The sequence below is a fragment of the Drosophila miranda genome, assembly GCF_003369915.1.
Source record: "Drosophila miranda strain MSH22 chromosome Y unlocalized genomic scaffold, D.miranda_PacBio2.1 Contig_Y1_pilon, whole genome shotgun sequence".
NCBI classification, from domain to species: Eukaryota; Metazoa; Arthropoda; class Insecta; order Diptera; family Drosophilidae; genus Drosophila; species Drosophila miranda.
This window is the reverse complement of record NW_022881603.1, coordinates 4,061,508-4,133,596: the sequence shown is the minus strand read 5'-3', so window position 1 is coordinate 4,133,596 and position 72,089 is coordinate 4,061,508. Positions and strand designations below refer to the sequence as shown.

Here is a 72,089-nt window from a genome sequence, read left to right as displayed (position 1 = left end):
GTGACACAGCGTGTTCCACAGAAGTTGATTTTCTGGAACTGCGGGCAGACCGATCATGGCTTTAGGGACTGTATGGCATCGGAGAGGCGAATTTTCTGCTACCGGTGTGGAAAGCCCGATGCATATTGTCCAACCTGTCCGAATTGCGCGGGAAACGTGAAGAGGGGTGCGATCCAAGCAGGCGAATCACGCTCACAGAAGGGGCCTGCGCAGAGAAAGTAGAAGAAAATAAAAATGAATTAGATAGACGTAAATTGCATGCTAGGTTAAGGAACTTATCATATGAAGAGCGCTTAAGAAATTATTTAGAAACCAGAAATAGAATATTTTCTGAACTACGAGTGGATGGTATGCGAGCACTGTCGGTGCGGGTAAGAAAGGCGAGATCCCGTTTTAAGCAAAGGCGAGCTATGAGGAGGCAGGTGATTGCTTCAGTAAAGCGTTGGTGCAAGAAAGACCCGAGAGTTTTCGCAGAAATCTCGATAATGGGCGAGTCCGTGCGAGGCCTGTTGGATTCAGGCGCTACACACAGCATGCTAGGGTGTGATGGTCAGGCTGAGCGTGGAGGCTCGTCGATATTCTTCTATAGTGAAGGTAGCGAATGGGGAAGATCGCGCAATCGTTGGCCGAGTGGAATTACCGGTGAAATACAAGGGAGAGGTAAAAAGATTCACATTTTTCGTATGCCCGTTCTTGGAACAGGAAATTTACTTGGGGGTAGACTTTTGGCGGGTATTCTCATTGGCTCCTGAGGTGATGGGAGAAGGTCCAGTAGGGGCATCCCACAGATTAGTGGAAGAAGTGCTGGCTGATCAAGTCGCTCATTATGTGGAAGGCCCGGAGAAGGAGATAGTGCAGGAAGAATGGGAGTTGTCAGAAGAGCAAAGGGCAGCCTTGGATCAGGTGAAGGCAGAGTTTCTGACTTTCGAAGCCGTAGGCCTGGGGAGGACGTCGAGAGAGACTCACAAAATTCAGTTGGTGGAGAAGGCCGAGCCTGTGAAGGATCGACATTACCCGCTGTCGCCAGCGATGCAGGAAGTGGTGTGTGGTGAGGTGGACAAAATGTTGGCTTTGGGAGTCATCGAGTACAGTGATAGTCCGTGGAGCAACCGTACCACCGTGGTGCGAAGGCCGGGCAAAAATCGTTTCTGTCTCGATGCCCGAAAGCTCAACAAAGTAACCATCAAGGACGCTTACCCACTTCCTAGCATCGAAGGGATTTTGTCGCGTCTCGATCAGACGATATATATCTCCAGCGTCGACTTAAAATTCGCTTTTTGGCAAATCGAGCTGGACGAGCAGAGTCGACCATATACGGCGTTCACGGTGCCGGGACGGCCTCTGTACCAGTTCCGTATGATGCCCTTTGGCCTCTGCAACGCCGCACAACGCCTATGTAGACTGGTCGATAAGGTGATTCCGGTTGAGATGCGTTCAAACGTCTATGCGTATCTCGACGACTTGCTGATTATAGCTGAGGACTTCCAAACGCACGTGAAGATTCTGCGACAGGTTGCCGAGCGTCTACGAGAAGCAAATTTAACGATAGGGCTGAGCAAATCTCATTTTTGCTATAAAAACATTAAATACCTGGGATTTATAGTGGGAGGAGGAGCGCTGAAGATGGATCCGGATCGTGTGTCGGCCATTTTGCGCATTCCCGAGCCGCGATCTGTTCGAGAATTGCGTAGTTTCCTGGGAACTGCGGGCTGGTACCGGCGCTTTATGAAAAACTATGCTGAGATGGCCGGTCCGCTCACAGACGCCCTGAAAAAGTCGGGAAATGGAAAGTTTAAATTGACGGAGGAGGCAAAACGAGCCATGGGGGAGCTAAAAGCTGCACTCACCTCGGCACCAGTCCTGGTACACGCGGATTTCAAGCGGTACTTCTACATACAGTGCGACGCCTCACATTATGGAGTAGGAGCCGTACTCTTCCAAAGGGATGACGAGCAGAACGAGAGGCCCATAGCGTTTTTCTCTGCCAAACTGAGTTGCCACCAAAAAAACTACTCGGTGACAGAGAAAGAGTGTCTGGCAGCCCTCATGGCGATCCTTAAGTTCCGTCCGTACGTAGAGCTTATGCCGTTTACAGTCATAACTGACCACGCCAGTCTCAAATGGCTCATGACCATGAAGAACCTGGATGGTCGCTTAGCTCGTTGGTCCCTTCAACTGCAGGCCTTCGATTTCGGCATAGAACACCGGAAAGGAGCGGACAATGTAGTGGCAGATACATTGTCACGCAGTATTGAAGAGCTGGAAGTGGATCCGAGTAGTATCCTGGGTTTTGAAACGGTGGAGTTTGAATCTGGAGAATATCAGGAGTTAAGGAAGGAAATAACAGAGAACCAAGACCGCTTACCTGATCTCCAGATTGTTGACGGCATGATATTCAAGCGCATGCGCTTTGAACGATTGGATGATCAACTGGAGGGCGCCGTCTGGAAATTGTGGGTTCCGAGTTCGCTGACGGCCGCGTTGATAGACAAAGCACATTCGGAAGAGAAGACAGCTCACGGAGGAATCGCGAAAACCTTGCACTTATTGCGTAGGCAGTTTTACTGGCCGAACATGGCGATAGAGGTGCGGGATTATATCCGACGGTGCACCGTGTGCAAGGAGTCGAAAGCGCCGAATTATCGGATGCAGGTCGGGATGGGGCAAGAAGTGGTCACTGAGCGCCCGTTCCAAAAACTTTATATTGATTTTTTGGGCAAATATCCGCGGTCAAAGAACGGTCAGGCGTGGATATTTTTTGTAGTTGACCAGTTCTCTAAGTCCACATTCCTAAAGACCATGACCAAGGCCACAGCAAAGGAAGTTGTAAGGTTCCTCGTTCACGAGGTGTTTTACAAGTTTGGAGTGCCGGAGATGATTCACTCGGACAATGGGGCTCAGTTCGTCTCGAAAACTTTTAAGGAGATGACCGATGCATTCGGAGTCACTCATATGAGGACGCCAGTGTATTCTCCGCAGAGTAACGCAGCCGAACGCGTGAATCGCACAGTACTCAGCGCGATTCGGGCGTATCTGGAAGACGATCACCGGGACTGGGATGTGCATCTGCCGGAGATAGAACTGGCTATTAGGAACTCGGTTCACGAGGCAACAGGCGTAACACCATTCTTTGCAGTCTTCGGGCAGCAAATGTATTTGCATGGGTCATGCTACAAGCTGGCAAAGCGACTGCGGTCGATCGGCGAGCATGACATATCGCTGCTGGAGGGTCAGGACAAGCGACAACTCATCCAAGAGAGGATTCGCGCTAGTTTACATCAGGCATACGAGCGTAGTAGGGTAAGATACAACCAGCGAGCTCGGGTGTTTTACGCGAGACCGGGACAAGAGGTATTCCGCCGAAATTTTGTCCTTAGTGACTTTGGAAAAGGCTTTAATGCCAAGTTCGCGCGCAAATTCATCCGATGCCGGGTAGTGAAGCCAGTAGGAGAGAACGCGTATGCTCTGGAGGACCTTAACGGCGGTCCCATAGGAGTTTACCACGCCAAAGACCTGAGAATGTAGTGAGGTGTGGGTGTGGCCTACGTTGGGCGCGGCAGAAGAATGCAGGGCACGCCGGCGTGTGCTCAATAGTGTTCCGGAATCCGGTGGGCATGCCCACGCGTATGTTGTCCCTCCTGGGACTGACGACATACTCGTGGTGGTGTTCCAGTCCCACCTGAACGATAGGTGGCCAGGGCTGAGGGCGACGCGCCATCTAGCGGAAGTCCAGGGAGGCTCGATGGTGTATGGGGACATCGGGGGGAGCTGGAGCCGTCACTGGGGATATAAGGAAGAGAATAGGATTAGTTATATGTATTAGTAAGGGAAAAAGGGATAAATAGGAGTGAAAATATTAGAAAACGTGGATTGGATTATAGAAATCGTGGAGCGTGGACGGAGTAACGTCGAAATTGGAAATTTTGTGCTTAAAACAGAAAGTTTGAAGTGAGTACAGAAAAGGCGGGCGTTGTTTTTGGTCACAGGTAGGGCGGGCGCGCGAAGTGATAACACCCAAGCTTCACCCACTTGATAGCCGTCTGTTTATGATTTTCTTTGTTGTTGTTAGGTTGTTGTTAGTTTTGATGTCCCGAGAAGTAGTATGTCTCCTTTTTTGTCTTCATTTTGCGGGCAAGGGGAACTACCCAGCCCTGGGGTCGACAGCTAGCCGGCATTGCCCTCTGGGAAACAAGCCAAGTGTAACATTTTGTAAAAAATCCAATAAAGAAGATAATTTAAAATTAACCCAGTCTTGTAGGAAATTGATTTAGTAATCGGATTTAATTATTATTTTAGAGCTGAGGGTCTTAGATAGCTAGTGATATTAAACCGAAAAAACAAAAACTGGAATATGATGGAACCTGAACACAAATAATTCGTCAGTATATTTACGGTATATTTTGAAGTTTGTGAAATCTTTTTGGTATATTTCTGAGGGTCAGACCGTATGTTTCATCCAGAAGGTCGCGGTCACACTGATCGCGTTTTTTGCAACAAGCTAACGAAAATCGGGGACAACAAAAAACCGCGCGCATTGCGACAACAACAATAAGTTGTATATATAAGAATCCGTGCGGGAGTAGACACACTTGTCCCCATTCGAAAGCGGAACCCACACACAGCAAACTTGCCGCAGCAGCAGCAGTAGCGTCATCCGCAGCGCAGCCATGGGACTCGACTTCGATGCCTTGGAGTACTGCAAAGGCATGAAGAACAAGCAATCCCCGCCACCGTATGCGTGTCCAGTGCGCGACTGCGGCCGCAGCTACAAGACCATCATGGGGCTGCAGTACCATTTGGTGAAGTACGACCACGACAATCCGCAGCCGCTGACGCCCGTCCTGACGCCGAACCGAAAAAAGGCGCGCTCACGCTCCACGCACCACTCCATGCCCAAGCCAAAGGATAACGGCAGTGGCGGTGATGCGTCCTTCCTTAGCGGGGAGGCCAAGAACGGCTGCTCCGGCAGCAGCGGGAGCGGTACTCGGCATCAGTACGCGAATCCCGAGTCCCTGGTCGCCTACAACGAGGAGGAAGCCACAGTCACCTTCAATATAGAGGGCAAGAGCGTGCGCCTGGGCATCGACGATGCCCTGCCAATGGTGGAGGAAGACGAGTTTGTCGCTCTGGTAGAGAGGGGCTGCATCCTGAATGCGGATGCCCCGCCGCTGGAGGAGAATGCGCCGTGGGCCAAGGTGCAGGTGCCGGTGGCGAAGGTGTGCGAAATCGAAGACTACAATGTGCCTGATGCCCCGCCCCGACCGCTGGCCTACTATCGCTTCATCGAGAAGTCCCTGGAGGAGCTCGACGGTGAGATCGAGTACGATGTCGATGAGGAGGACTCCGCCTGGCTGGAGCACATGAACGAGGAACGCCAGAAGCTCGGCCTTACTGCTGTCAGCATCGACACAATGGAGCTGCTGATGGACCGGCTCGAGAAGGAGTCGCACTTCCAGGCGGCGGCCAATGGCACGCCTACTGGTGTCGAGGTGGATGACGATGCGGTCTGCTGCATCTGCCTCGACGGTGAGTGCCAGAACACCAACGTGATACTGTTTTGCGACATGTGCAACCTGGCGGCGCACCAGGACTGCTACGGCGTCCCCTACATCCCCGAGGGCCAATGGTTGTGCCGGCGCTGCCTCCAGTCGCCCAGCAAGCCGGTCAACTGTGTCCTCTGCCCCAACGCCGGCGGCGCTTTCAAGCAGACGGATCACGGCCAGTGGGCGCATGTGGTGTGTGCTCTATGGATACCCGAGGTGCGGTTCGCCAACACCGTCTTCCTGGAGCCAATTGGTTTGTATTCCTCTCCCGCCCTGTCCCGCCTCGCTCTCTTTCTGTCGCTCTTTCTGACTAACTTGTGATTCTTCTATGGTCCTAGATTCTATCGAGACCATTCCCCCTGCCCGCTGGCGCCTCACGTGCTATGTGTGCAAGGAGAAGGGTCTGGGTGCCTGCATCCAGTGCCACAGGAACAGCTGCTATGCCGCCTTCCACGTGACCTGTGCCCAGCAGGCGGGCCTCTACATGACCATGGACACGATCAAAGACGGCCACAACGACTCCTCCATGCATGTACAGAAGTTTGCCTACTGTCACGCCCACACGCCGGCAGACGCTAAGCTGAAGATGAACGTTCCCGACTTCGAGGACACGCGCCACAAGATGCGGGAGGCGCGCAAAGCGCTGGCAAAGAAGAGATCCACGGCTCCCGTAGTGCTGATCCCAACGATACCCCCGGATCGTGTCCAGGAGATCGCCACCATGGTCACTATGCAGAAGAAGAAGGAGTTCCTGGACCGCATCATCGCTTACTGGACCCTGAAGCGCCACTACCGGAATGGTGTGCCGCTTCTGCGTCGCCTGCAGAGCCAGGGCCACAATCACGGCGTGATCCAGCGGAACGGCATCGAGGGCTCCCCGGATACGAACGAGCTGTACAGGCAACTGAAGTACTGGCAGTGCCTGCGCCAGGACCTGGAGCGGGCCCGCCTTCTCTGCGAGCTGGTGCGAAAGCGGGAGAAGCTAAAGGTGGCCTTTGTGAAGATCTCCGAGGAGGTGGTGATGCTGCAGCTCAATCCGCTTGAGTCGGCGCTGACTAAGCTGCTGGATGCCCTCGAGGCGCGCGATACCATGGAGATATTCCGCGAGCCGGTGGACACCAGCGAGGTGCCCGACTACACGGACATCGTGAAACACCCCATGGACCTGGGCACCATGCGGACGCGGCTCAAGGACTGCCAGTACACGACTCTGGAGCAGCTCGAGACCGACTTCGATCTGATGATCCAGAACTGTCTGGCGTACAACAACAAGGACACGGTGTTCTATCGCGCCGGCATACGTCTGCGCGACCAGGCGGCTCCTCTGTTCGTGCAGCTGCGCAAGGAGCTGCAGCGTGATGGCCTGCTAGAGCGATCGCAGCGCTCGCATGTCGACCATGTGGAGGCGGAGGTGGAGCAGGAGCTGCGCCAGTTGCTGGCGGTGCCGGCCAGCGAAGATATCGTCCAGAAACTGCTCATCCTGGCCGACAAGTCGCAGGTGCTCAAGAATCCCAGCTACCGCACCAAGAAAATCAAACAGATTCGCCTGGAGATCACGCGGATGCGCAAATCGCTGCAAAAGGCGCGCTATGCAGCGGTAAGTGTTGCCCTAGCCCTTTCCTTTCCGATCAGAAACTAACGGCTCGAACTCTTCCTTCAGCGTCATTCGTCGGTGCATGCCAATCGCTCCCGGAGCGACGAGGATGAGGCTAGAGGAGGACAAGGCTCCCCGTCCAAGAAGCGATCGCGCAAGCGTTTGAACACCATCGCCATGGACATGGATCTGGAGCAGGATGAAGACCTGGAAGACGAGGATGACTCTGAGGAGGATTCGATAGGCGATGGCGATGGCGATGAGGAGGCCGCCAAGAATATGCTAAACACGACGCAAACTCCGCCCTGCAGCCCCATCAAGAGTCTCAACAACAGCAGCTCGCCCGTGGGCATCAACCGAAGGTGAGACGCATCCCTACCTATAGCTTACCCAATCCTTACCCTGCAATCGCCTTTAGGACGGCCATACTGCTGACGCGGAAGTCTCAGGCGGCTCTAAAGCGACCCTCAGAGCCACTGACGACGCCCGTGAAGGAGGAGCACCACAATTCGCAATCCTCCAGCAGCCAGTCCATCAGCGTCAGTGCCAGTGCCAGTGCCAGCTCCTCTTCCAACGCCACGGTGGCCACGGCTGCCACAAGCGTGGCCTCGCTGAACAGTGTCCTGGCCACTCCCACTGCCTCTGCCTCTGTCGCAAACTTTGCGTTGACGCAGAACAGCAGCGCCGGAGCGGGCGTTAGCGCGGGCGTGAGTGCATCTGCGGCTTCGGGTGCGGGTGCACTAGCTGGAGCAGCTGGAGCGGCCAGCCTGACATCCACGGCCCTGTCGATCAGCAGCAAGATGAGCCTCAATCTTGGCGTGAAGTCGCCAAAGAGGCCGGGCCGATACCGACGCCTGCCAGAGCTGAGAAACAGTGCCTCCATGTCACCAAAGACGTCTCCTAATCCTGCGGCGGCAGCAGCAGCAGCTGCAGCGGCAGTATCAGCGGGAGCCAGTGTCTCCGGCCAGGCCATGCCGCTGCCGGACGCACGGCTATTCGAGCGCATTCCGGACAGCTTTCGCGTTTACCGGGCAAACAACCAGCGGGACGTGAGCGACAGCGACGAAGGCCCCTCCCAGTCCAGCAGCCCCTGCAGCAGCTGTTCCGACTTCAGCATGTCCGGCAGCTGTTCGGACTTTGACAGCGACGAGGCCAGCGACGGGCACAGCGAAGAGAGGGAGTCCACATCGCAGGACGGCACCACCGACGCCATGGACCTGCAGCACGCCAGCCTGAACAACAGCCAGGGCAACGGGAATATGGCCATCAGCAGCAGTAGCGGGTCCAGCGGCAGCTCTAGCGAAGATGAGGCGGTGATGGATGGACAGCCGCCGCATCAGAAGAGGAGAGGCAGGCCGAGCAAGACGAGAACATCCCGCAGCACACCCACCCCCACTCCCATACCGATGGCGGCACGGGGCCCGGTCATGTCGGCTGCTCGGGGTCGGGGTAAGAGGCGCAGCAATCTCAGCGAGTCGACGACCAGCTCCACGGCCACACCGCCGCCGATCATGCGGAAGGCGGGCAAATTGCGTTCGGCCACGCCCAGCATCGTCTCTCCGTTGGTGAACAACATCAAGGCGAGAAGGAACACCACAGCAACGGCAACCACAAACATCAACAGGAGTCGGCACGGCGAAGACGCGGAGGTGGTGACGATGACCAGGCACCACAACTCGCACAAGCCAACGCTGGAGCCGTTACAGCTGGTGTGGGCCAAGTGCCGTGGCTATCCGTGGTATCCCGCCTTAATACTCGACCCGAAGACGCCCAAGGGGTTCGTCTACAATGGAGTGCCCCTGCCCGCCCCGCCCACGGATGTGCTGGCACTGCGCAAGAACTGCCTGGACGACATCGTGTTCCTGGTGCTGTTCTTCGATGTGAAGCGCACCTGGCAGTGGCTGCCGGCCAACAAGCTGGATATCCTGGGCATAGACAAAAAGTTGGACCAGCAGAAGCTGATCGAGTCCCGGAAGCCGGCGGAGCGGAAGGCCGTAAAGAAGGCGTACCAGGATGCCCTGCACTACCAGAGCCAGGTATCGGACCTCGAGGGCCAAGGGCCCGATCCGATCATGTGAAAGCTATTTGCCCAATTGCGTCTGAGCTAAGGCGCCGCTCGAAATTAGCCATATACTGTGCTCCCCCTCCCTCTTCTACTATACATATGTATATCCCCCGGTCCTTCTATATAGTGTGTGTATTTTTATGTCATTTGTTGTTATGCGAAGATGTGGATGAAGTGGGAGATGATGCAGAAGCAGAAGCAGAAGAAGGCCCTCCATTAGAGTATTTCGTTTCCCATTTAGCACTGCAAGTGACCTTGATTTTTGTTTGTCGGAGACCCAGCTCCCTGCCAGGCCACGATAATGTACAGTTTTTGTAATCCAAGCGGTTTATTATCGATCAGTTTGTAAATTATATATTTGGATATTTAGCTTCTACTATTATGAAAAAATGTTAATGCATATGCCCCTCCCAATCCAATCCTTAAACCCCCTTATTATCTACCGAAAGGAATACGAAACACGGCAACAAGATGGAATTTATATAACCTCACAATGTTTCACACGAAATCAAATCAATGTTTAAGTTAAATAGTTTTAAGAACAATCTACAGGATAAGTCCAAAAACATATAGAAAACGCTAAGAAAAATGTGTAAAAAAAAAACCTTAAAACCTTAAACCAAGATGAACAATTTACAAATAGCATTATAAACGAGTACGTGTGCGTGTGTGTGTTTGTGAGTATGTATCTGCATAAATCGATACATAGATATATATACTATATATATGAAATAGTGTATGTCCTGATTTCCGCATGAATATAATGATTATTACAATGTGTATTATATCAAATGACGAATACTATTATAGTTACTGTGTGTAATTCATGCTAGAAATCTGCGTATGCTTAGGTGTGCTGTGGAAGTTCGTAGACAGTTAATTATTGATGTAGTTTGTCCCACACTACGCCTATCCGTATACGTATCCTTATCCTCAACCACAACCCAAGCCACCCACACCCACAACACCACCACCATCTTTGCCCCTAACAAGATTGAATGTTGTTCAAACTTAATGATAAATTAAATGCAGAAAAATAAATGTTTTAAACAAAAGTGTTTCCTTTCTTTTGGATTCTCTGGTTGGAAAGTCACTGGTAGAAACCTCAGCTGCCTTACAGTTTTGTCCGCACAGATCACGTGCTAAATGTCACCTAAATTGCGTCACCAGGGTTTGTTGATGAAATGACTTACATTTATTTTGATTAACTTGAGGGCATTAAACCACGTTTCGAGGTGCCTTCTGTGTACAGTTCCATTTCCTGATCATTCCATTCCGTTGGCTAGTATTACAGTCTCAGCCTCATTTTTGCTCGCAGCTTTCAAGTCAAAGCTCTACAGTTTTTGAATCACTGGCTTAAAGGACAATACTGAATAAAGCGATGTTTTCTACCAATAACTAATGGTTATCACTAGAAAAGAGAAAAAAGTACAGCTCTTGTTACCTTTTTCACCCATTTTCATCAGGGTTTCATCCATTCGGCGGTTGTTCAGACACCTTACAGTTGAACACTCACAAGTCACGGTCCATACACATGATTACGCCAATTAATTTGAACGCAAAGAATACCAAATGGAACAGACAGTTCACGCAAAATAAAGAATTAACAAAGTGATTTTTGTTTGTAAAAAATTAAGTTGTTTTTGGTGCGTGACAATTGCTGGAAAAATAAAATCTTAACATCTTTGCAACGCATTTTTCACCAGCTTAAGGCCTGAAAAATAACATTAATCGTGTGTTTTGCGATCTTTAATGTACAAATCAAGTGCCTAAGCCCGGCTTTAACCGGACAGGCTGACCCAGCTACCGTCTGTGGGGCGAATGGAGGGGGTTACAACTCAATTTAACTGTGATTTAACTGTGGACTGTAGAACGCCCAAAATATGGCAGCTCCATTAGCTGGGCTTAATTGTAAAATGCAAATTAATTTACTGCTGTCGACGATTGAAGTTTACGGATTGCTTTCGTTGTCGTTGTCCGTGTCTTTGTCGATGCCGATCTCGATGTCGATGACGAGTGGCCAAGTGCCAGGTGTAGGTCATTGCGTTGGCGCTCTAATTGATGTATTTATCATGAACGCAATTATGATCTATTCGCCGCCCTCCCCCTCCTTAAGACGGAACTGCGAGTGGGGGAAATACCCACGAGAAACGAGTTTCTGCTGGAGCCAAGGGACGTCAAAGACGGAGCGAATTTGGATGCGAAAGTTTAAGTAAAGAATATTTGGGCATGAAAATTAATGGCCTTGATTGTTGGCTCCAATAATTCGGGGAGGGGAAGAAATGCTCTGCCTAAAGTTCAAGTCAGTATTCGGCCCCTGCCCCTGCCCCTGGCCATGCCCTGCCCTGCTGCACTCAAATCGATCAATCCACCGAAAAATCCTCCATAAGCTGCTCAGAAATGTTAACTGGGCATCGGGCATGGGGTTTTTTCTTCTGTTAATTTTGTGGAAAAATACGATCATATGTGGCGGACGTTGGCTAACCATTAAAAAATAAATACGAGTATGGAGAAAAAAGCAGAATTGCCGGCCATTCAGTCGATTGTTGTGTTATTGAGTTTGCTGTTAAATTAATTTAAATTTGCTCGCAGATGCAGTGACGTCTTGGGTTATTTCGTCGTTGGGACCTCCATAGAGTAGAGACGCCGTGCAACGTGATGCGGCCAACGTTCCTCATGAATAGGTTAGGTTAGGTAGAGACGGCCGCCAAGCTCGCTCGGAGCCCAGCACACTTGGGCCGGTTTCGGCCCGTTGTGATACCGCTTGGGATCATTCCCTCCCTGCAGATGAGACTTCATGTCAACAGTTGTCCCATCCAGATGCCCTTATAAAGTTGACGATCTTTCTGGGAAATAGCGTGGACATCTCCGAGATGTCGTTCAGAAAGGCAGAGCCCAAGTGATGCAGCCTCCTTCTGCTGAGAGCTGGACAGGAACAGAACAGGTGTTCCACTGTTTCTTCCTCGTCCTCGTCTCTGCAGCTGCGGCAGAAATTATTGTATGGGGCACCCAGCCTGTTTGCGTGGGTGCCTACTAGCCAGTGTCCTGTGAGGGAACGTATGACTGCGCTGCACCTTTCCCTGCCTAGTTTGCAGAGCTCTGAGGTGCGCTTCTTATCTATGGTCGGCCATGTTTGCCGAGCTGTGCGACAACGTGGCCCTATTTGCCACTTGTTGTCTATCAGTCGCGTGTACTGCTCCTTTATGATGAGCTTGCAGGTGGCCATAGGCATACAAATATCCTCCTTATCTTGGAGAAGAGGGGTTGTAGATCTGCCAGATCTGGCCAGCTCGTCCGCTATGCAGTTGCCCTCGATATCCCGGTGGCCCGGGACCCATATAAGGCTGATAGCAAATTGCTGAGCCATCTCGTGAAGAGATCTGCGGCACTTCGCCACAGTAGCCGAGTTCGAGGACATCGCGTTAAGTGATCTGATCGCAGCTTGGCTGTTGCTGTAGATGTTTAGATTGGTTGCCGTGGTGGTAACCGTGTGAAGGCAGTACAGAGCCTCCCTGATTGCTGTAACTTCCGCTTGGAAGACGCTACAGTGATCCGGAAGCCTGAAAGATTGCCTTATGTTAAGTTGTTCAGAGTAGATTCCTCCTCCTACACCGCCGTCCAGTTTTGAGCCATCCGTGAAGGTGCTTATGGCCCCGTCTGGGCCGGGGAGTCCCTCGAGCCAATCGTCTCTATGAGGGATGATTATGCTGAATGGAGTCTCCGTGTGCTCCATTGGAACTTAATAGTCCGTTCTTGCTGGGACCATGTTGTTTTTATTTAGTATAGATGAGTGACCTATGTTCTGGGGTACCCATTGTTCAGAGTGCCTAAGACGTATTGCTGCCATTTCTGCCCGCTCCTTTCCTGCAAAGTCAAGGCTCTGAAGGCATAACATGGCGTTTAGCGCATCATTTGGAGTAGTTCGAAGAGCTCCACTGATGCAGAGGGCGGCTGTTCGCTGAACCTTGCCCAGCTGATTGGTGATTGTCCTTTTTGTTAGGGCAGGCCACCAGCCAGTAACTCCGTAGAGTATTATAGGTCTGACTATTGCCAGATATATCCATCGGACTATGCTTGGGTTCATGCACCACTTTAGGCCGATAGCATTTTTGCAAGTATAGAGTGCTGTCGTTGCCTTCCTCACTCTATCCTTGACATTCAGGTTCCAGCTAAGCTTTTTGTCAATTACCAACCCTAAGTAACTGGCACTGTCGCTGAAGGAGAGCCTGTATCCGTTTAGTGTTGGGGGGTTGAGGGGCGGGACCTTGTATTTTTTTGTGAATAACACGAGTTCCGTTTTCGAGCGATTTAGTCCCAATCCGCGCGATTCTGTCCATTCGGACAATCGAGCAAGCTTTGCGGTCATTAGGTCGCATAGTGTTTGGGGGTATTTCCCCGCAAAGATAATTGCAACGTCATCCGCGTATGCCACTACCTTACAGCCCCCCTCTTCCAGGTCGCATAGAATCTTATTGACTGCAATGTTCCATAGAAGAGGAGACAGAACTCACCCTTGCGGGGTTCCTCTGTTGACATACCTTGACTGGGTGGACGATCCCATCGATGATGTCCCCGTCCTGCGTATGAGCAATTGATCAATGAGCATCACCAAGTGACGGTCCACCCCCAGGTCAGTCAGGGCTTCTGTAATGGCGCCCGGTGTGACGTTGTTGAAGGCTCCCTCGATATCGAGAAAAGCTATTAGTGAGTATTCTTTGAGATGCAGGGATTTTTCTACACTCGAGATCACTTCGTGAAGTGCCGTTTCCGTGGATTTTCCTTTCCGGTAGGCATGCTGCGCACTTGAGTACAGCTGGGGACTTATGGTAGTCCGTAATTGTAACCCGATAAGTCTCTCAAAGGTTTTGAGTAGGAAAGACGATAAACTGATTGGTCTAAAGTCTTTCGGGGTTGAGTCTGAGGCTTTGCCTGCTTTAGGGTTGAAAACTATCCTAGCCTTAAGCCACGCTTAAGGTATTGTACATACCGCCAGTATCTTCCTGAAGATACTATGTAGCCAGTTGATGGCCGTCTCCCCGGCCTTCTGAAGTTGGGCCGGGATTACCTGGTCCGGGCCTGTCGATTTAAACGGGTTGCAGCTGCCCAACTTATGTTCCGTTTTGTAAGGATATGGTCCATCGATTCTACCGATCCCTCTCCTGGGAGGTGTGACGGCTCGGTGGGTGTGCATCCGGGGAAATGCGTGTCGAGCAGAATGTGTAGGGACTCCTCACTAGAGTTGGTCCACGTGCCATCATTCTTTTTGAGGTAACCTACCGAGGGGGTAGTTTTTGAGAGAACTTTCCGGAGTCTTGCGGCCTCCGAAGTTTCCTCGATTTCGGACCAATATTTTTGCCAGGAGGCTCTTTTAGCCTTCCTCGTTTCCTTTTTGTATAGTGCTAGACTGGTTTTATAGTCTGCCCAGTGAGTATCCTCCTTAGTTCTTGTGGCTCTATTGAATAGAGTCCTACAAGTTCCACGAAGGGTGTCTAGTTGCTTAGACCACCAGGGGGGTTTCTTCTTCCCCCTTGGTCTGGTAGAAGGGCATGCTGCCTTGAAGGCTTTGTTGCACGCATCCGTAAACCTGTTCACAAGACGGTTTAAGTTGTCTTCAGTGTTCGGGCAATTAGGGGCGTTAGGAGGGAGTAGCTCCTCCAGGGTTGTGTTATATTTTTCCCAGTTGGCTTTTCTGGGGTTGATATAGTCGGTTGGTTTGGGAATATCGAAGGATAATATCGTCTCGATATACCTGTGGTCCGAGAAGGAGTGGTCTCCTAGGACTCTCCAGCTCTTGATTGTGTCCAGCAGTTTGCTTGACACTAGCGTGAGGTCAATGACCTCCTGCCGATTTTTAATTATAAATGTGGGGTCGTTACCCCGATTGGGGGTAGCGACATATCTCCGACGACATATCTCCCGATTGCATATGAATAAATTTGAGTTCAGGATGAAGCTGAACAGTGACTCACGCCTTACATTCGTGTCCGTGCTCCCCCATTGGGTGTGGTGGGCGTTGGCATCGCAACCTATAAGTAGGTCTTTGTCCGTCCTTTCGCTGTCGCTGGCTATTTTGCGAACAAGGTCGTTCGGAGGATCATCCTCCTCGTGGGCCATATAGGACGCCACCAGCCTGAGATGATTCCCTTTTAGTTCTAGGCTTACCGCCGTGTTATCGCCATCGCTATAATTATGGAGCAGAAAGATATTTAGGTGCTTTCTAGCAAGTATGCAGGTACGGATTTTACCTTCATTTTGGGATACAATGATCTTGTATTCCCTCGTCCCCAATCCACAGACCTTGCCTCCTACCACCCAAGGCTCCTGGATCAGGACTACGTCGGCTCCGCTTGCGTCTAGGCGGAGTATGAGAGCAGCCGATGCTGCTTTACAGTGGTGGAGATTTATTTGAAGGATCCTTAGGACCATCTTCAAGATTCTCCACCACCGTGATGTCCGCGTCCGAGTCATCTGAGACTCTCTCTCGGCACATTGACTCAAAGTCGAGCATCAGCTCTGTCTCTGAGGAGAAGCCTTCCTGGTCTGGCTCCAGCTCGTCGTCAGGCGCTTCGATCTCCGCAGCGACATCCTGCACGTCTGGGTTGACGACACGAAGCGCCGCGGCTGCGCGTCCGATTTGTACACCTTGATGGTGACCGAGCTGAAGCCGAAGTTTAGCTCTCCTTTTGCTGCCAGCGGGGCCAGCGACTCTTTATTGAGAACGAGCACTGCCTGGTTAGTCGGCCCTTGTGTCGACTCAACCTTGGCTACCTTCCAATCTGAGGTTGGTAGTCCTGGCGACGAGTTTCGCCCCAGCATAGACCTCGCCGACCTGCGCTACCGCCGCTTTATAAAGCTTTACAGAGCGCTCGTCTTCGCAGGCAATTATCTTAACATTGCCCTGGAACCACCCCATGTCTTTGCAGACTGGCGGAGGTCCAGGGTCTTTGTCGAGGAGTTCGAAGCAGCGGTCGGCCAGTGCCGCTTCCACCCACTTCCACTGACTCCTTGGGATTCTACCCTCTGCGCTGCCTCTGTCGAGGACACCAATTAGCGTCCTCTCCTTGGCAATCTGCGCAAAGGAGACATTTGGCAGCACTCTGGAGCGATTTGCTACCGGTCCCGGTGTCTCCTGCGAGCGCTGCCTCTTGGCTTGGGGAGCCACCTTTTTCTGTTCCAAGGTGAACTCCGGGAGCACGGCCGAAGCCCATTCCCCCTTCTTCAGCCAGTCGGCTGATGGGCTGGCTTCACTGCTGGCGTGTTGCCGACGGAGTATGTGCCCTGCACTCCTCTTTTCGGCATATGTGTAGCGTCTGGCTTGGGCGCTTGTCGACGGCAAGTCAACCCCCTCCGCTTTACCAGAAGGTCGGGCAGCCGCAATATTGCTTAGCTTTCCTTCCAAGGTGTCAGCTTCGGGAGTTACCTTGCCACCCACACCGGATTCGGGATGGGCCCCCCTCGGGTTCGCACAGGCACCTTCCACCTTGCAGGTATTCCCTACTATAGAGCCGGTTGGGCCAGGCCTTTGGGCCGCTGCCTTTTCGAGCTTGGGATTGCTCCCAGTTGGCATTTGCGAAGCGCCGCACTCATTTGTTTTTTTGTTTGCTTTTTTGGTTTTTGTTCTTGTTATACATCCTGTTCCCACGAGATGCAGAGAAAGGGAAAGGTCAGCCCGGGCAGAGATCCACGTTGCCCGGGTAAGGCATCATTAGAACAGGGGACTGCCAAGTCCCTGAGCCCTCCGTTAGCGACTGGGCTAGTTTTTATACCGGGCCCCCAGCCAGGCTGACTCTCGGCACGGGTCGAGTAACACACTTAGTCCGGCCCGGTGTGAGGTGGGTGTGGGGGTTGGGATGTGGGTAGGTATTGTGTATGGATGGGAGTGTGTGAGCTACTTATTGAGGCGGCACCACAAGCGCATCGTCAGTGCTGCTACCTAGCTAACACCCGCTGGCTGTCCGGGACTGCTTATTTCGGTACTCTCCCGTGAGGGATGCCCGCTTATTCGCAGCTGACCTACCGAGGTAGGCCGTTCGCTATCCGCAACCCGCGACCCGTCCGGTGGCCTCAGCTAGGCCCCCTTTGAGCTACCTCACGAGCTCATCAGACCAGATTCCTCATGAATAACCCGAAAAACACATTGGCGACAAGTTTGGTATTCGTTTTGTAGTTTGTTCGTTATCGCCGGAACTGCGGTTCAAGTGCGTTTCTTGGCCATAAACGTTTGGCTTCTCGCTAGCTGCTGGAGTTTTTGGCTTAAGCCCCGATCTGGTGGTTCAGGAAAAGTTTGGAAGATCTCAGATGGCGTGATGAGAGGGCCAGCCACCAGACATCTTAATGAATGCGCTAATAACGGACTAATTATCACGGGCCGTATGCAGAATTCGTAGATTGTGTATCCGCCACCGGCTCACATTCGCTGCGATGGGTATCTGGATATCTGTAGATATGGGCGCTGAATCGTATGCAAAAAATAAAGCGTTTAAGCCAGATAAGATAAGTGAAAACGTGGCCAGCCAGCAGTGAGACTTTGATCTCCTCTAATTAGCGCAGACGTGCCTCCGTTTCCATTCATTGATAGCAGTCGACTCTCTCGCGGACAACAAAAGAATTAAATTACCAATTAATGGGCAAACGCACGCGCACAGATCGCTTCCCCCGAAAAATTTGAACTGAGCAGTTCTGTGGGGCCCCAGCGAACGCCGATCATCATCGGATCCACATCAGATGTACGTCACATGCTCGTCGAGTCAACGGGCCAACGTGACTAGGGTCAGTTCGAGCAAGAAGAGATCTACTCATGATTCGACATGAGATGAGATGCTCTCCCGCAGCCTCTTTCGGCCTAGCAACAAGATTTCAACAAGAAACGCTTTCTTTGCCAACTTAATGGCCAGATTATGAAATGTTTCTGGCTGTGAAAGTTGAGGCCCACTCGGGGGGAATTACGTGAGGCACTGGAGGTATTCCACATGTTCATTACATAGCATTGTCATGTGTCTCAGCCACAGCAGCGCTCAAGTCCGAGTTGCAGAGTGTGAAAATTTAAGACCTTTAAGCCTGGTGAAGCCAAGGTGACTTATTGGTGAAAATCTGCCAGTGAAATCGAACAACTGACTCAAACAATTGTGCCAGCATGTGATCAATAAATGACCAAAAATGGCCCGAAGAGGCAGATTACTAGGCGTCTAGAGATAAGCAAATGCTTCAAGAGATAGTTCCGAAACAAGGAAAAGTGTGGGCCGGTGGGGGAAGATTGTTTCTTTTGACTATTCGAGCAAATACAAGACCAACGAGGGGGAACGTTGTGAGTTGCTGCGGACATCGCAACTCTACAGTTATACCCGATATTAAGTCAGTATGGCTCTCCTTCGGCAGACGCCGCTAATATTGAACGACACGACAAAGAGTGCGTGCGAGAGAGACAGAAAATCAGTCTGAGCGTGACGTCGGGCGCTGCGTAGCCAGTGCAAATTGATTTGTCCCTTTTGGCTATAAAAATTATCTGATCTGATCCAGATTCAGAAATTTGATAGATATGGTCGTTATCTATGATTCTGCGTTTTCAGTTTTCTCGAATCTGCAATATTGTGGATGCAACCGATTTTCGTCCTTTGTGGGGGCGGATAGGGGTGGGGCGAAATTTTGAGATACACGTTTTATAGTGAGATCTAACAGGAGTGCGGATACTAAATTTGGATACTCTAGCGTTAATAGTCTCAGAGATTTGTGGATGCCCCAGATTTTCGTCCTTTGGGGGGGCAAAAGGGGGAGTGGCGAAATTTTTACACAAAACGGTCAAGGTCCGATATCACAGGAGTGTGGATACCAAATTTGGTTGCTCTAGCTCTTATGGGTTCTGAGATCCTTGAACTCATATTTTGCAATTGGCAAAACCGTCAATGAATCCCGTGTGTTAGAGAGAGACAGAGCGAGAAAGAATGAAATTGTTTTCTTGATTCTGGCTATATAAATTATACGATCTGGTTCAGATTTTGCACTCTAGAAGATATAGTCATCTTCTACGATTCTGCGTTTTTAGTTTTCTCGTATCGTCGAAATTGTGGATGCCACAGATTTTCGCTCTTTGTGGCGGCGGAAGTGGGCGGGGCAAAGTTTTGAAATATTCTTGTAGCAGTGACATATCACAGAAGTCTGGATCCAAAACATCCTTGCTCTAGCTTTTATAGTCTTTGAGCACTAGGCGCTGAAGGGGACGGACAGACGGACGGACGGACAGACGGACAGACGGACGGACGGACAGACAGACATGGCTCAATCGACTCGGCTATTGATGCTGATCAAGGAATTAAGTAATATATACTTTATGGGGTCGGAAACGATTCCGTCTGGACGTTACACACATCCACTTTACCACAAATCTAATATACCCCAATACTCATTTTGAGTATCGGGTATAAAAATCTGGCAAAGTATATCGGAAGCTTTGGCTAATGACACTACAAAGAGCGTATGGAATTAACATGTTCAGGTTGAGCCTTTTTTCGATCCATAAATCGAAACAATGAGCAGTCGAAGGATTTATTGCCTCCATCTTATACGGGTATAAATAAATTCATCGTGAACTTATGTTATTGGTTTTTTAAGCCTAATCGAGCCTCTTTTCCACAGATGTTTGTTTAATTTGATTACAATAAAAAGCCGATTCGATGTTGATCTTCAACCACAAGAATGTGGTGGGGCTGGGATCTCTTTTTGTTCGCATGTACTCGTAATGCATACGAAAAATGATATAATTTGTAATACCGGACTGGTATTTTTTGTAACCTTATTGCACATTTGCCTCCGGCCAAAGGCTCTCTCCCTTGTGGCCGTATAACGGCGCCGGCTGGAATTAACTTGAATATATTTAAGCCGCTCCGCAGTCCGAACCGGTTGAAGGAAGCAGCACAGCACCCAAAGAAAAGGACATATCGGGGGTATTATGTGCTGTGGATTCTCCGTTCTCCCTGTGCTTCCTTCCCCCTCCCCAAAGCGTCATGCAGGCGCGACCATACGGCGACTGTACAAAAATAAGTTAACTCCTGTTTTACCTTATTTGGCAGTCAATTGAAAGGGAAGGGAACGGAAAGGGGTTAAAGCTGCAACCAGAAAACGAGACAAAGAGAGAGAGAGAGATCTACAGAGAGCAAGGGGGAGTGAAGCTTTTGACAAATTTAAACCATTATTCAGAATATACATATAGCTTCTGTCATTGATCAATCGATAGGCGATCGCGTGACCAATGGACTTGGCTAAAAGGCCCTTCACTTGGGTAGGACTTGGCTATAAATTTCCAGCAGCCAGGGCTAAAAATAAAACAGGACTAACCTTGAACGAGGGGCCCAACCAAGCCACATAACGGAAGACGCGAAACGAAGTCTGGTCCTGGGATGGGAACGGAGCAGGTAACAGACGCTTTCTGGCTCTGACCAATTAAGTTTGAGATAAAAGAAGAGTCAAGAATACCAGAGACACGCCAGCGACCTGGGGCAACAGAATATTTATTGACACATCTTTTGTATGGTGGTGGCGCACTCCCAAGGACATCCACAACCAGTCTCGGCTTGCGGTTCTTTTCCACTCTGAGCCGAACTCGGAGTGGCTATAAAAGGCCTCCTCTCTCAGCCAGAACGGCATCAGTCTTCCCCCGAACCCGGCAGAAGTAGTAGCAAAGTTTTGGAGCAGCCCCAGGAGCCCCCAAAAGTCCTACTAGTCACTAATCCCCTTGATTGGGAACCCAGTGAATCCAAGAGCAAGATGCGTTTGTTCGTACTCGGCCTGCTGGCCCTGGGCTCGGTCCAGGCCTTCTCCGTTGTGAGAACCATCCAACCCCGGCCAAATCCTCAGCTGGTGGCCTATGCACCGACCCGTGGCGAGTTTCCTGTGGCAAGTGGCCTAGCCCAGGGCTATGTCCGCTATCTGGACGGCACGGGAGCGGAGCGCCTGCTGGCCTACAACTATCCCGAGCCGCTGCACGGCATCCGTGCCAGCCCCAGCCTTTTGCGATCTGGTCTGGCGGAAGAGCAGCAGGACACTGCCCTCTTTCGGGCCTGGTGCGAGCAGCGCTACAACGTCATGCGCCTCGAACTGGAGCGCCTGCGCGCCCAAGGACTGAAGCCCTCGCCCCAAATGATGGCCCAGTTCGAGCCCCTCGAGCAGATCGTCAAGTTCTCGGCCTTTGATGCAGTGCCTGGTCTCAGTCCGGAGGTACAGCGTGCCCGTGACGAGCAGTTGCGTATCTGGAACGAAGCGCGGCTGGAGACTCACTACACAGACTTCAAGCCCCAAGAGAACATCGTCCAGGTGAAGACTGCCCAAAAGGAGGCGATCCCAGTGATCTACGGCCAGCAGCAACAGTACCAGATCAAGAGCTCCAACCCTCTGGTGGCCACGAAGACTATTGAGACACCGCAGACGCACTCCTATGGACAGTTTGCTCCTAGTCCGCAGAACCCGTTCCTGTTGAAGGCTGCTACGATTCCCGTATACACTGGCCCCACCAACGAATCACCCCATCCCGTGGAGGAAACCCCAGAGGTGAAGCTGGCCCGCGAGGAGCATCTCAAGCAGTTCAACGAGACCCCGGAGGTGAAGCTGGCCCGGAAAGAGCATCTCAAGCAGTTCAACGAAGCTCTGCTCCGCCAACCTGCCAATAAACCCATCCTTAAGTCCACACTAGTACTGCAGCAGAATCTTTTCACTCCTTCCCATGCGAGCATTAAGACCATTCAGACACCTCAACCTGTGGAGGAGACTCCGGAGATGAAGCTGGCCCGGGAAGAGCATCTCAAGCAGTTCAACGAGGCCATTCTCAGACAACCCATTGATGTTCAGCAGCAGCCGCTGATCCCGATTGCGCCCTTTGCTCCTTTCCCCAATTTGAAGGCTGGCCTCGTCCAGGGTCCCCAGCCAATCCAGGAAACTCCCGAAGTTATTCGGGCCCGCGAGCAGCACCTCATTCTGCTTGGCCAGGCCAAGCTGAAGGCCGAGGACAAGGTGGCCGATATCGAGGACCTGATTCGCCTCGAGGAGCTCGATCGGGACAACGAGAAGCTGCGGGAAAAGGAGCGACAAGAGATGGAGCAGAAGGAGGCTGCACTGGAGCAATTGCGGGAACAAGAGCGCCTCAGCCAGGAGACGCGCCTCCTCGAGACCGAACGTCTCAAGATCGAGGAAGAAGACCGCCAGCGGCTGTACTCTGAGCGGGAGGCCGAGCAGCAGGAGCTGAAAAGCACCAACTACGAGACGGAGACTCCCACCGACAGCTCCCTTCCCATCTTCCTGTATGTCGGTGTCGTTGCCGATGCCGCGCAGGGTAACATCAAGATCCTGGCCTCCCAGCCAGCTCCTGCTCCAGCACAGCCGCAAGGACAGACCATCAGCCAGCAGCAGTCGGTCCAGAACGGATTCTTCCTGCGCATCGAAACGAATCAGCCCAATGCCATCCAGAGCTCCACGGCACCAATCAGTGGTCCATCGATTGTCTATACGGACAAGGGACTAGGAAATCCCTTCCTGGTTCGCTACACCGAACAGTTGCAGCAGCCACTCCAGGTCCTCCCATCCTCCTCGGTTCCTATCGAGAGTACTGGAGTCAGCGAACTGGAGCTGGCCACCCGGGAACACCTGCGTGCCCATGAGATCGCGCTGGAGCAGCTGCGTCTGGCCAATCTGGGGAATCCCTGGAACCCCGATTGTGACCACTGAGAAGCGAGATGATCCTTAAGAGACCCCCTACCATCCATCCAATTCGATTCACTTGCATTGCCCTTAGGATAACCAAGACACCCACGATATTCGCACTAACAGTAAAACCCATTATTCACACTCACACTGACACCCACACCCACACCCTCATACTGATACTCATACTCGTACACCTGCATAGCTTAAGCTCCCAATTCGAAATGCATTCAGTTGATATACAACGCAAAAACGAGACGTGAACCGTAAATCCAATCATCTTGCGGGGCGTCAGGGGTAGAGCCACAAAGGAAATGTAATGCCTGATTTTACAGTTACTCATTTCAATTTCGAGTCGCCAGATTGTCCGAAGATCGATTAGGAATGCGTATAAAATGCTCAAATTACGCCGTAAACTGGCACAGATGAAGATGTTATCTGATCTGATCGAGTCCGCACCGGATCAATCTCTGCTCCGCACTTGACGCATATGTAACAAGCTCGAACGGTACATGACGTGATGGTGCTGGAACCGTAGGATACCTCTTGCCCTGGCACCAAACACAGACACAGACCTAGAGGCCTACGGATCAAAGATGATCTGATTTCGGCTATAATAATGCACAAGAGGGTATTGTAAGGAAATCGGAAACTAGGCCAGATCGGCATTATTCATGCGAATGTTCCAAATTATAATGCTACACCTTGGAAAATGGGCTGTTATTATACCCGATACTCAAAATGAGTATTGGGGTATATTAGATTTGTGGTAAAAGTGGGTGTGTGTAACGTCCAGAAGGAATCGTTTCCGACCCCATAAAGAATATATATTCTTGATCAGCATCAATAGCCGAGTCGATTGAGCCCTGTCTGTCTGTCCGTCTGTCCGTCTGTCCGTCCGTCCGTCTGTCCGTCCCCTTCAGCGCCTAGTGCTCAAAGACTATAAGAGCTAGAGCAACGATGTTTTGGATCCAGATTTCTGTGATATGTCACTGCTACAAAAATATTTCAAAACTTCGCCCCGCCCACTTCCGCCCCCACAATGGACGAAAATCTGTGGCATCCACATTTTTAAAGATACGATAAAAAAAAAAACGCAGAATCGTAGAGGATGACTATATGTTTTAGAATGTAAGATCTCAACCAGATCGTATAATTATTATAGCCAGAATCAAGAAAACAATTTCATTCTTTCTCGCTCTGTCTCTCTCTAACACACAGGTTTCATGGTCGGTTTTGCCAATTGCAAAATATGAGTTCAAGGATCTCAGAACCTATAAGAGCCAGAGCAACCAAATTTGGTATCCACACTCCTGTGATATCGGACCTTGACCGTTTCGTGTTCAAATTTCGCCACACCCCCTTCCGCCCCCGCAAAGGACGAAAATCTGGGGCATCCACAAATCTCAGAGACTATTAAGGCTAGAGTAACCAAATTTGGTATCCGCACTTCTGTTAGATCTCACTTTTTAGTTTTCTCGTATCGTCGAAATTGTGGATGCCACAGATTTTCGCCCTTTGTGGGGGCGGAAGTGGGCGGGGCAAAGTTTTGAAATATTCTTGTAGCAGTGACATATCACAGAAGTCTGGATCCAAAACATCCTTGCTCTAGCTTTTATAGTCTTTGAGCACTAGGCGGTGAAGGGGACGGACAGACGGACGGACGGACAGACGGACAGACGGACGGACGGACAGACAGACATGGCTCAATCGACTCGGCTATTGATGCTGATCAAGGAATCAAGTAATATATACTTTATGGGGTCGGAAACGTTTCCGTCTGGACGTTACACACATCCACTTTACCACAAATCTAATATACCCCAATACTCATTTTGAGTATCGGGTATAAAAATCTGGCAAAGTATATCGGAAGCTTTGGCTAATGACACTACAAAGAGCGTATGGAATTAACATGTTCAGGTTGAGCCTTTTTTCGATCCATAAATCGAAACAATGAGCAGTCGAAGGATTCATTGCCTCCATCTTATACGGGTATAAATAAATTCATCGTGAACTTATGTTATTGGTTTTTTAAGCCTAATCGAGCCTCTTTTCCACAGATGTTTGTTTAATTTGATTACAATAAAAAGCCGATTCGCTGTTGATCTTCAACCACAAGAATGTGGTGGGGCTGGGATCTCTTTTTGTTCGCATGTACTCGTAATGCATACGAAAAATGATATAATTTGTAATACCGGACTGGTATTTTTTGTAACCTTATTGCACATTTGCCTCCGGCCAAAGGCTCTCTCCCTTGTGGCCGTATAACGGCGCCGGCTGGAATTAACTTGAATATATTTAAGCCGCTCCGCAGTCCGAACCGGTTGAAGGAAGCAGCACAGCACCCAAAGAAGAGGACATATCGGGGGTATTATGTGCTGTGGATTCTCCGTTCTCCCTGTGCTTCCTTCCCCCTCCCCAAAGCGTCATGCAGGCGCGACCATACGGCGACTGTACAAAAATAAGTTAACTCCTGTTTTACCTTATTTGGCAGTCAATTGAAAGGGAAGGGAACGGAAAGGGGTTAAAGCTGCAACCAGAAAACGAGACAAAGAGAGAGAGAGAGATCTACAGAGAGCAAGGGGGAGTGAAGCTTTTGACAAATTTAAACCATTATTCAGAATATACATATAGCTTCTGTCATTGATCAATCGATAGGCGATCGCGTGACTAATGGACTTGGCTAAAAGGCCCTTCACTTGGGTAGGACTTGGCTATAAATTTCAGGCAGCCAGGGCTAAAAATAAAACAGGTCTAACCTTGAACGAGGGGCCCAACCAAGCCACATAACGGAAGACGCGAAACGAAGTCTGGTCCTGGAATGGGAACGGAGCAGGTAACAGACGCTTTCTGGCTCTGACCAATTAAGTTTGAGATAAAAGAAGAGTCAAGAATCCCAGAGACACGCCAGCGACCTGGGGCAACAGAATATTTATTGACACATCCTGTATCTGGTGGTGGCGCACTCCCAAGGACATCCACAACCAGTCTCGGCTTGCGGTTCTTTTCCAATCTGAGCCGAACTCGGAGTGGCTATAAAAGGCCTCCTCTCTCAGCCAGAACGGCATCAGTCTTCCCCCGAACCCGGCAGAAGTAGTAGCGAAGTTTTGGAGCAGCCCCAGGAGCCCCCAAAAGTCCTACTAGTCACTAATCCCCTTGATTGGGAACCCAGTGAATCCAAGAGCAAGATGCGTTTGTTCGTACTCGGACTGCTGGCCCTGGGCTCGGTCCAGGCCTTCTCCGTTGTGAGAACCATCCAACCCCGGCCAAATCCTCAGCTGGTGGCCTATGCACCGACCCGTGGCGAGTTTCCTGTGGCAAGTGGCCTAGCCCAGGGCTATGTCCGCTATCTGGACGGCACGGGAGCGGAGCGCCTGCTGGCCTACAACTATCCCGAGCCGCTGCACGGCATCCGTGCCAGCCCCAGCCTTTTGCGATCTGGTCTGGCGGAAGAGCAGCAGGACACTGCCCTCTTTCGGGACTGGTGCGAGCAGCGCTACAACGTCATGCGCCTCGAACTGGAGCGCCTGCGCGCCCAAGGACTGAAGCCCTCGCCCCAAGTGATGGCCCAGTTCGAGCCCCTCGAGCAGATCGTCAAGTTCTCGGCCTTTGATGCAGTGCCTGGTCTCAGTCCGGAGGTACAGCGTGCCCGTGACGAGCAGTTGCGTATCTGGAACGAAGCGCGGCTGGAGACTCACTACACAGACTTCAAGCCCCAAGAGAACATCGTCCAGCTGAAGACTGCCCAAAAGGAGACGATCCCAGTGATCTACGGCCAGCAGCAACAGTACCAGATCAAGAGCTCCAACCCTCTGGTGGCCACGAAGACTATTGAGACACCGCAGACGCACTCCTATGGACAGTTTGCTCCTAGTCCGCAGAACCCGTTCCTGTTGAAGGCTGCTACGATTCCCGTATACACTGGCCCCACCAACGAATCACCCCATCCCGTGGAGGAAACCCCAGAGGTGAAGCTGGCCCGCGAGGAGCATCTCAAGCAGTTCAACGAGACCCCGGAGGTGAAGCTGGCCCGGAAAGAGCATCTCAAGCAGTTCAACGAAGCTCTGCTCCGCCAACCTGCCGATAAACCCATCCTTAAGTCCACACTAGTACTGCAGCAGAATCTTTTCACTCCTTCCCATGCGAGCATTAAGACCATTCAGACACCTCAACCTGTGGAGGAGACTCCGGAGGTGAAGCTGGCCCGGGAAGAGCATCTCAAGCAGTTCAACGAGGCCAACCTCAGACAACCCATTGATGTTCAGCAGCAGCCGCTGATTCCGATTGCGCCCTTTGCTCCTTTCCCCAATTTGAAGGCTGGCCTCGTCCAGGGTCCCCAGCCAATCCAGGAAACTCCCGAAGTTATTCGGGCCCGCGAGCAGCACCTCATTCTGCTTGGCCAGGCCAAGCTGAAGGCCGAGGACAAGGTGGCCGATATCGAGGACCTGATTCGCCTCGAGGAGCGCGAGCGGGACAACGAGAAGCTGCGGGAAAAGGAGCGACAAGAGATGGAGCAGAAGGAGGCTGCACTGGAGCAATTGCGGGAACAGGAGCGCCTCAGCCAGGAGACGCGCCTCCTCGGGGACCGAAGGGCTCAAGACGGAGGAAGAAGACCGCCAGCGGCTGTACTCTGAGCGGGAGGCCGAGCAGCAGGAGCTGAAAAGCACCAACTACGAGACGGAGACTCCCACCGTCAGCTCCCTTCCCATCTTCCTGTATGTCGGTGCCGTTGCCGATGCCGCGCAGGGTAACATCAAGATCCTGGCCTCCCAGCCAGCTCCTGCTCCAGCACAGCCGCAAGGACAGACCATCAGCCAGCGCATCCAAACGAATCAGCCCAATGCCATCCAGAGCTCCACGGCACCAATCAGTGGTCCATCGATTGTCTATACGGACAAGGGACTAGGAAATCCCTTCCTGGTTCGCTACACCGAACAGTTGCAGCAGCCACTCCAGGTCCTCCCATCCTCCTCGGTTCCTATCGAGAGTACTGGAGTCAGCGAACTGGAGCTGGCCACCCGGGAACACCTGCGTGCCCATGAGATCGCGCTGGAGCAGCTGCGTCTGGCCAATCTGGGGAATCCCTGGAACCCCGATTGTGACCACTGAGAAGCGAGATGATCCTTAAGAGACCCCCTACCATCCATCCAATTCGATTCACTTGCATTGCCCTTAGGATAACCAAGACACCCACGATATTCGCACTAACAGTAAAACCCATTATTCACACTCACACTGACACCCACACCCACACCCTCATACTGATACTCATACTCGTACACCTGCATAGCTTAAGCTCCCAATTCGAAATGCATTCAGTTGATATACAACGCAAAAACGAGACGTGAACCGTAAATCCAATCATCTTGCGGGGCGTCAGGGGTAGAGCCACAAAGGAAATGTAATGCCTGATTTTACAGTTACTCATTTCAATTTCGAGTCGCCAGATTGTCGGAAGATCGATTAGGAATGCGTATAAAATGCTCAAATTACGCCGTAAACTGGCACAGATGAAGATGTTATCTGATCTGATCAAGTCCGCACCGGATCAATCTCTGCTCCGCACTTGACGCATATGTAACAAGCTCGAACGGTACATGACGTGATGGTGCTGGAACCGTAGGATACCTCTTGCCCTGGCACCAAACACAGACACAGACCTAGAGGCCTACGGATCAAAGATGATCTGATTTCGGCTATAATAATGCACAAGAGGGTATTGTAAGGAAATCGGAAACTAGGCCAGATCGGCATTATTCATGCGAATGTTCCAAATTATAATGCTACACCTTGGAAAATGGGCTGTTATTATACCCGATACTCAAAATGAGTATTGGGGTATATTAGATTTGTGGTAAAAGTGGGTGTGTGTAACGTCCAGAAGGAATCGTTTCCGACCCCATAAAGTATATATATTCTTGATCAGCATCAATAGCCGAGTCGATTGAGCCCTGTCTGTCTGTCCGTCTGTCCGTCTGTCCGTCCGTCCGTCTGTCCGTCCCCTTCAGCGCCTAGTGCTCAAAGACTATAAGAGCTAGAGCAACGATGTTTTGGATCCAGATTTCTGTGATATGTCACTGCTACAAAAATATTTCAAAACTTCGCCCCGCCCACTTCCGCCCCCACAAAGGACGAAAATCTGTGGCATCCACATTTTTAAAGATACGTGTTTGTACACGGAGCGTTTTCCGCATTAATGTTAATTCACGGATGGGGGTGTGTTAGTTTTTTCTGCAAACGAATCAAAGTCTATACAAGAAAGAGAAAAGTCGATCGATCCAGTTGAGTATTAGGGAATAACTATTTATTACAAATCTTAGTGCTTGAGTACTGGGCATAAGAGAGAGAATACAGTGGTGAATTTAGTACAATTATGGTGAGTAAATACAAAAAGTGAGCGTAGGCTCTCTATTTTACGAGGGTCATTTAAATACTTGTTCCTTAAAGGAGTTTGACCGAACATCCCGGCCCCGTTGAAAGGACTGCTTTCAAACCACCGGAAGAATTGTCAACTTGTGTATTGGCCTGCAACATGTTCCATTTGCAGTGCGGAGGTGCACCACCCGTCCAAGTCCATCCTTCCCAAGCACAGTAGACTGCACTCGGCCTAGTTTCCAGCGTAGCGGTGGCAGGTTGTCCTCATGGATGATGACCAACGGTGAGGTTCGTTGAGGGTGCTGTCCACTTCGTGCGCGATCGCAATTCGTTGACATAGTCAGCAGACCATTGCTTCCAAAACCGTTGCTTGACGGCCGTAATCGCATCGTAGCGGTCCATACTTGACAGCTTGATATTCTCGAGGGACCTTTCAGGTAGTGATCGCAATGATTCGCCAACCAAGAGATGGCCAGCCGTGAGAGTGCTATAGTCATTTGGGTCTGACGAAAGCGGCGATAGCGGGCGCGAGTTGAGGATCGATTCTATCTCGACGACGACAGTGCTCAACTCTTCGAAGGTGAACCTGGTGTTGGCCAGCGTACGATTTAACAGCCCCTTTGCACTCTTGACTGCCGCTTCCCAAAGGCCTCCGAAATGAGGTGCCCTGGGGGAATAAAATGGAAATTAATAAAGTCAGATGCGCAAAATTTATAGATTGCATCTTGGGTCTGCTTTAAAAACATAAACTTTTTTAGTTCCTGCAGTTGATTCGATGCCCCTACAAAGTTAGTGGCATTATCGCAGAAGATGTCTGTCGGCAGCTTGCGACGACCTCCCATCCGTTTCAATGCGTTTAAGAACGCCTTTGTTGACAAATCAGAGACTACTTCGATGTGAACGGCCTTGGTGAGAAGGCAAACGAACACGGCTATGTATGCTTTTGTAGGTCCCTTTCCTCGAATGCGTAGATATGTGTTGATGGGTCCACAAAAGTCAACTCCACAGCGTTCAAAGGGTCGAGCCGGAGCGAGTAGCGGAGGCGGTAATGAGCCCATGAGTTGTTGTAGCAGCTTCGGTCTGTAGCGAACGCAGTGTACACAGGAGCGAACAATTCTACGTGCTAAGTCTCTGGCGTTAACGATCCAATACTCCAAACGAATGAGAGCGACTAGGGCCTTAGGTCCAGCGTGATAGTTCCGAAGATGCAAATGGCGAATATAGTTCCATACAAATTTGGACTGACTAGGCAGCAGCAACGGATGTTTTTGACCGTCTTGTAGGTCTGAGTATTCCAAACGTCCACCAACCTTGATAAGTTCGAATCCGTTCACGACTTCTAAAAAGGGAGTAAGAAACTTTAAGCTGCTTTTTAATGGTTTTTGCTTCTGAAGTAAACGGATGTCCTCTACAAAATGAGTTTGTTGAATGTTCCAAATAAGGCAATGTGAAGCAAAACGAAGTTCATCTGGCGTCGGTGAGGTTGTGGTAAACGTCGATTGCTTCCGACATCTCCTTATGAACCTAATCATCCAAGCAATGAGACGCAGACTGTGAGTGTACGAGCTGATATTATCGACGATGTTGAGGATATTATTTGTCTCGTGTACGGCAGCAAACAAACTTTTCCGATTCTCCGAGTTAACCACGTCCATGTCAATATCAAGTTTTCCACCAGTGGCGGACCAGCTTAGTGAATCTTCGACTAGAAGCGTAGGACCCGAAAACCATGGAGACTTAATCACCTCGCTCACGTTACAGCCTCGCGACAGAATATCAGCAGGGTTTTGATGTGTTGGCACATAGCGCCATTTTCCATCAGACGTTAAATCCTGAATATCGGACACTCGATTTCCAACAAAGGTCGATAAGGTGACTGAGTGTTGTTGCAACCAATGCAATACGAGCTGTGAGTCGCTCCAAAAATAAGATGTGATAGTGTGTTTACTGAATATGGCCTTGACTTTGTTATACAACTGAGAAAGTAGATGTGCGCCGCATAGTTCAAGCTTCGGAAGAGACTGTTTCTTCACTGGTGCTACTCTAGACTTAGAAGTGAACAATTTCACTGTGACCTGTCCAAGCGAATTCTCCCTGCGCACATAAACACAGCAGCCGTATGCCCGAATCGATGCGTCGCAAAATCCATGTATTTGAATGCTCCTAGTATCAGGCTGCAAACAAAAACGAGGTACCGCTAGTGACGACAGTGAATTCAGCGATTCCAAACACTTGCTCCATGCGTGGCTTAAATTCTGGGGGACAGACTCGTCCCAGTCGAGTTTCAAAAGCCACAACTCCTGAAGAATGATCTTAGAGACAATGACTAACGGTGATAGCAGACCGATTGGATCGAATAGCGACGACGCAGTAGACAAAATTGTTCGTTTTGTGGTAGTGGGATAGACTTCCTTTGGATTAAATGTGAAACTAAATGCATCTCTTCGTTGATGCCAAGTTAAGCCGAGTGTGCTGCTGACTGAGTTTTCTGAAATGTTTAATTCCTTGGTAGATTCGTCTTCCATCACGCCTGGATGATTTGAATGCCACTTGCATAATGGAAACTGACCACGAGCGAGAGTTGATGTGATTTCAGTTTTTAGTTTGAAGATTGTATCTATATCACCAGCCCCACACAAAAGGTCATCAACATAAAATGCAGTTTTAACAGCAGCAGCCCCTAATGGCCATGCATCCTTACAATCCTCAGCCAAGTAATGCAAACTACGAGTTGCGAGAAATGGGGCAGACGCAGTCCCATATGTCACTGTTTTGAGTTGGTAGGTTTGAAGATCCGTATTTGGAGATGCTCGCCACAAAATGTACTGGAATTTTCTATCTTTCTCACTCACAAGTACCTGCCTGTACATTTTTGTGACGTCGGCTGTGATGCCGAACCTATGCATGCGGAACCGCAGCAATTGCAAGTACAACTCATCCTGAATGGTAGGGCCGACTAAAAGTAGATCGTTAAGTGACCTTTGAGATGTTGTACGGCAAGAGGCGTCAAAGACAACTCTGAGCTTCGTCGATGTACTGTTTGGTTTCAGAACGAAATGGTGGGGTATATAATAATGCGGTTCTTCCAAGTTAGGATTCAGTACGAGGGACATATGGCCGAGACTTTCATATTCCTGCGGTAGACGAGCGAGACGTCTCTCAATGGCAAAAAATCGAGTTCGAGCTGTATCGAAGGAACTTCCAAGACAACTTGGATCTTCTTGAAATGGCAAGCGAACGACAATCCGCCCACTGGCATCCTGATGTGTTGTGTCCCTGAAATGGTCCTCACAGCGACGATGATTTGGGAGCATTCTAGCGCTTGGATCGACAAATGAGTCCACTTTCCATAATTGCTGCAAATTCTTGTCGATCGACTCTTCTACAGTCGCCAAGCACATAGTGGCTGTCTGTTATATTGCCGCTGGTACCTCCCAGCAACAACCCAACCAAAAAGAGTCTTCTGCAAAGTGGGAAGATTTGGACCAATGCGAATCTGGCCAACAGCTAGAGCTCCATAGAAGGCTTCGGTCCCCAGTAACAAATCAATACGTTTAGTCCTATAGAACGATTCGTCAGCCAATGGAGTGTTAGCTGGTAGGTTCCAATTCGATATGTCGATCTCACTATCTGGCTGGTAGGCAATATGGGATGTGATTCCAAGCTGGAGAGTGAGCTGATAGCCGGAAGTACGTGACTTAATAGAGGTAGTCGTACGAGCCTTCAAACTAGTCAGGGAGTCTCCTATACTGCGAATTCCAATGTGGTGTTTTTCACGACGAAGGCGAAGCTTTTGTGCAAAGGTTTCGGTTACAAAATTAACCTGAGAGCATGAATCAAGCAACGCTCTACCGAGTTTGTATTCACCTGTGGCATCCTTTACCAAAACCATAGCTGTTGCCAACAAAATTTGATCATCTGCTGCGATCTCCATATGAGAATGTGAAGCAGCTTGATGAGCTGTTTGCCAGAAGGGTTGCGCTGGTTGGAGTAGCGGTTCAGTAGTTGAAGATTGTCCTGCTGATGATTGGGGTGGCTGTTGCGGCTGAGAGTGATGCAAAGATGAATGATGATTCCGATTACAGGATCGGCAACGATGAGTCGATGAACATTGCGCCACTCTATGACCATTTCCAAGACAATTGATGCAGAGACCGAGGCGTTTTGCATTGTCGTACCGTTGGTTGCTGTTCATAGCCTTGAACTGAGCGCAATTAGAGATCTTATGGCCAGAACTAGAACAAAGTGTACAAGACGGATTAGTGATAGCAAACGACGAGTTTATTTGGTGATTAGAATGACGACTTGACTTATTGGATTCAGCCTTTCGTTGTGACGAAGTAGCAGCCGAGTTTCCAGACGAATGGAGAAACTGACAGTGGCGTTCCAAAAGCTGTGTGCATGCTAGCCAGGTTGGCAGAGTTTTGTAGTCCTGCGATTCCTTCCACTTGTTCCGAGTTTGCTGATCACACTTTTCCATTATAATATATATAACCATAGCGTGAACAATATTCTCAGGTTTGCCGATGGACTCCAGTGAGCTTAATATAGCGGATGCCTTATCCACTAGGCTGTGAAGCTGCTGACTGTTTGACCTTTCCACAGGTTGTAGTGCAAACAATGCCTCAATACCTTCTAAAAATATAAGAGTAGGATTATCAAAACGGCCTTTGAGTTTTGCTAGGGCCTTCGGATAGTTTTCGCTTGTAACCTGGAATGCCTGAATTGTATCTAATGCCGGCCCCGTGAGGCAGGTCAGCAAATAATTAAACTTTTCTATATTAGACAATCCAGACTCACGCACAACAATTTGCTCGAACGAGTGAATAAAATTCTTATAGTTTGCATATGTTCCGTCGAAAGTGGGTAGCGACAACCTTGGTAACGATGACTTCACTGGCGGTGGGTGGTAGTCCGGCGCAACAATGCTGGCGTTCAGATCTCCTCCCATTTTTTCCCTTATGGCTAGCTTGATTGCTATGTATGTATCCTCCAAATCTGCCCGTCCTTAATCATTCGGACTAAGGTCTTCAATATTAGCTTGGACATTTAAAACATTCTTGAAATACGTTTCTAAGATGTTCAACCGATAGCGAAGCTCATCATTGCATATCGGGGTTTCCGATTTAGCATCTACCACAGATTTGATCCGAGTTATATTGCTCCGTTGGCGTTTTAAGTCTTCGAGCGTCATCATTTTGTTGTGTAGTGTAATTACGCTGACACAGAACTAGAGCTTCCAAAAATAACAACAACAAAAAAACGCAGCAAGCAGCAGCAGCTAGAGCACAAAACCAACGGTGAAAGCAAAAGCAAAAGTTCCAGCAGCGGCAACGAAAGCAAAACGAAAGTGAAGCAGTGGAATTCCAATAGAAAGAATGCGTTGATCGATGGACCAAAGCAGGTAGCTGCAAAGAGAACGAACCGAGAATGCAAGCGCCGTTGAATGCGTTGTGGGTGACAAGCGAATGATAAAATTAAGCGAGAACGGCGAGAGCAAGGCGAGGACAACGATCCCGCGATCTAGACGAACAATTCTGATACGGTTTTCGGAACTTTCGATTGCAGCTGCGAGACGAGCGAATGTTGTAATTGTTGCCTTTGTAGATTGCGATTAGTTTAATTGTTCACAGAAGAATTAACATAACACACATGCCCCACGTTGGGCGCCAAAATGTTTGTACACGGAGCGTTTTCCGCATTAATGTTAATTCACGGATGGGGGTGTGTTAGTTTTTTCTGCAAACGAATCAAAGTCTATACAAGAAAGAGAAAAGTCGATCGATCCAGTTGAGTATTAGGGAATAACTATTTATTACAAATCTTAGTGCTTGAGTACTGGGCATAAGAGAGAGAATACAGTGGTGAATTTAGTACAATTATGGTGAGTAAATACAAAAAGTGAGCGTAGGCTCTCTATTTTACGAGGGTCATTTGAATACTTGTTCCTTAAAGGAGTTTGACCGAACAATACGATAAAACAAAAAACGCAGAATCGTAGAGGATGACTATATGTTTTAGAATGTAAGATCTCAACCAGATCGTATAATTATTATAGCCAGAATCAAGAAAACAATTTCATTTTTTCTCGCTCTGTCTCTCTCTAACACACAGGTTTCATGGTCGGCTTTGCCAATTGCAAAATATGAGTTCAAGGATCTCAGAACCTATAAGAGCCAGAGCAACCAAATTTGGTATCCACACTCCTGTGATATCGGACCTTGACCGTTTCGTGTCCAAATTTCGCCACACCCCCTTCCGCCCCCGCAAAGGACGAAAATCTGGGGCATCCACAAATCTCAGAGACTATTAAGGCTAGAGTAACCAAATTTGGTATCCGCACTTCTGTTAGATCTCACTATAAAACGTATATCTAAGAATTTCGTCCCACCCCCTTCCGCCCCCACAAAGGACGAAAATCTGTTGCATCCACAATATTGCACATTTGAGAAAACTAACGCAGAATAATAGATAGTGACCATATCTATCAGATTGCTGAATCTGGACCAGATCAGATAATTTTTATAGCCAAAAGGAACAAATCAATTTGCACCGGCTTCGCAGCGCCCGACGTCACGCTCAGACTGATTTTCTGTCTCTCTCGCACGCACTCTTTGTCGTGTCGTTTAATATTAGCTGCGTCTGCCGGAGGAGAGCCATACTGACTTAGTATCGGGTATAACTGTAGAGTTGCGGTGTCCGCAGCAACTCACAACGTTCCCCCTCGTTTTAATATTCACATTTATTCGATTTACATGGGAGAGAGGCAAAGGGGTCGATCAATTTTAATATAAACTTGATCTACTTGGCTTTCAGGCGAAAAATCGACATACCAAATTTGGTATCGCTAGCTGTTAAAGTCTCGCAAAGATCTAGTTGCTTATACCGCCATCCCGAACAGACAGACAGACAGACAGACGGATGTATCTAGAGTCTAGACTGATATGGATTATGGGTCTGTTACATATACTCGTTCGCCCGCAATATAGCCTTGTGTTCAGCAAGTAGCGGGTATTAAAATGTTGAGCAAATTTATACAGAACGGAATCCACTTTGCATCGAATCCCCATCCCCAGTTGTGTTCTGTTCTGCCCTGCTCTGCTCTGCTCTACACTGACCTGGCACAAGACGAACCGAACCGTTAATCGCCGGTGGAATTGATGAAATTGCCGTTGGCTTTCTACCTACATACCCCTGCTACCGGCTACATGCTACCTGCTGCTTGCTGCCTGCTGCCTGCTGCCTACCGTGTGCCCTGCCTTGATTTCCCTAACGATTGCGTGGCGTATGAGTAATAACAGCAAAGTGCAGGGAAAGTGACTAATGAAAGATGTTCTACACACTGCCATATATGGCCAAGAGCAACACGATGATACGAAGATACGACGATTGGGCGGATGCAGAGAGCACAGCATATGACAGCATGTAGAACTTGTCAGGAAATAGCGATGGTTCTGCGTCTTCTAAGACCAAAGTTCATCGGCATGAATCACGCGGGGGTTGGGAGAGATTGCTGAAGTCTTATGATGAATGCCTGTCAGGGTACAAAGTCTACCTTAGATTCAGGTGATTTCGGCTCGGTTTGAGTTTTCTGCCACCCCCCACAAAACGTTATCTGTCCGTAATCGAATCAATCCCACTGATTGAACCGATACTGGGATGTGATATGGCTGATGCAACTTTCGGTTTTGCCACAGCCAGACATCGCCCGACATCGCCAGACATCGTCAGACAATGGGGTTATGCGAGGGCCTTTGATTAGCTCCCAATTCGGCCTTGTTCAATGGGATTTGGGGCATTCCATGCCGGGCCAAGTGCGCAGTTTCTTTTGGGTGCGAATTGTATCTATGTATATATTTATAGAGACCGGCGAAACCGCTCCGCCATTTTTCGATCTTGTGTTTACATTTCGAGTACACAGCAGCCCCACAATGGAACAATGTACGGGGAAGTGATTGGCAAAATCACCTTTCGAATCGAATTCGCAGAAAAAGAAAATATTTCTGGCATTTCTGTCCAACAAAATGTGGGAAAAGAATCTCTAGAACAAATAAATATATTTGAGGGGATTTCTTCAAGTTAAATTAGATTTTCCCACTCATAATCTATAATTCTTCGAACTAATGAACGATATTTATGGCTAGAAAGTAATATTTACTTAACATAACAAGGGAATTTTTCTGTTTCGAGGTGTTAGTTTTTGTTAGGAATCGTAATTTCTTTCTCTATGGTTCGTATTATCATCTGAAGATGTATTCTTCTGAAAACTTTCCTGTTTCCAGTGGTTTTTCCCCCCCAGACCAAGCCATATATTATTCGGGCGCCAGTTGTCATATTCCATTTAGCCAGAAATCGCACTCGAATCGCTTTACAATTAACGCGACGGACCATAAATATTCAACTCCCAGTTTTCGGCCACTTGCTATCTTGGCCGTAAAAGGCAATGCCAGTGGGGGAGTTCCCTCCATCGGAGCAGAGCTCTTGAGTGCCAGGCAAACAACAGCACTTTCTGTCCCAGTCCCAGTCGCAGTCGTAGCCGCAGTCTGTGCTTTTGTCACTTGGTATTTTGTTTTTCTCCGGAACTACTGATAAGAGCCATAATAAGAAAACCCAGAAACGAACAAGAACGAATTTGCTGATACAAAATTTGCAACAGTCAAGTATTTACTTTGATATTTATGCAGAATATTTGCTTTTGTTGTTATTATAGTATGTTATCGTTTATATTTTTAGCAACGGACAGGTTATTTTTAACATTTCCCGGGTTATTTTTGTTTTTGTGTTGATGTTAATGCGACGCAGACGGTAATGAGAAAGACAATGTCAAGTTGGCAATCAGTCCTACAGCAACGGGTTGCTATCCCCAATTGAACCCCCTCCTAGTAGTAGAGCCCAATGCAAACATTGTGTGGGGCCAGTGATTAGTGATAAGGCTCTGCCCCTCTTATCTACGAGAAAGTGGGTCTCCATGGCGGAAAGAATGGTTCTCCTTGAATGTTGTTTTTTTTTCGCATGCCTCAGGGTTAGCTATACTACATATAATTTCTATTGAGTTCGTCTGACTCTGATTCTGATTCCGATTAGATAAAGATGAAGTACGAGTTTTTCGCCACGTTTGATGATCAATTTGTTTGTGCATTTATTTATAGTTCAGTGAAGCAGTGAATGTAATTTCTTTCCCAGAAACAATAGCACCGATTGAGGGTTAACGAGGGGGAACGTTGTGAGTTGCTGCGGAGACCGCAACTCTACAGTTATACCCGATACTAAGTCAGTATGGCTCTCCTCCAGCAGACGCCGCTAATATTAAACGACTCGACAAGGAGTGCGTGCGAGAGAGACAGAAAATCAGTCTGAGCGTGACGTCGGGTGCTGCGTAGCCAGTGCAAATTGATTTGTTCCTTTTGGGTATAAAAATGATCTGATCTGATCCAGATTCAGCAATCTGATATATATGATCATTATCTATGATTCTGCGTTTTTAGTTTTCTCGTATCCTCAATATTGTGGATGCAACAGATTTTCGTCCTTTGTGGGGGCGGAAGGGGGTGGGGCGAAATTTTGAGATATACGTTTTATAGTGAGATCTAACAGGAGTGCGGATACCAAATTTGGTTACTCTAGCCTTAATAGTCTCTGAGATTTGTGAATATCCCCAGATTTTCATCCTTTGCGGGGGCGGAAGGGGGTGTGGCGAAATTTTGAAACAAACTTGTCTCGGTCCGATATATTAGGAGTGTGGATACCAAATTTGGTTGCTCTAGCTTTAATAGTCTCTGAGATCTAGGCGCTAATGTTTTACTCTAAGCAAAGCCGGCTATGCTACGTGTGTGTTAGAGAGAGACAGGGCGAGAAAAAATGAAATTGTTTTCTTGATTCTGGCTATAATAATTATACGATCTGGTTCAGATTTTGCACTCTAGAAGATATAGTCATCTTCTACGATTCTACGATTTTTAGTTTTCTCGTATCGTCGAAATTGTGGATGCCACAGATTTTCGCCCTTTGTGGGGGCGGAAGTGGGCGGGGCAAAGTTTTGAAATATTCTTGTAGCAGTGACATATCACAGAAGTCTGGATCCAAAACATCGTTGCTCTCGCTCTTATAGTCTTTGAGCACTAGGCGCTGAAGGGGACGGACAGACGGACAGACGGACGGACGGACAGACAGACATGGCTCAATCGACTCGGCTATTGATGCTGATCAAGAATATATATACTTTATGGGGTCGGAAACGATTCCTTTTGGACGTTACACACATCCACTTTTACCACAAATCTAATATACCCCAATACTCATTTTGAGTATCGGGTATAAAAATAGTTTGCTACTCCATAGTCAGCAATTTTACACAATTCGATTTGTTGCCAGGCCGCATAATTTATGGTCGCATTATTATGAAAGCCTAATCGTGATATGATAGTCACGCGTTTATGATTATCACGTTTTGCGATAATTTCCTAATTTTGGTCTCCAAAACATTTTATGTACATATGAAAGCGTTTCAGCTCTCGGGTTCTGGCTGGCTTGTTGATGGTAGTTCTGTACTAATGGAACACCAAGTACCAAAAGCTCTATCCCGAGAGGGAGTCTGGGTTAAAGTTTCCAATCTAAATTAATTTTTATCCTAGATCTTTAATTCTGCGAAAAGTTCGATGTGAAATACTCTTGTAGCTGTTCTCCTTATCCTGACGTGGTACACAATTCTGTTGAAAATGATGTGTTTTACGTGGAAAAAGATTTTGAAAACAATATTCCCAGTGGATAGTACTGCTGCAAAATGTAGGAGTACCTCCAAAAACAAAACCAAAACCAAAACCAAAACCAAACAAAATCAGCCCCCAGAACACATGTGATATTTCGTAGGCGCTCGTATTGACGTCACAGAGACATTTGCTTTCGTCACGGGTGCGTGTGGGCAAAGAAGAAATGATATATGTACATCTGTATTTGTATCTGTATCTGCATACGCGCATAATTTATATAACTTCTTACAGTTTCGTTGTCCAAGGAAGGGGGATTGACGCTTCTGGTTCTTCCTTCGTTGTTCTTGAGTTAAGTAAGCGATTTGCTCGTAATAATGTTTGAAATGTACATTTCCCTTTTGAATGTTTTTTGTTTGCCGCATTGGTGATCTGGTCTGATCTTTCGATAACTTCATTATGTCCCTCCAGATCGTAAAAAATCATTTTTTACGCTGCCATAAAACTCTTATTTATACACTCAATGTTTTTTCAGGTGTGTGTAGGGTTGGGGGTGTTGGTGGTGGAGGCTTCAACAAAGGATAAGCCGAGATTTGGCCGACAAGATACTACATATGTACATACTACGTTTAGCGGTACTCTCCAGGCCCTGACTCTGACTTTGACTTATGTGAGAAAGTTTTACGACATTGACGCAGTTGTCGCTGCTCTGCTGCGGCTGCGGCTGTAGCTTGTGCTTCGATTGCAGCAGCTGTTTGGTGGGTGGCAATGGGTGCTGGGTGGGTGGTGCGCCTGCTCGCTAAGTCGCGCTGGCTCACTCTCACTTGCATAACGGTACACGGTGGGCGACACGCTGTGCTCTGGATTACCGGAGCTGTCTTTCGATTTGCGTAAGCAGCCAAGACGCTGGTGGCGAACATGTGCCCTAAAAATCGTTAAATATTCAATATAACTGTGTTCTGATCGACGGTACATCGTTCGTGCAAACGTGCTCGAACATGTCGCTCGCCGAGGCGTGAAGCACCTTGTGAACTTGCCCGTGACCACGACCACCTAGCCCTGCAGCCCCAATCAGTCAGTCAGTCGGATGAGGCTCAGGAGGAGTAAGAGGAGCAAGAGGAGAGGAGGCAATCCCCTCCCCAATCGCCAGTAATCTTATCAGTGGTTGATTTTGCTCGGCTTTTCAAGCAGACAAGAAAGAGTGAAATCAGACATCGGGAGAGTGGGAGAGCAATCATAGTAAAGATCAAGTTGTATTTTTGCAGGGTGAGGCATTCCAGCTCGTAGCTCACATTTTTTGCTTGCTTGTATTTTACTTCTTCTATTCGTTTCGAATTATAAGAACGTAAACAGAATGCATTTATTCAATAGGTATTTTGTATCTTTGATCTGTAAGCTGGAAGCTCAGAACAGTTTTTCCACTGTTCAGCTCTGATCTAGCGCCTAGTGCTCTACCTGGCCACACCTTGTAAAAATATACCTTGTTCGTCTGTGATCTTGTGAAATTCAACGCCCTTCCGTTAAGTGCCTCCTCTCGCAGCATACGCACACAGACCCACTTGCATTCACTCGCTCTCTGTGATGTTTGAAGAGAGTGCCTGTCTATTCCTCTCTCAATAATTAATGTGGCGCTAATTTCGCCCTGGATGTTTGTTTGTGCAAATATTTAACCTACTACTGCCGGAGCGGAGCTGCGGGCTGGCAGGCGGGGCCTATGTCAATGGGCGAATGGGCGTAACAAGTGCAATTGCGTCTTACCTTCGATCCGTTATTTTACTGTTATATGTGCCGCACAATGGCATGAACTATAAATGTTTGACTTTCCGATTACTTTTCCCCACCAAAGTGCCAAATTTGCTCTTTTTCTGTTACGGATGATATACCAGACAGAGCCGGTTTAAACTGTGATATGAGCTGAAACGGGTCACAGGGATATCTGAGACGCACTTTGCAGGACGTTTGTGGGCAGGGGGTTTTTATTATGTTTTCTTTAATTTCTCTTTGCTTAATGCCATTAATGAACTGTTTATATACAACAGTTTTATTTGTTTTGCTTTTTTTGGAACGCAGCCAAGAAACGAATCTCATTTGTCCAGCACGTGCCCCAGCGTGCGAAAGTAAATTTCAATAAATTTCAATTGCTCAAAAATGATTAGAATCGCGGCGAAACGAGGCTACAAACTTCTTATCAGGAGCGGAACGGAGTAGTGTACGAGTATTGTGCGAACTCATGCTTAACACTCGTATAATCTGCTATTTCCACACAGATTTCGCCTGTCAAAGCACACATTGTATAATGGCTGTAATGTTCCAAGTACCGGTTACAAGTTTTAATTTTGCTCGTTACAACATTGGCTGGTATACCCCAAACCAAACGCCCAGTGGGGTATATTTGTAAAATTTCCCCGGTAAAAACCAGTTTTCAAGCGGCAAAATTCATTCATAACAATGTGCGCAAGATGCTTGTTTTTCTAAGTTTATAAGCTGCTATGAGGGCGGGAGGTGGAAGAAGTATCAAATCAATCAAATTGAAGGAACAACAATGGAAAAGTTCATACCTTTGGGAAGAGGAGTGAACTGTAGTAAACAAATATCGAACCATTTGATTAGCCCAAATAATGGAAATTCTGAGCCATTATCAGTGGGAACTGCGTCCGTTTCACTTTCAGTGGTTCACTATCGGCGGCTGGGAAATTCAGCGTCCAACCAAGCACGCTTCGTGCCGCCACAGCCACCGCCACAGCCCCATGCGCAGTAGTAATATTTTCTGCGTAAGTCCCGACTGATAATTCTACGCTGTCGCATAATCCCCTGCATTGATAAGCAGCTGAGCTCTCGCTTTGCTTTCCATATAAATCCATATAGGGATTTGCGGGGAGAACCGCAGAGCAAAGAATTGCTTGTTTTTCACCGGAATCGCAGATTCAGCGTAACAATAACAATACAAAAATAATAATAATATTTTGTTTTATCGTGTTTAAAACAAATACTAGCAAGCAAACAAGTCTGTCAAAAACTGTCTTTGAATTAGAATTATGCAGAAATTTTTCGGCTGAGGCTGAGGTCTGGCCACTGCACTGTGGGCCAGCGACCCCATTTTTCGACGTTAATTCGAAAAAATGCATGTAAATGAAACTTAATTTTAATTTAACATTTAATTAGTATATACATTAATTTAAAAAAAATAAAAATCTTTTTTGTTTTAATGCATCCTTGGCCTTTTTGCAACGTTTTAAAGTCAGCTGTTTGATAAGCTGCTGTAATATGTCACTTGTTCAATAAATACACGGGCACGTCTGTGCCGTTTGAGCTCGTTTTTTAGAATGTCTTTATTGAATTTATTCTTATAACTCAGACCGCATAGCTGCGCTGCCGGTTACGCCAACAGCGGAGCGGCTTCATACATATTTGTCTTATCAGCATAATCGAGAGGGCAAGAGCCGTATGTACATACATATGTGTATATATATAGTTAAATATGCGACACTGCAGTTTAAGTTTTAAACGAGGGGGAACGTTGTGAGTTGCTGCAACTCTAAATTTATACCGGATACTAAGTCAGTACGGCTCTCCTCCGGCAGACGCCGCTAATATTAAACGACACGACAAAGAGTGCGTGCGAGAGAGACAGAAAATCAGTCTGAGCGTGACGTCGGGCGCTGCGTAGCCAGTGCAAATTGATTTGTTCCTTTTGGCTATAAAAATAATCTGATCTGATACAGATTCAGCAACCTAATAGATATGATCATTATCTATGATTCTGCGTTTTTAGTTTTCTCGAATGTGCAATATTGTGGATGCAACAGATTTTTGTCCTTTGTGGGGGCGGAAGGGGGTGGGGCGAAATTCTTAGATATACGTTTTATAGTGAGATCTAACAGAAGTGCGGATACCAAATTTGGTTACTCTAGCCTTAATAGTCTCTGAGATTTGTGGATGCCCCAGATTTTCGTCCTTTGCGGGGGCGGAAGGGGGTGTGGCGAAATTTGGACACGAAACGGTCAAGGTCCGATATCACAGGAGTGTGGATACCAAATTTGGTTGCTCTGGCTCTTATAGGTTCTGAGATCCTTGAACTCATATTTTGCAATTGGCAAAACCGACCATGAAACCTGTGTGTTAGAGAGAGACAGAGCGAGAAAGAATGAAATTGTTTTCTTGATTCTGGCTATAATAATTATACGATTGAGATTTTAGTCATCCTCTACGATTCTGCGTTTCGGAGGCGTTGGCTTCGACTTCGGCTTCGGAGATGGAGTACGTGACTCGATCGATATGTGGGAAAGGCGGCTTTTGATGAAAGGCTTCCGCTACGTATGAGCGGTGTTGCATTACTTGGGGGTGGCTGAGAATAGGGCCTCTGATTGGTCAGCTAGGATGGTGTGATTCTTGAGAATCGATTAGTAATTGATCTCTGAAGAGTGGCGTGATTCTGGTGCGGCTGGATTCTAGTGCGGCTGGATTCTAGTGCGGCATCTATTGTTTTATGTTCAACTTCCAGTTTAGGGTGTTTTTTTACATTGCCTGCAATCGGCTACGCGTGGTCCATTTCGAGCGTGAGATTGTTTATGAGTGTTCGAAGCTGAGGGTGTCGTGTTGTTTATAGTATTATGGGTGCAGGGTAATAGACATAGACAAGGGTATGCGGAGCATGGACTATAGATATTTTACTCCCCATTGTTAGATTTAAGCCTGTCCTCAGGCGATTATCCTTGGATATAGTTCAGGTGCGTCTAAAACTGTGCCTGCTGGGGATTCCTCGTCTTCGTCTAAGGGTGTTTCTATGTGCGGGTCGGTTTTAGGCTTATTGCTTTTACTTAGATTAAACAATTTGTAGCTTAATCCTGTTATGATTATGACAAATAGTAGTATTAAGCTTACATGTAATACATTATTTAATCCCGTATTTTCTATTACGATTTCTTTGGTTTGCAAATAAGACAAGTGTTTAACTTTTGTTACGTTATTGTTGATGTAGATGCTTTGTGCAAATTCTGGTATGGAGTTGGATATTAAGAATTCATTTAACTGTATACTGCAATTATGTATTTTTATTAATGCGTTACCTTCTACTTTTATTTCTTGGTTTAGGCAATCTTGGTTTAATATGGTAATTTCCAAGTTAACAATATATTGGGTTCTATGAAACTTATTTGAAAGTTTTGGTGTGCTTTGGTGTATGGACATTTTGTTTCTACTTGTTTGACTATTCCTGAAATACATTCGTCATTTATTTTTCGTTTTGATTCTTTTTCATATACCTCGTTTTCTAGAACGTAATAATTGTTTTGCGTTAGGTCAGTGAGGATGTTATTATCTTCATCTGGATATGGGACAATTTTAAGTATAGGAATATTTCTGATCGTTATCTGATATTTCGTTAGTGTCTGATTTCAACCAGGTAGATGTTTTGATATTTAATAATTTCTCTGAATCGATGTGTTTCAGGTAATCCTGCCTCAATAATTTTGGATTAAAGATCCCTAATCTTGTTAGCTGCATGCCTAATTCGATATCCTCTATGTACTCTGTAAAATGTTGAAGGTTAAATATTAATATCTCTAGTTGCTTATTTCTATCATTATCCTTGTTTAATTTATTGACAACTTCTATGCCAGACTTTACTGCTTGAATTACTAAGTTTAATTCGTTAGCTTGAACACTGTGGCTAGCCAGATTGTTTATTTTCCCTTCTAATTCGACTTTATCATCTTGATCTAATGTTCCAAACAGATATTTATATACTGTGCCTACTGCATTTATAAGGCCTCTTTTGTTTCTTTTGGCTATTTTGATGCCGTTGAATTCACGTTGCAATTTCTCGATTAAATATTGAACTTGGATTACGTTATTAAATTGGGTTGCCTGTTCTAGTAAACTCTGATATGTTTCATCTGTTCTTGTTATATTAATTGTTAGATAATGGTATTCATAATTAATGGGTATGTTAATGGTATTTGTTTTGAATATGAGATATCCATTCCTTGAGTTGATGGGATCTATCTCTATATTCTGTCCGGAAGACTGTAGGACGGTGAACATTAGTAAGATTATAATCTTAATCATGTTGTAGCTCCGGATTCCCAGTACTCTCTTCGGGTACTCTGCAATTATCGTATTTACTTTTATTAGATTTTTTCTTTCTTTTGAATTTCGTTTTATAGTGGGTGATTTTCCTCCCTCTATTTTTCTCTTCAAAGTGCTTTTCGTCTACCTGCCTAATTTCCCCTGTTCTTTTGAACGGGTTGGTTGTTTTTGTTTTAACTAGGGGTGCGTTCTTGTAGCGTGTGTCTACTTCAAAGTCGATTCTATCGTTATTCAAATGATTGATCTTCCTAACTTTATTCAGTTGGGTGTTATAATCTGGTAGTCCGGCGTACAGGAAGATATCAGCTGGGGATCTTTTTGTAGTATTATGAACCGTTTTATGGTTATAAGTATATAGAATTAACTCGAATTTGGTAACCTTGTTTTCTATGTTATCCTCACTTGAAATGATTCTTAATTTTTCATTGATCGTTTTATGTAGTCGTTCTACATCAGAAACTCCGTTTTTACTGGTAGTGATTTCGATTTTCACATTTTCCGCATTCAACCATGCTTGCAATGCTGCGCACATAAAGGCTGAATCTTTGTCGGCTTTAATTCCCTGTGGCTTGCCCATTTCGTTAAAGACTTTTATGATGGCTCTCTTGGTTTCTAACCAGTCACGACTCTTAACTTCTATAAGGGTAGCGAATTTAGAATATACATCAATGCATGATAGGAATTGTTGATTGCCTACCAAATAGAAATCCATGACATACTTTTCTCTGATATTTTATATTTCAGGGGTGATTTCGAAGGTTAGATTGGTGTCACGATGCTCTGTTTTAGCAACGTTGCACGTAGGACATTCATTGATAATATTTTGGATTAACTCTTGATAATCGGGGTAGTAGAATTTTCTTTTAAACCAATTAGTGGTCTTTTCGATACCTGGGTGAAGTAGCTCTTTATGATTCTTCAATATTTGTTCTTTAAATTCGGAGTATTTCGGAATATTTATGAGTTTGGTACTGGATTTAATCAGTTTAGTGAAGTGATTTGGACTGATTATCTCCAGGAATGCCCTTTGGAACAGTGGTAAGTCTACTTCGTTATGGAAATATAGTGTACTCTTTTTGGTACACACATATTCCTTTATTATATCTTTTGCTAATGATTCTGTCATTTAGGTATATGTGATTTTTATCAGTATCTTGTGGAAATAGTGGGATGTTTCTACCTTATCCTCATTACCTTTAATCAGTTCTATTTGCCTATTATAGTAATTGATTGGTCTCTCTGTAAGTGGCATATAATTTGTATTATCTTCTTGCGCGCTATGGACCGTTGCACAATCACTATTAATGGTTTCCCCGAGTAGGTTTTCGTTAATCTTTACTCTTGATAGCGCATCGGCTACATGGTTCTCCTTTCCTGGTAAATACTTTATTTTGAAGTCAAATTCATTTAATTTGATCTTCCATCGTTGTAGCTTCATATTTGGTTCCTTGAGGTTATTCAACCAAATCAAGGGTTTGTGATCACTTAATATCTCAAACGTTCTACCAAACAGGTATGATCTGAAATACTTAGTTGCCCAAACTATAGCTAGTAATTCATTTTCTATTGCTGAATAATTGATTTCATAGGTTTTGCTATATTAGCGAAGTTGGGAATGAATTTCCTATAGAATCCACATAAACCTATGAATGATTTTATTTTTGTGGTTGTATTGGGTATTGGGAAGTTTATTATGGCAGATATTTTCTTTGGATTAGGAACTATGCCGTTAGTTGTTACTACATGGCCTAGGAATTCCGTTTCTTTCTTCAGGAATTCACACTTATCCATTTGTAGCTTTAAGTTGGCGTCTCTCAACTTTCTAAATACTCTCCTTAGTGACAACAGGTGTTCTTCCAATGAAGTGGAAAATATAATGATGTCGTCTAAGTATACGAGGCAATCTTTGAAGATTAACTCTTCTAGCAGATTGTTCATACATCTTTGGAAGGTAGCAGGGGCAGTGGTTAGCCCAAAGGGCATACGAGTGAACTCGTAATGACCATGCTTCGTGGAGAAAGCGGTTTTTGGGATTGAGCTAGGTTCCATAGGAATTTGATGGAATCCCTTAGCTAAATCGATTGTTGTGAAATATTGGCACCTACCTAGTTTATCTAGTATTTCGTCCATTCTGGGTGTAGGAAATTTATCCTTTATTGTCACCTCGTTTAGACTTCTATAATCTACTACCATACGATATTTCTGCTTTCCTGAAGCATCTATTTTCTTTGATAGCATAGCGATGGGTGCACAATAGGGAGAATTCGACTTACGAATGATTCCCTGTCTAATCATATCTTTGATTTGTTGAGTCACTTCTTGATCGTGTATTTGAGCATATTTATATGGTCGACGATATACAGGATCTTCGTGATAGGTTTTAATTTCGTGCTTTATAGTACTAGTGAAGGTCAAAATGTCACCTTCTTTATACTGCACGTCCTTAAATTCATAGAGAACTTTCTTTAGTTTCTCCTTTTCTTCGTCATTTAAATGTTCCAACCTTAGCTGGTTGCATTCCCTTAATTCATTCTCTAATACGGAAGCGAAGTATTGCTCTCCTTCAGGAGATGGGTCAAGGCACGTAGGTGTAGTTATATTTTCCTTTGAAGATGGCTTAACACCTTTGTGTGCGGTCTTGCCGACGGCAATTGCTTCTCCACTTTGGATGATTGGGTATGACCTTTCTACTAACGTTACCGTTTCATTTCGGTAATCGATGACGGCTTTGCTGGCCATCAAATATTCTCTGCCTAAGAGTATGTCATAATTTTCAGAAAAACTATGAACATAAAATTTTTGTTTTGTCGGACAGTTTTTGGTTGCATTACGTGTAATGCTCTGAGTCAGACGGACGAGTCCATTGATGGTATGGACGGTGAGGTTGTCGCTATCGACTTTGGAATCTGTATAGTTTTCTTTTATTATATTTATTGACGATCCCGAGTCCGCGATACCTCTTAATTTTTTATTATTTACGATTATTTCTATATATGGTCTTCCTCGATTTCTTCCGAGGCACTCTGCTGAAAATTTACATCCATTTTCATTTGTCCGCTTTGGCTTTCCCTAGATCGTTTGACTGGCTAATTTGGTGCACTGCTACCTGCCTGAGTCTGATTGATTTGATAGTTTGTGGGATCCTGTACTCTGCCCTGGTTTAAGGAATTTCTAAATTCGTTGAATAATCCTTTATTATTTACGGCATTATTTCCTGAATTATTTCGATTCGATCCATGATTATTTCTGGAAGTACTTGGGTTTTGATTGTTATAATCGTTACTACTATAGCGAGGGTAATAAGTTCCAACATTCCTACGATTGTTATTTCCGTTTCTTGTGTGTTCGTGATTCTTGTTATCAGTTACGAAATTTTCGTAGATTCCTAACTCTTGAGCTGATTTTTCTAGATTAGCCATAGTAGAAATGTCTTTCTTTGCTAAAATGATGAACAGTTTATTGGGTAGAGCATCTTCTATGGTATGTCTGGTGGCATTTGCCAGAGCGTTTTTAAAGATTAAAACAATGTCAGAAATGTGAGGTTATGATCTTATTTTCTGGGCTAGTCTCCAGATTTAGTTTACTTACTATAACATTTGACTTAATTTCTAGTTCCTCTACGAACTTACGAATATTCCCATTGAATTTGGTGTCGTGTAATTGTTGTAGCAGCGTTTCGTATGGAGTGTGGTTGTTGAATTGGCTTATTAGGGCTGCTTTTAGATCGGTCCAGGTGTTGGGTTGAAGGCTTTGTGATAAAAGTTGTGCTCGTCCGCACAGTTGACCCTCAGTGGCTCCGTACATGATGCTTTGTTGCCGGATGTCTTCTGTTGGGTACAATTCGGAGATGTACTCAACCTGCTTATGAACGAGCTTAGGCGTTCTTGGCATCCGTCGTATGGTGGAATTTGCCTGATTGACTTCAAGGCTTGGTTCAGGTGTATTTCTGTTAGCGGCATGTTGATTTCTTTTTATTTATTTATTTTTTTCTAATATTAATTGAGTTTCAATCGTGTGTAGATTCTTTGGCGGATCTCTTTAGTATTAGCGTTACTTTTTCTCTGATCATTGTAGGTTATTACGCACTGTAACTGTCACTACGCCAATTGATCGTTTTAAAAAAGGATTCACTTTTAACTGAGATCCTACCGACTGCGCCAGTTAAATATGCGACACTTCAGTTTAAGTTTTAACAAAGGTTTTATTCTTTCACTTAAACTTAGCGTACATTGGTTAGTTATTTCCCCGACGATGACTGAGGTCTGATGTCTTGAACGGAATTAACTTTGGTTGAATTCTCCGACGGTGTCGCGATTGACGTTTGTCTTGAACAGAACTCAGCTGGCTTCTTAGATGTAGACATTTATATTATGATGCTCGGTTTGGGATTCGGATTTGGATTCGGAGGCGTTGGCTTCGACTTCGGCTTCGGAGATGGAGTACGTGACTCGATCGATATGTTGGAAAGGCGGCTTTTGATGAAAGGCTTCCGCTGCGTATGAGCGGTGTTGCATTACTTGGGGGTGGCTGAGAATAGGGCCTCTGATTGGTCAGCTAGGATGGTGTGATTCTTGAGAATCGATTAGTAATTGATCTCTGAAGAGTGGCGTGATTCTGGTGCGGCTGGATTCTAGTGCGGCATCTATTGTTTTATGTTCAACTTCCAGTTTAGGGTGTTTGTTTACATTGCCTGCAATCGGCATCATATTGCAGGCTCACTTGAAATGGTTTTGTTTGTGTACTGCAACAATGTGTTGCTGATATATTTATTGTTAACCGTTGGGTACAGTGTACACTCAATATATGCACATACTACATCTCCCTCGTTTTGAAAAATAACGTAATTAAATGTAGTTATTTTACTTAAATTTATTTTATATATATAAAAAATTTTTGATTTGAGGATTTTTTGTATTTGTAATTTAATTATAATGTTTTTTTTTTTTTTTTTTTTGTGTATACATATCTTTTTGCACATCTTGTATAATTAAATATTTTCTCTTTTTTTAATTTTATTTTATTTTATTTTATTTTGTGTCTGTTATGAATTAAAAATGTTTAACCTATCTTTATGAACTGTTTGTTTTTTATTCTTATTTTCGGAAATAACTATATTATCATTATCTTCGATTTTTTCAACTATATAGGGCCCTGTGTATTTAAGATCTAGCTTATGGCCTACTTCGTTTTTTAGTAGAACTTTATCCCCTATTGATAGCGTTATGTTCCTAGTTTTTAAATCATATAATTCCTTATTTTTCTGTTTATTTAACTCGAGCATATTTCTTGCTCTTTTGTATGCTACTTCTAATCTATATCTACTTTCTTTAGCGTAGTCTTCTATGTTATATATAGGTTCTATATTACTTATGCTATCAAAATACTTTAGTAGATTATTAGTCTTACCAAATACTAACTCATATGGACAATAATTATGTGCCATAGAGGGGGTTGTATTGAAACAATTGTTAGATTGTTTAGTATTGTTAGTTTGTTTAACTCTACAAATGTATTTACTATTAACGTTGTACGAAATATCGTAAGTATCGATATGAATTATCATCCGATAGTTCTAGTTCTGCGAACTAGAACTATGAGAGAACGAGTGATCGGAGCTGGGGTTCAATGAACACTTTTGGCGGTATCGACAAGACGAGGAGGTTGAAAAGAATTAAGTAAAAATAAAACGAGGGGGAACGTTGTGAGTTGCTGCGGACACCGCAACTCTACGGTTATACCCGATACTAAGTCAGTATGGCTCTCCTCCGGCAGACGCCGCTAATATTAAACGACACGACAAAGAGTGCGTGCGAGAGAGACAGAAAATCAGTCTGAGCGTGACGTCGGGCGCTTCGTAGCCACTGCAAATTGATTTGTTCCTATTGGCTATAAAAATGATCTGATCTGATCCCGATTCAGCAATCTGATAGATATGGTCATTATCTATGATTCTGCGTTTTTAGTTTTCTCGAATGTGCAATATTGTGGATTCAACAGATTTTCGTCTTTTGTGTGGGCGGAAGGGGGTGGGGCGAAATTTTGAGATACACGTTTTATAGTAAGATCTAACAGAAGTGCGGATACCAAATTTGGTTACTCTAGCCTTAATAGTCTCTGAGATTTTTGAATATCCCCAGATTTTCTTCCTTTGCGGGGGCGGAAGGGGGTGTGGCGAAATTTTGAAACAAACTCGTCTCGGTCCGATATATTAGGAGTGTGGATACCAAATTTGGTTGCTCTAGCTTTTATAGTCTCTGAGATCTAGGCGCTAATGTTTTACTCTATGCAAAGCCGCCTATGCTACGTGTGTGTTAGAGAGAGACAGGGCGAGAAAAAATGAAATTGTTTTCTTGATGCTGGCTATAATAATAATACGATCCAATTCAGATTCCGCAGTCTTAAAGATATGGTCATATGGTTGGTTTTCTCATATCTTTAAAATTGTGAATGCCACAGATTTTCGTCCTTTGTGGGGGCGGAAGTGGGCGGGGCGAAGTTTTGAAATATTTTTGTAGCAGTGACATATCACAGAAGTCTGGATCCAAAACATCGTTGCTCTAGCTCTTATAGTCTTTGAGTACTAGGCGCTGAAGGGGACGGACAGACGGACAGACGGACAGACAGACAGACAGACAGGGCCCAATCGACTCGGCTATTGATGCTGATCAAGAATATATATACTTTATGGGGTCGGAAACGATTCCTTCTGGACGTTACACACATCCACTTTTACCACAAATCTAATATACCCCAATACTCATTTTGAGTATCGGGTATAATAAAATCATAAAAAGCACGAAACATCCGTGGACCTTTTGCGCCAATAGCTTCAGAAGTGAGATCGCAGCCCTTTAAAGTATCTGCCTACATAAGTATTTGTCTACTGGCATCCCCGACAACGAGTATTTTCCACATTTTATAAATGGCCGAGGAAACCATGGCAAACATGGACAAAGAAAAAATTGTAGGGTGTTTGCTGGAGAAGGAGATCATTTTTCCAGCCAGCGCAACACTAAGGCAACTTCGTAAGCTTGCCATAAGTGGTGGAATGGACGAAGTTTCTGAAAGTCCGGTGAATAAATCGGATATTGAATCGGATGGAAAAGTGTCTGAAAATGAGCAGATCGACGATATGAAAGAAGAAGAATTACTTGACGCCGCAATAAGGGTGGCTGAGAAAAAGAAGAAACCGGCTGCCTTAATGGTAATGGACAACTATATGACCGATGACATCCGAATGGTCAAGCAACTTATTGCCCCTTTTTCTGCCAGTGAAAATGATGAAGCCTCTGAATGGGTCTTGAATTTTGAACGGATTTGCGGAGGCGTGAACGAAAGCAGCAATTTTAAGCTTCGTTGTGTGCGCATGTTGATGAAGGCGGGAACAGAGGCGGACTTGTTCATGCGTGTCGACAAATCAAAGACTTACGACGAGTTTAAGGGAAACTTCCTAAAAACTTTTGGCCGCAGCAATTCAACTGCCGACGTGGTACTTCTGTTGAAGGAAACCTTTTTCAACCCGGAGAAAAACTCCGTAATGGGATATATTTTTCGCATGGAAGAAATTGCTATGCGTGCCGACATCGAAGAGAAATTGACAGTGCAGTTCATCATTGATGGTTTTTGTGATCGATCTTCCAGTATCGCCTTATTGTATTCAGCGTCGACCATCGGAAAACTTAAGGAGCTAGCTCGACAATACGAGGCTTTGAGGAAGAGTACCCAGACGAATTTTAAGCGCACTGGGATGACCGCATCCGGAAATGACCGGAGCCAGGTGCGCTGCTATAATTGTTCAGCACATGGCCATTATGCTTCATCGTGTCCCGCACCTAAGCGGGAGAAGGGATCGTGTTTCCAGTGTGGATCCATGCAGCACCAGGTGAAGGATTTCCAACAGAAGCCTATGCCAACCCAGCGATCCGTGGGTACAGCCAGCAACCCGCCAATGGACGACATAGAGGAGAACAATATTTTTGTTCCTATTGTTAATCAGGTAGGGGTATATTTTTACACTGATATAAAACGCAGTTATCAAATTAAATTTCTTTCTGGCATGTTGGACACCGGTAGCGCTATTAATTTGATGCAGCGCTCGGCGATACCTTATGAAAATTTTGATGGTGTACTAAGACCGACAGAGTATTTTGGAGTTAACGGTTCGAGAATAAGCATTTTTGGAAAAATAATTGTCAATTTAGTTTTTCATAACATTGAAAAATAACTTATATTTTTTGTTGTACGAAACAACTATATTTCGTGTAATGTCCTTCTGGGGCGCAGTTTCCTTGAAAAATATGGAATAAAATTAATTTTTGAAAATGAAATTGAAAATGTAAAGCGAGTTACGCAAAGCAATATGGTCTCAATTGGAAATAGAGTATTAGTAAACAGTGACTTAGATGAAAATAGAGTATTAGTGAACAGTGACTTAGATAAAAATAGAGTATTAGTGAACAGTGACTTAGATAAAAATAGAGTATTAGTGAACCTTGAGAGTGACCAAATTGAAAATGTAGTATTGACAAATAGAGATAGTGAGATGATGTTATCAGATATCAATAATAATGGATTATTAAAGGATGAAACATATGAGAATAAGATTAGTGACCAATTGAATTGTAATAACATTGACCTTTTATTGAAAGATAACGAGCAAACGCATATGGCAAGTGAATCATTAGAAAGAACCGACATAGATATACCGTATATATATAGTATTGAAATAACAAAAGAAGAGGACAGCTATAATATCGACCCAAAGCGAACTGATAAAGAACGTAGTAAATTCATGGAATTGATAAAACTTAACTATTCAGACTTAACTAACATTCCAGCAATTCAACATAACTACGAAATGAATCTCAAACTTAAATCAGAAGAACCTGTACGCACTGTTCCGAGAAGAGTTTCATATCAGGAGAAAAAAGAAGTAGATACCCAAATAGATGAACTATTGAAAAAAGGCTTCATAAGAGAAAGTAAATCGCCTTACAGCTCTGAAATAGTATTAGTTAAGAAAAAATCAGGGGAAAAAAGAATGTGTGACGATTACAAACAGCTTAATAAGATTTGCATTCGTGATGGATATCCATTGCCACTAATACACGACTGCTTAGAGAGATTAGAAGGGAACACAATTTTTACAATTTTAGATTTGAAACACAGTTACCGCCAAGTAAAAGTAGCAGAGAGTTCGGTGCAGTATACAGCATTCGTCATACCTAGCGGACAATATGAATACACAAGAATGCCTTTTGGACTTATGAATGCACCAGCAGTATTTATGAGAGTTATTAATTTCATTTTACAACCATTAATTCGCGAGGGTAATGTAGTAGTTTATATGGACGATATCGCTATAGGTTCCAAGTCGTTGAACGAACATCTTATAACAGTAGGTAGAGTTTTAAGAATTCTCGCAGAATATCGACTAGAAATTAAGGTTAGTAAATGTCAATTTGGTTATGAAAGTATTGAGTTCTTGGGATATACCCTTTCTGGTAGGGGAATAAACCCAAACTGTGAACACACAGCAACCATTAAGCATCTGCCATTGCCAAAAGATCGCCATGATCGGTTTTGGGATTATTCTCTTATTTTAGGCGTTTCATCCCTGCTTACTCAAGAATAGCAAAACCATTACAAGAACTTACAAAACCTGGAACTAAGTTTGAGCTTCAAGACAAATTCATACAAATTTTTGAATATCTTCGAGAAAAACTGATTTCGTCACCAGTATTAGCTCTGTATAATCCAAATCGAGAAACAGAATTGCATTGTGATGCAAGTAGTGAAGGCTTTGGTGGAATTTTGTTGCAGAAACAAGATGACAATAAGTTTCACCCAACAGCATATTTTTCACAGAGAGCGACAAAACTAGAGGCAAGATACGAAAGTTTCAAACTGGAAACGTTAGCTGTGATCTATTCATTGAGGAAATTTCGAATTTATTTAGAAGGGATTCCGTTTAGAATTATAACAGATTGTAACTCAGTAGTTTTATGTTTAGGAAAGGGACGTCTTCATTCAAATATCGCCAGATGGGCCATAGAGCTAGCAAATTATAATTACATCGTAGTGGAAAATATATGTCCCATGTGGATACCTTAAGTAGATATCCTTCAGCGCTTAATCAAGATTTTGAATATGAACCAATAGTGACAATTCATGAAAGTGATAACAAAGACCGAATAGTTTCCGTGATTGAGTGCGACGACATTAATCTTCAGCTTCAGATAACACAAAACAGGGACAACCATATAGGAAAATTAAAAGAACAATTGGAGCATGGACCTGTTAAGAAATTTTCATTGAGCGACGGAATTGTTTATAAAATAGGTGAGAACGACGTTGAGCTGTTTTATGTCCCAGCTGAAATGGAAACGCAAATAATCAGAAGAGTTCACGAAAACTTATGTCACTTAGGAACCGAGAAATGTATGAAAGAAATCTTAAGACATTATTGGTTCCCGAATATGAGATCTACAATCGATTTGTTTATAGGAAATTGTTTAAATTGTATCATGTTTTCAGTCCCCACACATGCGAATAATCGAACACTTCACAATATTCCTAAGCGACCAATCCCATTCGACACCTTACACGTAGACCATTTTGGACCACTTCCCGCTGTTATATCAAAGAAGAAGCATGTATTAGTTATCATTGACGCCTTTACGAAATTTGTAAAATTGTTTTCTGTAAATACGACAAGCACTAAAGAGGTCAACACATGTTTTTCAAAGTATTTTCAATTTTATAGTCGTCCACGTAGAATTATCAGCGATATCATTAGAATTTAGTAAATTTTTGCTAGAAAATAATATAGAACACGTGAAAGTGGCAACTGCTTCACCCCAAGCGAATGGTCAGGTAGAACGGGTTAACAGAACTATGAAAGCTATGCTCGCCAAAATAACTGAGCCAATAAATCACGAAGATTGGAGCAAACTTTTAATAAAGGCTGAATATGCAATTAATAACTCAGTCCATTCGACCACGAAAGAATTGCCTTCAGTGTTGTTATTCGGAGTCCAACAGAGGGGTTGTAATATTGACGCGTTAACAGAATACTTAGATGATAAACAAGACCGAACTCAAAGCAATTTAGAATCAGTACGTAAGAAATCTTTGGATAAAATCGAGCATTGTCAGCAGAAGAGTGAAGAGTATTTTGAAAGGAATCACAAAAATCATATTGAGTTCTTGGAAGGCGATTTCGCTGTAATGAAAAACATTGACACCACAATAGGTACAAATAAAAAATTTGTTCCGAAGTACAGGGGTCCGTACATCATCAAAAAGGTATTGCCGAACGACAGATATGTGTTAAATGACATTGAAAACTGCCAAATAAGTCAAATCCCGTATAAGGTCATTAAGAGGCATGCCGATTAAGGAAATGGGCAGATTGGCGTAATCAGTGTGAAAGTGACTCCTACTTAAATAGTTAACAATTTATATATATACACATTAAATTAAAATTACTCTTAATTACATATTTACGATCGAGGGCGATCTAATTGTCAGGATGGCCGAGCTGTTAGATTGTTTAGTATTGTTAGATTGTTTAGTATTATAACTCTACAATTGTATTTACTATTAACGTTGTACGAAATATCGTAAGTATCGATATGAATTATCATCCGATAGTTCTAGTTCTGCGAACTAGAACTATGAGAGAACGAGTGATCGGAGCTGGGGTTCAATGAACACTTTTGGCGGTATCGACAAGACGAGGAGGTTGAAAAGAATTAAGTAAAAATAAAATCATAAAAAGCACGAAACATCCGTGGACCTTTTGCGCCAATACAATAAACAAAATATGGAAGCCATACGTCCCAATCAGTTTTATTTACAGATATATAGGATCGTATGTATTCGTTAAATGTTCTGTGGCTTCTTTCTATTGTTCCAACAGTTTGATGATGGTGTGCAGTTGATGTTATATTTTTATACCCGATACTCAAAATGAGTGGATGTGTGTAACGTCCAGAAGGAATCGTTTCCGACCCCATAAAGTATATATATTCTTGATCAGCATCAATAGCCGAGTCGATTGGGCCCTGTCTGTCTGTCTGTCCGTCTGTCCGTCTGTCCGTCTGTCCGTCCGTCCGTCCGTCCGTCTGTCCGTCCCCTAGTGATCAAAGACTATAAGATCTAGAGCAACGATGTTTTGGATCCAGACTTCTGTGATATGTCACTGCTACAAAAATATTTGAAAACTTCGCCCCGCCCACTTCCGCCCCCACAAAAGACGAAAATCTGTGGCATCCACAATTTTAAAGATATGAGAAAACCAAAAACGTATAATTGTAGAGAATGACCATATCTTTAAGACTGCGGAATCAGAATTGGATCGTATTATTATTATAGCCAGCATCAAGAAAACAATTTCATTTTTTCTCGCCCTGTCTCTCTCTAACACACACGTAGCATAGGCGGCTTTGCATAGAGTAAAACATTAGCGCCTAGATCTCAGAGACTACAAAAGCTAGAGCAACCAAATTTGGTATCCACACTCCTAATATATCGGACCGAGACAAGTTTGTTTCAAAATTTCGCCACACCCCCTTCCGCCCCCGCAAAGGACGAAAATCTGGGGATATTCCAAAATCTCAGAGACTATTAAGGCTAGAGTAACCAAATTTGGTATCCGCACTCCTGTTACATCTTACTATAAAACGTGTATCTCAAAATTTCGCCCCACCCCCTTCCGCCCACACAAAGGACGAAAATCTGTTGAATCCACAATATTGCACAATCGAAAAAACTAAAAACGCAGAATCATAGATAATGACCATATCTATCAGATTGCTGAATCGGGATCAGATCAGATCATTTTTATAGCCAATAGGAACAAATCAATTTGCAGTGGCTACGAAGCGCCCGACGTCACGCTCAGACTGATTTTCTGTCTCTCTCGCACGTTCCCCCTCGTTCTGACTTGGGAAGTGGACCAATTGTATCCACTATCACTCTGTCAAAAGCCTTCATCGGGGGTTCTGTAATTGTTAAAGGGGTCTTTATATTTGTTGTGGTTTTTGCTTTTTGACATTTCTGACATTTCCGGATGTGCTCTGTTATATCGCGAGTCATACCTTTCCAGTAATAATGTCTTTTGACCTTGGCCAAGGTTTTTGCAATGCCTGTGTGACCTCCTTGTACTGGATCATCATGTAGTGTAGACAATATAGCTTCTTTCTCTTTAACATTTGTTAATGTGGTCACCGGGTTGAGTAGCGCTACTCTCAATGTTTTCAATATTTTATTGCCCATAATTTTGAAATTATCTATTGAAACCTTTTCAAAGATATTTTCCCACGGTGCCATTTTCAATTGGCTGATTTTTAATATACCGGCTTTTTTTTCTAGCCTTGGAAATAGTTGACCTAAGTCAATATTTCCATTATTAGTACATAAATCTCCAATATCCATTCTTGCTATAATTTTCTTACCATGTTTGAAGAAACATAGCATATCTTTTATATGCAAGGTCACTACTTTACGTACTTCATCATTATTAATGACTTCGTATACGTTGGGCTGAGAAGCTGTTTCGGTAGATTGCTTTGGCATCTCTACTTTGTTGTTTTCTGCGCAGAATTTTTGTCTACTTTGATACCTGGTAGTGACTTTCAGGACTTTATTTTGTATGTCTTTTAGTTCAGATATTGTTATCCGTGACAATGCATCGGCTACAAAATTATCTTTGCCTCTTAGGTACTCTACAGTAAAATTATACTCCTCTAATTCAAGTCTCATACGCGTTAATTTAGAACTGGGGTTTGTCATTGAAAACAAAAATGTTAGTGGTCTATGGTCTGTTTTTACTATGAAATGAGTTCCGTAGACATAGGGTCTAAATTTGGTGATTGCCCATTATTATTGTTATGGCCTCTGTATGAGTTACCGCGGCCTCTATAGTTTCCTCTATATTGGCCTCTACCTCTATTGTTGCCAAAATTATTATTTTGGTAATTTCCACGGTAGTTTCCGCGGTTATACGCTCGGTTAGTGTTATATCTTTGTTGTGCAGCATATAGGACTGTATTTGGGTGTCCTACTGCGTCTGTGAAACTATCGACGAACACAGTTGTAATCTCACTCATTGTATTGAAATTTCGTGATTTCATTACAGACCTAACTTCGTCAATTGTGCTGTTTACTATGATTGATTTTACAGCAACTTGTAGGCTCAATTCTTCAGCGTATTTTTGCGATACACCATTAATCATATGTGCCGATTGCAAAGCCCTTGTCAACTGTTCAACTTCTTGAATATATTGACTTGCCGTCTTTTGCTTTTGCTGCAGATTGAACCATTTAGCTAATATTGCTTTGGCTGATTCGCCTTTTATACCGCTTTTTAGTTTGTCTATTATGGACACTATTGTTTGTTCAGTGCTGATTAAGTTTCGAATATGGCCTTTGAGTTTAGTTTTTATTAGGTTGACTGCTGTAGTTTCATGTGTTCCCTTAAGTGAATCCACTAAGCTAAGAGCATCAATGAAACTTTGTAGATTCTCAGGCTTTCCACTAAACTCAGGTATGAGTGAAGCGGCTAGCTTAAGAAATTCTAGTTGTGACATGGCCATTTTTAGATTTTTTACTTCAGTAATAGACTCTGATTCAGAATCAAATAGATTGGTTAGTGTGATTACCGCTGGTATCGTAAGGTGTATATGTGTATCTGGACCGCTTGCGATTTCAGATTCGCTCTCTAAATCTGTGTTTGTGTCTTCCTCGACTAATACTGGAGTATTGAAAATCGAACGTATAGTTATGTCTAGTGAATGTTTTGATTTAGAGCTATTTAAATTTGTTTTTAACCTATTCAAAAATCTTGATACATACGACCAATGCTGCGTATTTAACTTTTCTTTATTGTCGTGTATCAGGGAACGAGCTTGGTTAAAACATGCAACTAATATTGTCGCGTGTCTACTTATAGTTTTGTTTGAAATATTCCTATTTTGTGCTAGACACTTGTATGATTTATCAAAATTTTCTTTTATTTTAACTAATGCGACATTAATATTTTGCCATTCCATTTCATTTTAAAATAAATTGTTAAAATGTGCAAAAACATCTATAGATTTTCAATCAAATAATGATATATTTTTATTCATGATTCGTTTTGGACTTTTTCTTTTATTTTTAGCCAATTTTTGCTACCATTATAAATTTGTTTTAAATTTTGTCCAGGTCATCTGCCCGGCTTTGATAGCGTTTCTTTATGCATCTATTATGTAGTTTATACAATTTATATAATAGATGTCCTATGATTATAATGAAAATAATAGCAATAAATAAGCGGCTGAGGGCCAAGAATTAGGTGCTATTTGGCAAGCAGCTAATCGGCTGGGTTCTGCTCCGAACAGTATTGTTATTAACTTTAGGTCGGTGTTATTGACTTCGACTTTGTTTATTACATTCGCTGTCGAATCTGCCGATTTTACATCTACTAAACCCATTTTGTCAAAATTTTCAAATATTTCTTCAAATTTACTTATTTTGTTTGTTTGTGACATATGTATATAATTTAATGCAAAAACAGATTTTTTTTTTATACCCGGTACTCGAAGAGTATAGGGGTATATTAGATTTGTGGTGAAAATGGATGTGTGTAACGTCCAGAAGGAATCGTTTCCGACCCCATAAAGTATATATATTCTTGATCAGCATCAATAGCCGAGTCGATTGGGCCCTGTCTGTCTGTCCGTCTGTCCGTCTGTTCGTCCCCTTCAGCGCCTAGTGCTCAAAGGCTATAAGAGCTAGAGCAACGAAATTTTATATCCGAACTTTTGTGGTATGTCACTGTTACGAGAATGTTTCAAAACTTTGCCCCGCCCACTTCCGCCCCCACAAAGGGCGAAAAACTGTGGAATCCACAATTTCGATGATAAGAGAAAACTGAAAACGCAGAATCATAGAGGATGACTATATCTTCTAGAGTGAAGATATATTTATTATAGCCAGAATCAAGAAAACAATTTCATTCTTTCTCGCTCTGTCTCTCTCTAACACACAGGTTTCATGGTCGGTTTTGCCAATTGCAAAATATGAGTTCAAGGATCTCAGAACCTATAAGAGCTAGAGCAACCAAATTTGGTATCCACACTCCTGTGATATCGTTTCGTGTCAAAATTGCGCCACACCCCCTTCCGCCCCCGCAAAGGACGAAAATCTGAGGCGTCCACAAATCTCAGATACTATTAAGGCTAGAGCAACCAAATTTGGTATCCGCACTCTTGTTAGATCTCACTATAAAACGTATATCTCGAAATTTCGTCCCACCACCTTGCGCCCCCACAAAGAGCGAAAATCTGTGGCATCCACAATTTTGAAGATACGCGAAAACTAAAAACGCAGAATCATAGAGAATGACCGTATCTATGAGATTGCTGAATATGGATCAGATCGGATCATTTGTATAGCCAAAAGGAGTAAAACAATTGTCAGTGGCTACGCAGCTATGCGTTCGCCCTCTCTATCCCCCTCGCTCTCTATCTCTCTGCCCTGAAAAAAATAAAAACAACCCCCGGCAATGCAAGCCCTACACTAACTGCTGGCAGGCGATGTCTTTTTCTTTGTTTTACCCTCAATATTCTGACCAATACCCCTTTATCCAAAAAAGAGGGATACCCGATGCCCCGATGCCCCTCTCTCTTCAAACAAGCGCACCGCGGTGTCTGCTTGTCCATGTCTCAGTTCAATCACCCCCTCCAACATTAACAAATCAATCTGTCCATTTGCCTACAAAGAGACTAAATAGAGAGAGACACACAGCATGCCCAGCAATATCACTTGTCCAAAGAGGAAGAGCAAGAGCAATGAACATAAATATGTAAATAAATAAATAAATAAACATTATATAGTATGTGTATATGCAGCTGTTTGAATGAGCCGTTATGGTTAGGGAGTGGAAGGGGGACCAGCGAATGCAAGTGTGAGACTGATATAAATGCATATAGAAAGAATGAGAATTGTCTGTAAAAAAACCGCGAAATCTAAACACCAGGGGCTCTCTCACTCTTTCCGCAAGCCAAAAAGAGGGAGAGAGCATCACCCAGTCCCAGGCAATTGGTAAACAATTTGTTAACCGTTACAGTAAGGGAGGGGGACTCGAAAATGTTTTCACTCCAAATATGCGTATGGAAGAAATGAGAAAAAAGCCGCTGCATTTTTTTGCGTTATTTGAGTTATTCTCTCAGTTCTCTGTCCTACACAGCCAAGTGTTCTCTCAATAGAGCAAATGTCCATACATACAAAAGCTGAAAATGTCTAACAAGGTGACGTCATCACCACAGCTGCTCTCTTTCAGCGATTATCATACGGCACCTTATTGGTGAATTCACCTTGTATGTGTATTTGGAAAACATGAATTGAATTGTACGTTTGTTCCGCATGCTTCCCTGCCCCACTCAGAAAAGAGTTCTCCCAACTGTCTGTTCACATCCTTACACATTTACATATGGATGCAAGTGTCTTTATTAACAAGATGACGTCATCACCACACTTGCTGCCTTTCGGCTATTATCATACGCCACCTTATTCGTGCATTCACCATGTAAGTCTCTTTCCGCATGCTTTGACTCCGTTCTCTCTTTCTTGAGTGACTCACTCGTAAAAAGACCGCGAAATCTCAATAGGCCGTTTTTCGGTGGGACCAGTTGATATCGAGCCAGGCAGAGCGATAGAGACTTTTTACCGATTACCGATTTCGAATTAAACCCATTCAAACTAGTTTAGCTTTTAACTTATTAAATAAAAGTAGTGCTTGCTTATTAAGGTATAGGGCCTTAGTTTTTCTGCGCCGATCGTTAGTTAGAAACTAATAACAGTTGCTAACTTTCGTCGTTGCTTCGCGCGCTTTTCGGTGCCTCTGCTGGCGTCACTGGAGGCTGAGGCCGGACGTCGCTGCCTGCATAGCGGCTGAAGACGGACGTCGCTGCTGCGCTCGCCAGGGGACGTCGCTGCCACCGATTGCTGACGCTTTGGGAAGTTAAAAGTTAATTTACATTAATTATATATTATATATATATAATTATAGTTTTATAATATATATATATAAATACATATTATATTATATTTCATTATTAGTTATATTATTATTATTTATTATATTGTATATAATAATATAGTATGATATATTATATAATATAATATATTGTTATACATTGTTATATTATATTATATATTATTATAATTATTATTATTATTATATGTATATATTATATATTTACTATATAGTTTTTCTTATTTTTGTGATTTAATTATATTTTACATACATTTTATCATGCCTCGTAGGCTATCTGCTTCTCAGCAGTCTCAGAGACGCAAATTGAGAAACAGATCAAATAGAGAAAATTTAGAAAATGTCGAGTTTATTGAAAATAGGGAACTTGTAATAGATGCAGGCCCTGTGTTCGTTGAACCAGTTAGAAACCAAGAGCTAGAGACGGAGGGACCAAATCAAGTGACTGCTTGGCAGGTTTCCGGTGTAGGTCAGGAAGAGCAGGCAGCCATCCCTGGTGAACAGGTAGAGAATACTGTAGGCAATAGTGATGGCATAAATGCACAGAATAAACGACAAGGGTCCGTGCGTCAGTCCGTACGTTTACGAAACCAACATGTAGAGAATATAGAAGAAAGAGTAGAATTGAGAACACGACAGGGGCAAGTGGCCAACACTGAGCGTCGGTTCAAACGGAGACGGAGCCAAAGGTATAGGGCTACAGAGCAGGCACAAAATACCGCCGAACATGTACTGAGACGAACAGACTCTCGCATTAGACGTCAGGAGCAAGTGACCGATACTGTGCGTCGGTCCAGACGTAGACAGGACTCGGACTATAGGGCACGAGAGCAAGAACAGAACACTGTAGAACATAAAGTTAGGCGAACAGACGCACAGATTAGACATGAGGAGCAAGTGGCCGATACTGTGCGTCGGTCCAGACGAAGACAGGACTCGGAATATAGGGCACGAGAGCAGGAACATAACACTGTAGAACATTTAGTTAGGCGAACAGACGCACAGATTAGACACGAGGAACAAGTGGCCGATACTGTGCGTCGGTCCAGACGTAGACAGGACTTGGACTATAGGACAAGAGAGCAAGAACGGAATACAGAAAGGCGACAACGCGTACGTTTAAATAACGAAAGGAGACGCATGTTAGAAAGAGAGCAGGATAGAGTTCGCAGGGTCCAAGAACGGAGCTTAGTAGATCGTAGGCGTATCTCGCGAGCGCGAGACACTCTGGCCCGCCAAGCTGCTCGTGCCGCAGCACGACAGTTAGAAATTGACGCTGCCAGAACGGCTAGTCAGAGAGTTAGCCAATATAGGAACGAGCAAATATCTCCCAGGAAGATAGGGCTCAGATAGAACCCAGAATCAGGCTTAGTGGCCTAAAGGCTTTGAAAGTAGTTTATAACAGGAATGTAAGGCTGGGTACTGATCAGGTTTGCCTTTCTTGCAAAGGCCTGTGGTTCCCCAAACAAATTTGTAAGATTCCTCGCGTCCTTTTAGAAAGTGATTGCGAGTTTAGTGGTGAAATTTTCGCTCTTGAAAGCCTTTTAGAATTCCCTTCTGATTGCCCAACATTAAAATTCTGCAGAACATGTCATAGCAACATTAAGAAGCGTATAAAGCCTAAGCTTTTCTTCAATGAATTAGATTTCCCCATGCTGCCCGACTGCTTAAAGGGGCTTACTCCATTAGAAGAACAACTGATTTCTCCTCGACTTCCATTTATGATAATTAAGCCTATATTGCCTGGGGGCGAGGTCTTTCCATGAAGCCCAGGTAATTCAGCTCCACCTAAAACGCAGAAAAGAGTATCTTCATGCTTTCATGGCTGAAACCATTAGACCTTCCAAAATTTTTGAAGCACTTCGTTATTTAGTTACCGCAGATTTGTATAAAAAGCATAATGTTGTAGTTAACGAGCAATGGATTGCTCTGGTTTCACATCCGATATTGTTCCTTTCGTAGCATCTCAAGCAGACGCAGCCTTTTTAGAAAGTATGCAGAATAGAGATAGGAATGTAGATACGGAGCCGGCCCATCCCGACGAGGAAGTAGATGCCGAAGAGCTCAACCCTGGAGGTCAGGAAACTCTGCTTGAAAACAACATACCATTTGATGATAGGATTATCAAAATCGTACCAAGTCAAGGCCAACGACCTCTCGACATGATTCTAGACATTGACTCGGAAGAGTTATCCTTTCCCACAATTTATGCAGGCGTCAAAAGACAATCTTCGCAAAGTTTTACAACCATTGTTAGATCAGAGCTTCGAAATGTAGATAGGAGAGGTTGTAGAACTGACAAACTATTCTTCAATTATAAGAAGTTAGAACTCATTAAGATTCGAAATAATATTTCAATCTGCTTACGTAAGCGGAGCACTTCCAGTGTAGTAACGGCAGCTAACGCTCTTAATGAGAATTTCATAGGGGGGCTTATTAACCACGATGAGGGATATAGGGTTCTTCGCGATATTCGATCGTCTCCGGCTCACTGGGAGGATGAAAAGAAAAAGGTTATGGCCATGATTCGTCAGTTCGGCCTGCCGACTTTTTTCATTACTCTGTCTGCTGCTGAAACGCGGTGGCCAGAGTTGCTTATTTTGCTAAAAAAAAACGTAGATAGGGAGATCATTAGCGAAGAAGTAGCAATGAATCTACCCTACACCGAAAAGGAGCGTCTTATCAGGGCAGATCCAGTTACTTGTGCTAGGTATTTCGATTATAGGTATCGCGAGATTTTAAAAGTTATGAGGAATCGGGAGGGCATTTTCGGAGAAAACTTCGTCATAAAATATTATTGGCGTGTTGAATTCCAACAAAGAGGTTCGCCCCATATTCACGGCATGTTTTGGCTGAAAGATGCCCCAGCAGTGGACTTAACCAATACAGAGTCAATTTCAACAGTTATAGCCTTCATTAACAAACATATTACAGTAGATGTCACAGACTCTCAATTAGCTCCGTTTGTTGAATACCAAAAGCATCAGCATAAGGACATGTCATGTCTTAAAAAAGCCAATAAAAGTGGAAAAAAGGTTTTTAGATTCGGTATTCCATACCCTCCAATGCCCCAAAGGGAGATATTGAGTCCACTGCCGGAGATAACTCGAAACCTTGATTTTCACCAAGGAAATTTTAAGAAAATTCAAGACCTACTAAATTCTGATCAATCCTCTGATATGATTGGTTCTCTTGAGCATATTTGAGAACTTTCTTTCGCACGAACAAGTGAGCCTCAATTACGAGGACTACAAATATGCAATTTCTTCTGGTTTAAAGAAACCACACATTTTTCTAAAAAGGTCATTTGCTGAGATTTGCGCTAATGCTTATAATAAACACATCCTTTCAATGCAAAGGGCCAATATGGATATCCAATACATTTTGGACCCTAATGCATGCTGTAGCTATATAATAAATTATATAAATAAAACCCAAAGGGGTATTTCAAAGCTTATGCGCGAGGCGGCAAAAGAAGTTCAAGGGGGCTGTGGAGATAATGTTTTTTATCCCCAATCGGCCGACTAATTATTTCGAATTAAACAAAACTCGGCGCAGAAATAAAATTACGATATGTTCTTTAATGCGTGACATCCAAATTGCAAGTGTGGCTTGCCTGCCCCTTACATTGCCGCTCCGATCGCTAAGCGCAGCTTCGCTCGGCCGACGTCGGTAGGCAGACGCAAAGCGGAGATAGCGAAGAGCGAGCTGGCAGAGAGCGTTTAGCAGGGCAAGCAAGCGCAAAGCTTTAACAAACAAATGAGTGACATAGACATAAGTAACAAACAAAATAAGCGGCTGAGGGCCAAGAATTAGGTGCTATTTGGCAAGCAGCTAATCGGCTGGGTTCTGCTCCGAACATTCACCCCCCGTTGGAAGGCAAAGGCTTTCAACAGATCCATCCTGAAGGGGCAGAACCGCTATTTTTCCAACGGCCCTCTTGAAGATGCTTGCTTGGGCGCAGCTGGCGGCTACGCTGGGATGATCGTCGAACGCAGCAATCGGCGCTTCTTTACGAAGGCGGCTTGTCGTGACTACGTCTTGATCATCGGGAACCTCTGTAATTGCATAGAATGGCAGGAAATTTGGCAATGTAGAAACTGTTGAAAGTTGAATTTCATTTGGCGTGGATATGTAGGTTTTTAATATATGGAAAAGTTCGCGCTGCAGTTCCTGATTCTCCGATCGCAGTTTTTCCACTTGCACCTGGCACTCGAGCAGCTGCTTCCTGCATTGCTGCTCTAAGTTTTGGTACTCCAGCGTTGTGGGTCGAAAATCGTCAATAGAGATGCACGAGGAATTTTCAAAAGCGGCTAAAGCTGCACGCTTATTCTCCGAGCTATCAATGCTTCCTGATACTATCCAACCAAGTTTAGTCTCCTGCAATGTTGGCAATTGGGCTGATAGTCGAATCTGTCCGACGCACATTAAATCGAAGAACAAACCAGAACCTATCAACAGATCGATACGTTGGGGCTTGGAGAAATTAGGATCAGCTAGTTTTAGATTATTTGGCATTGGCCAATCCTTTGCGTCTAGGCCGAAGTTAGGCTTCATTCCTGTGATTGAGGCAGTGATAATTGCAGAGAGGAAACCGCGATAGCTTTCGTCTTGAGATTGCAGGACGATGTCCACAGCCTTGCTGGATGGTAGAATTGACTCTCCAATACCGGCGATTTTAACGTGAGACGGGTGAGGATCTAACTGCAGCTGATTGGCGAGTCTCGATGTTATAAAGTTAACCTGAGAAGCGGAATCTAAAATGGCACGACATGGAATAAGCGATCCAAAACGGCCCCTGACATATACGATTGCGGTAGCTAGCAACACGTTTTGGCTAGGCAGAGATTTCTGACTCGAGGGGGGAGGGCTAGTATATTTGCTTGCTACTAGGGCACTTGCAGGATCATGCTGGGTCGATTCCGTGCTCGGCGACGGCAACTCAGCGTCAGCGCCCGACTGCATGTGGAGCAGTGTGTGATGCTTGGCTTGGCAATTTCTACATGCCCCTGACTTGCAGCGTTGCAATGAATGGCCTTTGTTGAGGCAGTTTAGACATAAATGGCGCTTCTTCACCTCCTTGTATCGAGAAAAAACAGGGAGATCTATAAATGCCTGGCATCGGGATATGTAGTGATCGGAGGATTTGCAATACTTGCATGTTGAGCTATTATGATCGTTAATGGAGGTGATTAGGGTGCTAGGTTTACTTTCTCCCACCTGCTGGCTAGGAATTGTTACCATAGCCGATCCCAAATTTTCCAGCATCCGACATCTTGCTTCCAAGAATGAGGCCATGCTTGACCACCGAGGCAATCCTGACGTCGGCAAGTTCTCTTCCCATTTCTCCTTGGTCTTGTGGTCCAATTTCGTGCCTATGATGAAGATCAGCAACCCATCGGAAATCTCCTGCGGGGTCGCCAAGGTCTGAAGTGCACGCAAGTGCGAATTGATTTTATCGCTGAGCGCGCGCAAGCCGATAGCCGAGCACTTCTCCACCCCTTGCAGCCCGAAAATAGCCTTGACGTGTGCCTGAAAATGTAACAGTTTATTATCGAATCGCAACATTAGTAAATTCAACGCCTTGTCGTAATTCTCCTCAGAAAGTTCCAAGGAACGAATCGTATCCAGCGCAGCACCATCTAGACATCCACGAAGATATTGGAATTTTTCGATGATTGGTATACGATGGTCTTTGTGCACCATTGTCGAGAACATCGAGTGGAATTCTGGCCAATCCATGTAGTTCCCCCCGAATCGCGGAAGCTGCAACTCGGGCATTCGAGAACGGCCTATACTATTATAGGCGAACAACGACGAATTCCCCTCGAGAGTATGCCGAGCCGTTGAATTGGCAACATTTACCGTGCGAGCAGCCATCAACTCCCGCGACAGCCTGGACCTAACCTTGATATAAACCTTCGAAAAGTCCAGCCGGGCATCATGGGCTAACTGCAGGAAATCCAGCCTTTCAAGGCTCGTTTGAGCGGCATCGAAATCCGCATTCATTCGCTCGATTTGCTCTAAGCGAGCTTGAAGTTCTGCCTCATCTAACTCGGCAAGCTCTTCCTTGGTGAGAAAGCGATCCATGGCCTTTAGTTGGCACGCGATGGACTCGGCCTTGTGCTTGTAGAAATCTACATCACTCGGCATTGCTGCGTTCGCGACATTGGTAGGCTCAGGTGCTGCCATGTTGAGGTTTTAAAAGAGTCACTCAGCACGACCGAAAAAGACACCCTGTATACGTATAAACGTGGGAACCGAAAGCAAAGGGATTACAGCTAATGCCTTTAGCTGTGCGGCTGTGCGAGCTGTCCGATTCCGCTTTGTACTCCGCTTGTGTGTATTAGTGAGTTCGCTGCACTGCCTACCGCACTGCACTCACCGAATTGTCGCGACAGAGAAATTAATAGCCAGCAATGCGTGTATGTAGGTGTATGTAAGTGTGTTTTAGCACCGAATTGTGCTTAACCGCCGAAAATTTGCTAGGGCTAACGAATGTCGATCGCGAATGATTATTAATTGACACTGCAACTCAGAGATCACGTCGGGGTCACCAAATTTTATGTGGAGATAATGTTTTTTATCCCCAATCGGCCGACTAATTATTTCGAATTAAACAAAACTCGGCGCAGAAATAAAATTACGATATGTTCTTTAATGCGTGACATCCAAATTGCAAGTGTGGCTTGCCTGCCCTTTACATTGCCGCTCCGATCGCTAAGCGCAGCTTCGCTCGGCCGACGTCGGTAGGCAGACGCAAAGCGGAGATAGCGAAGAGCGAGCTGGCAGAGAGCGTTTAGCAGGGCAAGCAAGCGCAAAGCTTTAACAAACAAATGAGTGACATAGACATAAGTAACAAACAAAATAAGCGGCTGAGGGCCAAGAATTAGGTGCTATTTGGCAAGCAGCTAATCGGCTGGGTTCTGCTCCGAACAGGGGCAATTACACGATTAGACAAAAGCTACAGCATATTGGTCACAAATTTATTTCTGGTACTGAGATATCTGCTCAGGAAGCCGTATATTGTTGTCTAGGCATTCCGTTGTCCGGAACTAGCAACAAATGTGTTCAAGTAAATACTTTCCCTCCAGAGCAACGAGTTCGAATGCTCAAATCCACAAGCATCCTACAAAATATGCATCAGGAGTCCACTGACATATTCGTCAAAGGATTGCTGGAGCGGTATGAACAAAGACCAACTGATCTTGAGGGCCTGTGTCTAGCCGATTTTGCAGCAAATTATGAATTTTCTAAAAGCGGGAAAAGAACCTGCCAAAATAGAGATGATGAAGAGGACGAAGAAAATGAGGCACAAGTAGAAGTTTTTATCCCTTTCCGCGATAATAGTGGTTTTATTAGGGAAAGAACTAAGCCGTCCATTTTAAAATATATGAGGTTTAATATAAATACAGATAGGTCAAACTATTTTAGAGCATTAGCTATGCTGTTTTATCCGTGGAGAGATGAAGAGAAAGATTTAGTGAGCGTAAATTGCCAGGATCTTTATAATAATAATCAGGATTTGGTAAGTTCAAATTTCCAAAAATTCAATGCATTAGGAGATTTGGAAGACGCGCTTAGGAGGGCCATGGAAGCCGAAGAGAATAGGGAGGAAGGTGAAGAGGTAGTTGATGAGGCAATTGCTGAGGAGTTTAGGGCTCTAGCGATTCCAGAAATAAGTTCCCAGATAAATGTTTTGAACTTGAACGACCAGGCAGCGGATCAAGATAGAAGTATTCGATTAATTAAGCTTCCTCCTATTGTTTCCCTTAATATTTTAGCTAATTTGATTAGATCGCTTAATTTGAAGCAAAAAACCTATCTCACATTCTGCATAATGTGAGAAATAAGGCAGTTTTTTATGAGTTTGTAGGTGGCGGCGCAGGCGTCGGCAAGAGTAGAACCATATCTACAATTTTTCAGACCATTTCCCAGGAGTTCAATCGTAGACCAGGATCTAACCCAGAAACTGTTAAAGTTCTGCTGTGTG

General features: G+C 45.0%; 3 protein-coding genes and 1 pseudogene across 3 annotated transcripts; all 4 read left to right on the top strand.

Annotated features, from left to right (window-relative positions):
* Positions 1-4,449: 4,449 nt before the first annotated feature.
* Positions 4,450-10,011, top strand: LOC108160144 (peregrin). The gene is made up of 4 exons (XM_017293953.2): positions 4,450-5,796; positions 5,882-7,140; positions 7,204-7,499; positions 7,556-10,011. The coding sequence occupies exons 1-4, from the start codon at positions 4,668-4,670 to the stop codon at positions 9,213-9,215; spliced, it is 4,344 nt and encodes a 1,447-aa protein (XP_017149442.2). The 5' UTR covers positions 4,450-4,667; the 3' UTR covers positions 9,216-10,011.
* Positions 10,012-20,840: 10,829 nt separating this feature from the next.
* On the top strand, positions 20,841-23,143 carry LOC117189390. Its single transcript, XM_033394510.1, has one exon. The coding sequence runs from the start codon at positions 20,960-20,962 to the stop codon at positions 22,907-22,909; it is 1,950 nt and encodes a 649-aa protein (XP_033250401.1). The 5' UTR covers positions 20,841-20,959; the 3' UTR covers positions 22,910-23,143.
* A 2,810-nt stretch (positions 23,144-25,953) lies between these two features.
* LOC117189402 lies at positions 25,954-28,231 on the top strand (annotated as a pseudogene).
* A 24,801-nt stretch (positions 28,232-53,032) lies between these two features.
* Positions 53,033-54,239, top strand: LOC117191880. Its single transcript, XM_033396644.1, has 2 exons — positions 53,033-54,049; positions 54,127-54,239. The coding sequence occupies exons 1-2, from the start codon at positions 53,102-53,104 to the stop codon at positions 54,133-54,135; spliced, it is 957 nt and encodes a 318-aa protein (XP_033252535.1). The 5' UTR covers positions 53,033-53,101; the 3' UTR covers positions 54,136-54,239.
* Positions 54,240-72,089: the final 17,850 nt, after the last annotated feature.

Bases quoted from the DNA above. Each gene is read 5' to 3' on its own strand.
- LOC117191880 (XM_033396644.1), top strand. From the start codon at position 53,102: ATGGACGAAGTTTCTGAAAGTCCGGTGAATAAATCGGATATTGAATCG.
- LOC117189390 (XM_033394510.1), top strand. From the start codon at position 20,960: ATGCGTTTGTTCGTACTCGGCCTGCTGGCCCTGGGCTCGGTCCAGGCC.
- LOC108160144 (XM_017293953.2), top strand. From the start codon at position 4,668: ATGGGACTCGACTTCGATGCCTTGGAGTACTGCAAAGGCATGAAGAAC. The intron at 5,797-5,881 runs GTTTGTATTCCT...CTATGGTCCTAG, and splicing joins CGTCTTCCTGGAGCCAATTG to ATTCTATCGAGACCATTCCC. The intron at 7,500-7,555 runs GTGAGACGCATC...AATCGCCTTTAG, and splicing joins CCCGTGGGCATCAACCGAAG to GACGGCCATACTGCTGACGC.